This window comes from Miscanthus floridulus, chromosome 19, assembly GCF_019320115.1.
Source record: "Miscanthus floridulus cultivar M001 chromosome 19, ASM1932011v1, whole genome shotgun sequence".
NCBI lineage: Eukaryota > Viridiplantae > Streptophyta > Magnoliopsida > Poales > Poaceae > Miscanthus > Miscanthus floridulus.
Genome location: NC_089598.1, coordinates 22202191 through 22274279, shown reverse-complemented (window position 1 = coordinate 22274279; position 72089 = coordinate 22202191). Strand labels below are relative to the sequence as shown.

The 72089-nt window shown below is 44.5% G+C and overlaps 2 protein-coding genes, 1 long non-coding RNA gene and 2 pseudogenes across 4 annotated transcripts; 1 reads left to right on the top strand and 4 right to left on the bottom strand.

The window, feature by feature from the left end:
• Positions 1-3138: 3138 nt before the first annotated feature.
• On the bottom strand, positions 3139-8497 carry LOC136527283 (putative disease resistance protein RGA4; annotated as a pseudogene).
• Positions 8498-30656: 22159 nt separating this feature from the next.
• Positions 30657-33026, bottom strand: LOC136525184 (uncharacterized). Its single transcript, XR_010776451.1, has 3 exons — positions 32769-33026; positions 32370-32476; positions 30657-31928 (listed from the first exon to the last, which is right to left on the bottom strand). It is a non-coding gene; the product is annotated as an uncharacterized lncRNA (long non-coding RNA).
• A 3585-nt stretch (positions 33027-36611) lies between these two features.
• On the top strand, positions 36612-38219 carry LOC136526998 (uncharacterized). Its single transcript, XM_066519590.1, has 3 exons — positions 36612-36750; positions 37112-37498; positions 37591-38219. Exons 1-3 carry the CDS (start codon positions 36612-36614, stop codon positions 38217-38219), a joined length of 1155 nt encoding a protein of 384 aa, XP_066375687.1.
• Positions 38220-38884: 665 nt separating this feature from the next.
• On the bottom strand, positions 38885-45028 carry LOC136525712 (protein ALP1-like; annotated as a pseudogene).
• A 3689-nt stretch (positions 45029-48717) lies between these two features.
• On the bottom strand, positions 48718-52497 carry LOC136528921 (formin-like protein 6). Of its 2 annotated transcripts, none has more exons than XM_066521924.1 (4): positions 52311-52497; positions 50426-51129; positions 49863-50084; positions 48718-49767 (listed from the first exon to the last, which is right to left on the bottom strand). In XM_066521924.1, the coding sequence occupies exons 1-4, from the start codon at positions 52381-52383 to the stop codon at positions 49153-49155; spliced, it is 1614 nt and encodes a 537-aa protein (XP_066378021.1). In that variant the 5' UTR covers positions 52384-52497; the 3' UTR covers positions 48718-49152. The 2 variants fall into 2 exon arrangements, with proteins under 2 accessions (XP_066378021.1, XP_066378022.1); XM_066521925.1 differs by lacking the exon at positions 52311-52497 and adding an exon at positions 52067-52300.
• Positions 52498-72089: the final 19592 nt, after the last annotated feature.

The following is a 72089-nucleotide window of genomic DNA, read 5'->3' as shown; positions in this document are numbered from 1 at the left end:
AGAAACACATATAAATATTTTCATTAATCAACTTGATTCATTGCTTAAGAAAGAGCGTAGTATAAAACCTATATTGACTTTATATTCCAAAAACGATGCAAGTGATAGTATTAATAAAATTAACTTTTTAACTACCAAAACACATTTGAGTAACATGAGAACCACTAATGCCACTACGTAGAACACACCAATAACGAAACTACGGTACAAAAGAAACGACTACCGGAGTTCTATATTATAAAAGAAAAGCCTAAATGCTTCATTTATTTTAATTAAGAAAAACCATGTGAAGGTGTTATTAATTTAGATTATTTAAAACATAATTTAATCTGAAGCCCGAGTTGAAACTACCCATGTTTTATTTCTAAACAATGTCATATAATTTAATCAAGCTAAGCTACATCTTTGCAAAATAAAGTATATGTGAAAGCAACTAAACGAGCTTATCACATATGCAACATGTTTAACTCATCAAATTTTGTTTATAAATATCTCGATACCATTTATGCTAATTCAATTTTAACTTGCAAATACAAGTTGACATGTGAGAGCACATAATCAAATTGTATATGACATGTTGTTAAACTAAGCAAATCAAGAAAAGGCCGACGATGGAGCCTGTTGTTGCAAAGATTAAGGGCTTGGGCAAAGTCTACATCACTCTCGCTGTAACCATCTTGCTTCAAGATCTGATTGACTTGGGCCATCTCCTCGGCATCAGTGGCTTGATGGGCCTTATGCGCCCTAGTATCCCTGATAATGTCGCTCAGGTCATTAAGGCAGTCATCAAGGGTTGGAGTCCTGCTACTCTTCTTACTGTGAGGACTGTTAAAGGAATGGTCCCTAGTGACTCTCTTGGAGGACTGACCAACACTACGTGGTTGTACGAGCTCAGTTGGACAAGGCTTGAGAAGTCTGAGGACTTGCACTACTGGGTGTACGGTCAGGTTGATGTCCCCCTATAGATACCAACTCGCCCCTGTCACATGGGGTGCGTCCCAAAATCAAGATCAGTTGCTCACAGCATTGTGGACATCTGAACCTCTCACGAGCAGTTTGGCTACTTTCCTGCACGTGATCTAGGGATGACCATGTTAGTAGTCAGTTAGTGCGAACCTAAATGCTAATAAGAGTCAACGAAAAGGGTGTAGTTAGTACCCCGGTGCCTGCGGCATACCAACCGGGGTCAGTTGTCACCTCTCCAGTATGCGGGGCACGGCCTAGCCCAGTATGGATCTAACCATCACGCCAATTGAAATACACCCTTTTCAGCTCGTTGTACTTGTTCTGGAGCTATTTCTTGTTGTACCCGAGCCTTGTGGCATGGTTAAAGGCACGATGGACATTTGTCCACCCGATAGGGGTTGGGGTATTCTTGCCCCGGTGACATAGGTTTTTCTGCTGAGTGATTAGCTCAAGAAACAATGAGCAGGTTCTATCATCCCAGCTAGCACGATCACGGTTCATCTGATGCAATGTTCGACATTCCAATGTATTATGTGTTAAGTAATCTACTGCTCCCCTTGTGTGAACGCACAGCAGGGACAGGCAGCGCCAAAAAGGGCTCCCTGCTGTTGCATTGTAGCAGTTGCAGGGGCAGGCGCCGAATGGCTCACCCGTCGCACTATAGCCACAGCAGGAGCAGGCGCCAAAGTCAGCCCTGCCATCACATCTAGTCACTGTAGCAGCATGACAGCCTGACATGTCTGTACTAGAATTAGATGGATAGAGTTGTATATATAGTTTGCCACTGTAACTCAGTAAGGAGAGCGAGTTTAGTTTTGCCATCTACTCTGCAGAGCTCCGGCCAATGCTGGTGCTTGTGCTGTGTGTGTACTCTATTGTCCCTCACTTCTTCTACCTCTAGCCATAGTATGTGGTCGGACAACGATAGTCGTGGTCGGCAACGTTGGTGAGTGGTCGACTCACCCGTGCCGGTGATCCTGTGGGCTAACATTATGTACATGGATGCTATGGAAATAGAAAAAAGATGTTCCTAGCATTACACAAAGAAGGGATTGGGCGAAGGAAAAGGGAACTTGCCTTTCCAAAATGCTTGCGGCGTTTTGAACGGAGGTTGTACTGCCTAGCTGCAGGTGGAGAGCACGATGAAGTCGACGACGCTGCCAGTATGGGCAACGTTGAGCACCAGCGGATGAAAGGTCCCTTAATTCTCTGCAGCGTAAACATAGAGCATAATGTTTAGGTTCAACAAAATATAATGCATGAACAACAGGCGATAGTACTCTTAAAACCGTCTACCAAGTTGTGCATATGAACATTATAAACCATACAAGATTATTATTTGTAAACTAGGCAACAAGGACATATGAACTCAAATTTGTAGCCGCCAACAGATATACACATAGAAATAGGACGTTATCAAAATACAAATGGGGTACAAACTCAAGAAAGCAATTACAACAGCTAAGTTAAAACAAATATAACAATTAGAGAGGAGAGTAAGCCAAACTCACCACTAATGGTAGCATATTTGAAAGATAGCTCAAATCAAAGGAAACGGCGTCGATGGAGGCGGGTTCGGGTGGGAGGCGGAGCTCAATGTCACCGAGGCTGTCGACGGCGAGACTCGGCATCACGGTGTACAGAGGCGGACGGGGACCGATCCACTGATCAACGACGGGGCCCGGCGACGCGGCGGTCACGACCGCCGAGACTCGCGCGCAGAGACGCGGACGAGCGGCGAGACTGTGGCAGAACCCTAGCCGCGCAAAGCGAAGGGTAAAAAAGGAGGGAGTGAGTGGCACGCAGTGCCTGGCGTTGCTTTTTGTCCAGCCGGTTTCTGGAAATTTAAAACCCGATTTCCTCTATAAATTCTCCGATCTAAATGGCAGAGAAGTTTCCATATTTCTACCTTTTCTTGTTGGAGGGGCGACCGTCCGTTGAACTACCAAAAAAGGGTAAACCAATGTGATCATAACATTGTAGGTGCTTGCGATGGGACGGATGCGACTTCCCTCATAAGTAATGGGTGGCATAGCCCGTAGCAGAAGTCCCCTTTTTTTATCCATTTCTTTATTACCCCAGAGGGGCCCGCCCTGGTGGGACCGAGAGAAAGAAAGGACGGGCTGGGGCTGGGCTGATAAGCCTAAGCACATCCAGCCCAGCAAGCCGTTTCATGCCAACCCAACGGGGTGCATGTGCAGTCTGGTAACAATCCTACAATGAACCACCTAGTTATTGTCCTCAAGCTCGCGTGTGCAGCCCAAGTCCAGGTCCAGTAGTTAGTTGGATTTTAATTTGTGATGCTGCCCTGAACTGAAACAGAGCACTCGCAGCTTGCCTGGCAGTTATCCTCGCCACGTAGTCATGTAGGGAAAATAGTACATCACTGAACTGCTACCTGTGTTTTTTTTCTACTGTGCTAGAGCACAATGCAAACTCAAACACATTTCATTTCAACAGGAAAACAGAAGGTCCAAGAAATGGTGGAGAGCTAGCCTGGAGCTCTGTTTGCTAAATAAATTCTTCAGCTTGCAGTCTATAGGACTTGCTCTCTGCTCAAACTCGATCAGGGCCTGCGATCAGCTCCTTCCTTGCAGTAGTAGCCCTCTCACCTTTGAGTACTTTATTTATTGGAAGATTAGCTTTACTGGAGAATACATTCTCCAATCAGACGACTTTATTTACTCACTAAGAAAGGTTTATGCAATACATTCATCAATCAGACGACTTCACCGGAGATTAATTTGCTTCAGAAAGGGTGCCGCAAGAACGACCAATCATTTGCAGATTCTGGAAACGATACTACGAGGAAGTCAGCATCATTGGAATTTCCAAAAGTAAAAAAAGAGAATTCATTAAGCATGTTGATATAACGAACCTTGGTTGCAACTTTCATCTAGTCCTCACTTCTCAATCTGAAGCACTCCAGCTTACTCATTAATGCTGCAATTCTCCCTGTAGGCACCGGTTCTGCAGGCCTTGATCATAGATGATGTTAGAATTTATATATGCATGTAAATGAATGTGGAATTAGAGACATTGCTGGTGAAGTGCCATGGTCCACCGTCCAAGTATTATTACTATTATTATAGTCTCCTAAATTCGTATATGTAGGGACCAAAAAATGACATATATAAAAAGATATCTATGTAAATATTAATGTGGCCGGCGTGTTGATTCTTAAACTTTGCATGTACGTACGTGTTTACCCATCTGTGTTTCAATGCGTGCACTTCATGGCTCACTAAATCTTCTGTACATGGTTGAATAGATGTTCTGCACACTTCATTATTTTAAGGTTTTTTATTTATCTGTAAATCGCGTCACGTCTTGTGATAACTAATACTAGAATAATAACAATCGAGCTCCTGGCCATTTATATTAAATTAGTTAAAATGAAACCAAGAAATTAAGTAGAGATTACCTTGAAGAAGATGGTGGAAGCTGCTTTATACCGGGACATTGAGTAATGATAAGAACTCTGAGAGACGTGACCTCTCCTGACACGGAAACAAGACGGCCGCAACCCGAAATCTTCAAGGTCTCGATGGACGGAGGAAGGTTGGCAACCTCTGTCAAGCCACCGCACCTCCATATCTCTAGAGATTCTAGGCATGGAAAGAAGCAATGGTTACTGTCGGTTGATGATGACTGCTTCAGTACTACAGATGTACAGCCTGTTCGTTTGCTCGTAAATGACCGTAAATTTTCAGCCGGGAACAGTGTTTTTCTCTCGTACCAAACCAGCCAGCAGTAAATAATCCACGATACGATACGGTCTCCCGAACAGGCTGGTAGATGCTCCATCGGACATGGACGACCCTGCAGCGATCAATGATGATGACGTTTCCAGCCCCGTCGTGTCCTGCTGCTCACCGAATGCAATGGATTTGAGACTCTTGCACTCCTCAACAAGTAACGTCTTGAGAGATGTCTATAGGTTTGGGACCTGTACCAAAGATTCACAGTGAAATAACATTAGGGACTCCAGACGTGGCAGGAGGGTTCCACTCCGTTGTACGAGAGCAGATTGCTCAGGAGAAGCTTCATCTTCCGTGAGTCCTGTCAGTTTGTTGCACTCGCGAATCTCTAACGTCCTCAAGGATACTAGGCCCTGGAACAATTTCTCTGGCCAGTAGACTAGAGCATCGCACTCATAAATGTCCAATGTTGCTAGCTGTCCAAAACATTTCCATAGCGCCAGTGCACTCGAGCCAGAGAAGAAAAGGTCACACCCTCCTAAGCACAGATCTCCCAGGGGGGATTTATGCTCACGTACTACCACCAGTTCGGCAGATTTTTCTTCTTTATTTGTTGCACTCGAACAAGTAACATTTCCATAGCGCCAGTGCACTCGAGCCCAATAGTTCTACATTTATTAGCCTCGGTGCTTCCGGAAAAGTAGTCAACTCTGGGCAACCAATAACTTCTAGTTGCTCAAGCGAAGGAAATGTTACTTGTTCTCCTAAAGATCCTTGGACCGCCTCCCATCTGTGAAACATGTCCAGACCACTTAAACACATTCCCTTCAATGCTGGAAACGGGGAGCGGCACTCGGCGCCATCTCTACCGGATGATTTTTTAATCACCGACGCTTTTGGTAATGCTAAGAGCTTTTTACAAAGCACGATCCGTAGATTCTCAACCTCAGGAAATAATATCTGCTCCTCTCCTTGCACCTCATTCCTATCCCACCACATCTCAAAATTTGGCATATTCTTCAACGACATCATCTTCAGTTTCTGAAACTTGGACGGGGCACCACCGCTGAACAAGCAATGTAAATTTTGTAGGTTGCTCAGGTGAAGAAACTGGAGGGACGGTAACTGCCAGAGTGCAGGAAGCTTCTCGAGATTTTGGCAATCTTCTAACTCGAGCTCCACCATGCCTTGCAACTCAAGCATCCATGTTGGAATACCACTGCTACTGCAGCAATACATCCTCAGAGCCTTTAGCCCATCATGAGGTCGGAGGCCTTCCAGCACCTCCTTATGTGCCTCCTTGTCATTATCGTCAGACCATCTTAATGTTAGTTCTTCCAGCCTTTTCTTGTCCCAGAGTTTTGCTGCTTTTGCATCTGCTCCTGTCGCATTTTCAAGCTTCCTTAGCTCCAGCTGGCCACCAAGGTCCAAGTTCTTCAGCGCTTCCATGTTACTGCAACCCGAGCCAGTACCTAATACAAAGCATGTAAGCGTCTGCAGGGAAGTGAGGTGTCCGAGGTTTGGAGGCATGCTCGTTAACTTCGGACATCCGTGAGTGTAGAGGTGACGGAGGGCAGTCATATACTTTATTCCCTTTGGAAGTTGTTGAAGACGTGCACAATAAGATAGGTTCAATGTTTGCAGATGATACAGGATGGTAATGTCTTCAGGAAGTGCTACAATATTACTTCTTGAGAGATCAAGATACCTTAGGTGATGAAGATATTTCGGCTTTAGAAATCGACCTTGCCGTGTCTTTAAGGCTCGCACAGGCCTCAAATATTTTGATAATTTCTGCACATCTGCTATTTTGGATCTATCACATATTAGTGTCTGGATAGCTGGAGACCCTTTCTCTATGGAAGCATTCAAAACATTTTCTTCAATGTCAACTGATAGAAATAAATGGCGAGCGGAGTATGGAAAATCCTCACTTTGGCTCAGTTTTGTATCTATTGCAGCACATTCTTTTCCCATTGAATCCTGTGCAACATCATGCATAAGGTCATGGATTTTACAAGTAATTTGTCTGTAAAATTTGTCTTGTTGCACCTCCTGAAAAAATGACCTTTGAGCTAGCTCATTGAAAATTTGTTTACCAATGTCTTCAGGACACACTCTTTTTTGCTCCGGGATAAAACTATTAGCCATCCATAGTCGGATCAGCATTTCCACATCAATCTCATGATCCTTAGGAAACATAGCACAAAAGGCAAAGCACTGTCGCATATGTGGTGGCAAGCAATTGTAACTGAGCTTGAGTACTGGTAAGATTCCATTTTCGTCATCACAAATTGTGCTTCGGTTTAATACCGCCTCCCATTCTTGCACAGTATTCTTAGTACGAAGTACAGAGCCCAATGCTGTAGCAGCTAAAGGAGAACCGGAACATCTCTTCGCAACATCACCAACCATACTGAGTAGCTGATCATCAGGCTTTTGTGCTTGCACACTAAATGCTTCTTTCTCGATAATTTTTTCTATGTAGCTTTGTTCCAAGTGCTTGATGTTATGGGCTTCGATTGTCCCCATGAACCGAGCAATTTCTTCATCACGAGTTGTTGTCAAAACTGAGCTACCGGGGGCACCATGATGAAGGTAGGACCTCAACTTATCCCACTTGTTGGCCTCACGGTTCCATACATCATCTAGTACAAGGAGATACTTCTTCCCACTCACTGCACTTTTAAAACATTTCCATTGTTGAACCACTAGTCATTTGATAGCCATTCTTTTTAGCCTCTTTCACTATTGTTTCAAACAGGGAATCCACATCAAAGTTTCCCGACACACACACCCAGATCTGAACCTCGAAGTGCTTCTGAATGGCGAAGTCCTTGTAAACAAGCTGCGCTAATGTGGTCTTGCCCATCCCACCCATTCCTACTATTGGAAGGACTGTGAGACCCACATTGCCCCCTTGGCCAAGCAATGCATCAACAATCTCCTTCTTCTCTTTTGCTCTTGAGTCACTTGCAATGTTCACATAATTGTCTGGCATGTTAGGATTTGTCCGCCTCCACTTCATGGACATTGGTGGCTGTGGTTTGAATTCGAATCTAAAGGTATTCATCTCTGCTATGAGGACATCAATTTCTTGCAAAATCATACGGAGCTTGTTTGCCATCCTATGACGGAACACAAACCGGTTGTGAGAAGGGAAGAGCTTTATGACATCCATACCGAACTCCTTGTAGTGCCCCTCTGCCTTTGCCTTGCGGCGGAGTGCCTCGTACTTGAACTCGTCAAGGACATCGTTCGCCTTGTAGGCCACGGTCCGGAGCTCCTCAAGCCAAGCTTTCGCCCCCTCTCTGTTTTTCGCTGCCTGCTCCTCGGCGTCAGTGATGACGTCCAGGACGGCGGGCAGCTTGCGCTTGAGGAGCTTGTGCTGCTCCTCCATGCCCTCCATGACCTTGTACTGGTCCAGGAGGTGGCTGGAGGCCTTCTCCTTCACCATGGACACCAGCGGCCCGACCACCATGGTGGCCAGTACCTCCGCCATCGGAACTCCTGGAGCTCGATCAGAACACGGGTGCAGGGTGCAAGGAAGCACAGCTGCTGGGTGGTGAAGGGAGTGGATGTGGATCTGATGAGGAGCTGCTTTGGAGGAAGACCAGTAACGCGTGCGCTGATTTTCTATTAAGTTGCTACCAGCCAAGTGGCTCTGCTTGGTTAGTTGCATCGACCAGAACAATATGATGTAGAAGTATGGCTTGCAGGTGAGGCGCGCTATACTGTAGCCGGCCTAATGAACAATTTGATAGCCAAGTGGCTATCAGCTCCTTCCTTGCAGTACTAGCCCTCTCACCTTTGAGCACTTTATTGCAAGACTAGCTTTACTGGATAATACATTCTTCAATCAGACGACTTTACTCGCTAAGAAAGGTTATGCAATTTATTCTTTAATCAGACGACTTCACTGGAGATTAATTAGCTTCAGGAAGGTTCACGCAAGAACGACCAATCATTTACAGAGTCTGCAAACAATCCTACGAGGAAGTCAGCTTCAAGAGCTAGCATCACTGGAATTTCAAAAAAGAAGAAGGGCAGTCATCAAGCATGCTGATATTACATACGAACCATGGTTACAACTTTCATCTAGTCCTGACTCCTCGATCTGAAGCACCCCAGCTTATTCATTAATGATGCGATTCTCCCAGTAAGCCCTGATCATAGATGATGTTAGAATTTATATATGCATGTAAATGAAGGTGGAATTAGAGACATTGCTGGTGAAGTGCCATAGTCCACCGTCCAAATATTACTATTATTATTATTATCCTAAATTCGTATGTAGGCACCAAAAAGTGACATATTATATACAAAAAGATATCTATGTAAATATTAAGACGGCCGGCGTGTTGATTCTTAAACTTTGCATGTACGTACGTATTTACCCATCTTTTTTAGATAATGGATAAAACAATATCCGGCCTCTACATCCATAGATGTACGCAGCCCATTATTACAAAGTTTTGGAGGAAAAAGAGAGAGCCGGTCTTATAGATCGACCCGGACGCTAATTCAAATAGTATAAATGTTTCCATCCTTTATTGGATATCTCTAAAGCAATTATTTCTAATTTCTTGCTCATCGTAGAGAGCGCGTCCTTGACTATCTCATCACGCTGCAGCTGGGCCCAAGAGCGTAACTAATACGCTCCTCTGAAAATTACCTGCATCATAGAGTTAGATCTCATTTGATACCCATCTGCTGCGTGCATTTCATGGCTCACTAGATCTCCTGTACATGGTTGAATAGATGTTCTATACACTTCATTATTTTAAGGTTTTTTATTTATCTGTAAATCGCGTCACGTCTTGTGATAATTAATACTAGAATAATAACAATCGAGCTCCTGGCCAGTTATATTAAATTAGTTAAAATGAAACCAAGAAATTAAGTAGAGATTACCTTGAAGAAGATGGGGGTCTAGATATTTCTCCTCGAGGTTATCCAGACGTTGCTGTAGGCTCGGTGGAAGCTGCTTTAGACCAAACATTGAGTTGTTCCAGCGACGGGACCTCTCCTGACAGGGATACAAGACTGCCACAATGCGAAATCGTCAAGGTCTACAGCTGGCTGATGATGATGACACCGGCTTCATAACTACAGCTGTAGACACCGTGGATTCATGCTCAGGCCTCGTTTAGATCGTAAGTTTTTTCATTCTCTCTCTATCACATCAAATCTTTGAACATATGTATGGAGTATTAAATGTAGATAAAAAAATAACTAATTACACAGTTTGATTGTAAATTACGAGACGAATCTTTTAAGCCTAGTTAGGCCATAATTAGACAATAATTATTAAATACAAACGAAAGTGCTACAGTATCCTATACTAATTATCTTTTGAGCCTAATTATACCATAATTAGACAATAATTATTAAATACAAACGAAAGTGCTACAGTATCCTATACTAATTTCTAACCCAATCTAAACCAGGCCTCATTGCTGGACGAGGACGACCCTGCAGCGATCAATGATGACGACGTTTCCAGCCCCGTTGTGTCCTGCTGCTCACCGAATGCAATGGATTTGAGACTCTTGCACTCCCCAATAAATAACGTCTTGAGAGACGTCGATAGGTTTGGGACCTGTACCAAAGATTCGCAGCCACGTATCACTAGGGACTCCAGACGTGGCAGGAGGGTTCCACTCCGTTGTACGAGAGCAGATTGCTCATGAGAAGCTTCATCTTCCGTGAGTCCTGTCAGTTTGTTGCACCATAAAATCCCTAACGTCCTCAAGGATACTAGGCCCTGGAACAATTTCTCTGGCCAGTAGACTAGAGCATCGCACTGAGCAGTTTTTAAAGTTGCTAGCTGTCCAAAACATTTCCATAGCGCCAGTGCACTCGAGCCAGAGAAGAAAAGGCCACACCCTCTTAAGCACAGATCTCCCAGGGGGGATTTATGCTCATGTACTACCACCAGTTCAGCAGAATTTTCTTCCAGCCTATTCGGTAGGGCTAGTTGGGCTGGCTAGTACTGGGCTTATCAGCCCAGCCGTTCGGCAGCCCAGCCCTAACCGAACGGCTCGTCCTCCGAATCCCCAGCATGCGGCGCCTCCCTTATATTCTCCCCTTCGCGTCGGTGGCTAGGGTTTCCCGCACAAGCACCGCTCGTCGCCGTCTCTCCGCACAAGTCCCGGCGGTCGTCTGCGCCGCGTCGCCGGGCCCCGTTGGTGGCCACCGGATCCGTCCACGCCCGCCTCTCTACGCCGTCCTCCTCGCTGGGCCTACGGTGACAGTGACGTCCGCCTCCTTCCCTGATCCTGCCTCCATTGACGGCGCCTTCGTCCAGCAAGGTAACCCCCGAATCCCACACTGCCGTCCTCTCACCCGGCCACCTTTGAGCCCTAGCTCGTCGTCTTGTAGGTTGACCCCCGCGCGGCTAGGGTTTCCCTGCACTCTCGCCGGGCCTCGCTGACAGTGCTCTCCGCCTCCCTCCACGACCCCGCCTCCATCAACGGCGACTCTCTCCAGCACGGTAAGCCCCGGGATTGTACGTCGCCGCAGTCTCACCCGGCCGGATATGAGCCCCACTGTCTTGTCTTGTAGGTTTACCCCCGCGCTGCACCCATCATCACCGCCAGGACCCGATCAACGTCTGCTCCTTCCAGGTGTTTCCGAGCCGCCGTCCTCTTTCCAGGTGTAGCCCATCATTTCCAAATTCGCTATTTGCTTTTTGATCATAGTCCAGGAATTACATACAGTGGTTTTGTTAACACTAGAGCATTTGTAAGCACTAGAGCACATTGTTTGACAGCATACATAAATGAGAAGTAAAAAACATAAACATCTACGAAGTGAAATCCTTTGTCTCAAATGCCTTGAATGTCCAGTGGCGAATCTGGATTACATGATTATGGGGTCATGTCTATAAATAGGTGGGGTCATATTACTCATTAGGAACTTTTAGTACTATATGCACTAATTTTTCATTGAAATTGTCAAATCCGTCGGGGTCGACGGACTCCGATGACAAGCTGTAGCTTTGCCCCTGTGAATGTGAATCCTTTAACAGTAAAGCGAATTATCTGTCGGTGTACCCTTCTTGTAACTTATTTTTAATGCAGAGGTGCTGAAAATATCAAGAACCGCCTGCTCAATTAATTCAATTTAAGGCTAAGATTATTTCCATTGAAAGATAAGAGTTTGTTGGTTGTGGAAGTGTGAACTATCATAGTGCAATTCCAAACCTCAGGTAACAGCATATATCAACAAACCAATGTATGCAAGGTAATTGGATAGTAGAAAGGAGAACAGAAGATGCAATATATCATTTATGTATGCTGTCAAACAATGTGCTCTAGAAATTACATACAGTGCTTTTGCTTACACTAGATCATAGGTTACAGGTTCCAGTGTTATGTTTTAGCTTCAAATGCTTCATCTATTACTTCAGATTCCAGGTTGTTTTTACTTGAGTACCAGTGTGTTTGTTGTGTACCTAGAACGGAGAGTTTTCAGCCACTAAGAGTTGTTGATTTGTTGGTACTAGGGGTTTGTCCATTACCTATCGATTTGTTGGAACTAGGGATTTCACATGAATACATGCATGCAATCCTGATAATCTCACATGTTTGTATGCCTGCAAATGCGTGTTCACAGTATGCAATATGAGACGTTATATGTTATCGCAGTTATTCTTTTTCTCCCTTCTTGCACTAATAGCAGGGGCTATTGGTTTCTCTGCCATATGCAAGCATTATAGTTTTGTTAGTATAACCCATTTAGCTTGTATCCTTCAACTGCACCCATTCTGTAGGCTACTATAACTTTAGAAGCTACGTCAACACTGCTTAAATGAACATCTTACAAGTATGCTCTATGTTTACACTACAGAGATTTCAGGGACGTTTGATTCGCTGGTGACCAACGCTGCCCAAACTGGCAGCGTCGTCGACTTCCTCTTGCTCTCCACCTGCTGGCATGCATTACAACCTCCGCTCAAAACACCGCAAACGGTTCGAAAAGGCAAGTTCTCTTTTCCGTCCCCCATTCTCATCTTTGCGTACTGGGAACTACCCTCCGTATAACATAAGATATGCATCCATGTACATAATCCCTTCGAATGACGATCCTTGCATCAGATGAGCCAGGAACGTGTTAGCTGGGATGATAGAACCTGCTCTCTCCTTCTTGACCTAATCATCAAGCAGAAAGACCTCTGTCACTAGAACACCACTTCGCCAACCTCACTAGGGTGGACCAATGTCGTTCGTGGCTTCAACGAAGTCACGAGGCTCGGGTACACCAAGAAAAAGTGCCAGAACAAGTGCAATGAGCTGAAATGTTTGTATTTCAATTGGCGCTACGGTCAGACCCATACTGGGCTAGGTCGTGACCCGCTTACTGGAGAGGTTACAGCTGACCCTGAGTGGTACGGCGCCAGCCCCGGGGTACTAACTACATGCATTTCCTAGACTATTTTTTAGCAATTAGGTTCCCACTAACTCAGTACTAACTTCGCCATCACTGGAACACGTGCAGGAAAGTAGCCAACCCGCTCATGACAAGTTCAGACGTCCCCAATGCTGTGAGCAACTAATCATGATTTTGGGACGCACCCCACGTGATAGAGGCGAGTTGGTATCGGCGGGGGGGCATCAACCTGACAAGACACCCAGTAGTGGAAGCCCTCGCACTCCTCCGGGCTTGTCGGACGAGCCGGTCCTACCACATAGTGGTGGTCAGCCCTCGAAGAGAGTCCATAGGGAATATTATGTTAACAGTCCTTGCAGTAAGAAGAGTAGCAAGACTCCATCCATTGACGATGGCCTTGAAGACCTGAGCCACATCATCTGGGAGGCTAGGTCCCAGAAAGCCCGTCAAGGCACAGATGCTGAGGAGTTGGCCCAAGTCTATCAAATTCTATTGCAAGATGGTTACAGCGAGACTGATGTAGTATTCGCGCAAGCCCTTAACCTTTGCAACAACAGGCTCCATCGTTGGGCTTTTCTTAATATGAAAACTAAAGAGGGCCGGCTGAACTGGATCAATGTGATGTGGGACTTCGTGTGCTCCACAAAGTCCCAGTGATCAACACTATTGTTCGTACTATGGTTTTTTCTACTATTTCTATTTTCCACCATGTGCATGTTGAGTTGATTATGTTTGTTGTTTCGTTATGTTCGTTTTGTTTGTTTTAACAAAGACCTTTGTGGAGAACTACGTGCATGTCATTGTCTCGTGTTTTGAATAAAATATATGTGTCGTGCTGTGAGCGTTGTAAGACCTTATGCATGGATCAAGTTTTTGTTGTTCATTCCTTACATACATTTGTCTAGGTGGTAGTGCCAACTACCTAGTTCAGGTAACTTGACATGTTCACTTATTAGCAAATGTTTTGTTCCCAATATATGCATCAGCATCTTACTGATTTGTGCCCATTTGCAGGTAGCATAATGAGCAGCACTGACGAGTCATCGTACAACAACACTTCCAGTGATGGACCGAGCACTGTGATCTTGGAGAAGGCAACAGTCATGCTGTGGAGGTTGAAAGGTATTATGTCGCAACAAATGCCTGAGGTAAATCCTCCTTGTCCCATTCCTAAACTATCTGGAGCCCAATGGATGCAGCTTACCCTTGCCGACCAAACCAAATGTATAGACAATTTGTGCATGACGCGTGATGCCTTCATGCATTTGCATGACACCCTGCTTCCTTTCGGCCTACCCTCAATAGATAAGTGTACCTTGGTAGAAGCTTTAGGCATGTACATCTAGACCTGTGTCCACCAATCTGCAAGTAGAGAGTGCAAAGATAGGTTTGAAAGGTCTTTAGATACAGTTAGCAGAAAGATAACAGCAGTTGCAGAGGTCATGTATAGGTGGGCAAGTACTGTCCTAGTGCCCGTAGATAGGAACTACACACGCGTAAGCCAGAAACTTGCTGCATATGCACCATGGTTTGATGGATGCATAGGTGCTATAGATGGCATGCACATAGAGGTTGAGGTTAACCGTGAAGCAAAGGCTGATTTCTTCAATAGGAAAGGCGAAACAACAATTAATGTTTGCACCATTGTGGATATGGATGGCCATTTCACATACGTGGGGGCCGGGAAGGCAGGGGCATGTCATGACATGGCGGTGTTGAAAGACTGTCAGGACGACGGTTGGTTCCCGCATCCCCCAGCAGGTTCGTGATGCCTAGCAAAAATTTTTACTTTGTGTATGCCTAGCAAAAGATTGCTTGATATATGATATACATATGCACTTTGGTGATCTGTTGGTTTTGCTTGGATGATGTAGCATTGATGAAATCTCATATGTTGATTCAGCTAAATATTCTGCATTACATGTCATCTGCTGATAAGCTTTAGAATTTTACAGGATTGTGCTTGTTTCTAATTCTAGCCTTTCTATGTTGTACAAGAATGCACTAATATTATGAAAAGGAATGTTCTTCTGTGCATATAGGCAAAATTTATAGACTAAAGTAAGTATTTGAAAACTAGTTACATTCTGATATGAAAAATCACAACATTTCAGTCAGTGTTGATAGGACTAATTGGTGATCTATTGTCATATCTTGTAGGCCGATACTACCTAGCGAACACGGGTTACATAGATATGCCAGGTTACATGACTCCCTACAGAAACACAAGGTATCATATGAACGATTTTAGGGGCGTAGAGTTTCATCGGTTGCTGCGGGAGGAAAAATCCAACTACATTCATGCGAAGTTGCGAAATGTCATTGAAAGGAGGTTTGGGGGCTTGAAAGAACGTTGGCATATTCTGAATGGGGTGCCGTACTGCAAGAGGAAGAAGCTGGGTATGATAGTCATTTCATGCTTTGCTTTAGAAAATTACTTGTGGATGCTTAAGTATGGAGCTGATCCACCTTCGTATGAGCTACCGGAGTGGGTTGAGCTAAATCAGGGAACCCCAACCTCTGGAGTTAGGGAGTTGATATCTATGGTTGTGTGGAGTGGTATCTGATTTAGGAAAGTTGAGGTAATGCAGCTACTTTCTAAATATCTGCCTGCTGTTTATAGTACTGAATTGTGGTAGGTAATTACTCCTCAAATATTAGCACCTCAAAATTAAAATTAGATAACAGTTAGTATACTAAGCTTTTCTTTACATAGTTGATTACACCTCAAACATGTGAACCTATCACTACTGGTAGAATTGCAATGGTAGGATCAGGAGTAGGATCAGTCACATGGTTCCCTGGTGCTTCAGTTGGTACTGTATGTCCTTGAAATTAGATAACTGTTAGAATACTAAGCTATTTTATGTCCTGGCGGAGTATTTGGTAATTCTCAAAACCTTCAAGATTTCCCCGCTGGCCCATCAAGCAAGTTCGAGGATTTGAAGGACTTTGTGAGATCAAATTTTGAGATATGTGAATGGGTAGGCCTCTCAGTGGTGGCTGCTCAGGTTAGATTCTGCTGCATCTCCACTGCAGTAAAAGGCAATTGTTCATTATTGTAGAATTCTACCTTGCATATGACTAGTAAATGTTGTACAAGTTCTTGTGAATAGAGTTAGAAGACACTCGACACTAGTATGTGCAACTTAGTGTGGTGGGGTTTGAACATTCTGCCTTTGAAGAATGCTTAGAAACAAATCGCTTCTAGCATATGCTTTCTTAAGATTGTTTGAGAAATAAGCAAACATGACCGGTGCAATGATTGTACCTCATCTGTTTAAAAGTGATAATAATCATTTTTCTAAATGAAATCAGGTGCTAGCATCCTATTCTAGGGGGATTCCAAATTTTGCTTCTCATATGTTTCTGTTTAATTTGAGTAGATGCATCATCAAAATTGTACTTTCTGAAGGAAAAACTAGACTTTTGAGCATGAGTGACCCTCTGTTAACATATTCAGTTTTTTAGGTGTTATCAATCATTCTGGGGATGGTACAACTTTGCCTGAGAGGCTACCTCTCTTGAGAAATCAGGCCCAACATTTGAACCTCAAACATGTTGATTACACCTCAAACATGTGAACCTATCATTGCTGGTAGAATTACAATGGTAGGATCAGCAGTATTTTAGTTCCATAATATTTGAAAGTTAGCATCATGGTAGAACTGTATTTGTTTTAAGTTCACATGCTTACTTCATCTTTTCATTCAACAAAGTTAATCAACAGGCCACATGAAGGTCCAGACGCAAGAGACAAGCGACATGATCTCTTAGGAATGGATAATGGATATACAATTGATCATGAAGTAGAATGTGGGAAACTAATTACTCTCTTTAGTGCACCAGACTACCCATAGTTCAGGTGATAATTTTTGCTTCCATCTTCGATATTGAATCCCTTCTTGGCTTATTGTTGTAAGTTCTGTAAGAGATTTATTCACCTTCTAAAACTTTTTGACTAATATATAAGTTCTGCCTTTTTTTTGTATCCTTTGCATATTATGGTAATAATAATATGGTGTTAACTCTTTGTTTCTGGACCTGGTATAGGCTACAGAGGAACATCATAACAATCGTGGAGCATATATTGTCCTTAATCCACCTGATTTTGCTACTCCTGTTTTCCGTAGCTTCGAAGCTGTAAAGCCTCGACCTGTGGTATGTGACTCAATCCTCAATAATATACTCAGAACTACTTGATTTTGTAATGTGAGACTTAAACAATCAATCTGGAGTGGGGGAAACAAATCAATTGACCCGGAGTATCTTTTTTCTTTTGTTTTCCTATATATATGCAGGCCTTAGCTGGTGTACATGATGCTGTCACCAGGAAGCCAATAGATGACTGTCCAGACGCGTCACTAATGTGCTTTTTCTAGCGTAGTGGAAACTAGAAATCATAGTTCAACTAAATCATACGTCGTTATACTATCAGGCTTGAAATTCAATGTCCAAGTCTCGATCTTGTCCACTATCTTAGAGACTGTTCTTTGGTTCCTTCTCCTTGGGCATGGGAAGTTGAAGGGTCGAGATGGCAGACTAGAGGGGGGGTGAATAGACTTTTCTAAAATTAATCGCGTCGGCTAACTGAAACAAGTGCGGAATTAAACTATCGGTCTAGCCAAGACTACACCCCTCTATCTATGTTCTCTAGCACCTTCCAAAGCTACTAATCAAGCAACAAAGGTGTCGGGCTAGCTAGAGCTCACCTAACCAATGCTAGGAGCAAGGTCACACAAACCTATGCCTCTAGTACTTTAAGCAACAAGAGAGCTCCTACACATGCTAGTAAGCAAAAGCACAAAGCCAACTAAGCTCACTAGCAATGCTCAATAACAAGGCAACCAATACCAAATTAGAGAGCACAATTACTTAGCTACACAAACTAAGCAATGAGACTAACAAGGTTACACAAACTAAATTAGCCATGCAAGGGAGCTACTTCTATGCTACACAAGCAAGAAGATAATTAGCAAGCTACGTAAGCTAACTAATTATTAAAGCAACAACACAAGCTCAATGTATATAAAAGTAATTGCAAGCTTGTATAACAGGAATGCAAACCAACGGGAAGAACAAGGTTGACACAATGATTTTTCTCCCGAGGTTCACGTGTTTGCCAACACGCTAGTCCCCGTTGTGTCGACCGCTCACTTGGTGGTTCGGCGGCTCATTAGCATCACCCGCTAAGCCCACACGTCGGGCGCCGCAAGAACCTACCCCGGAAGTGAGGGTAGCTCAATGACACGCTTTACTAGAGTTGCTCTTCGCGGCTCTCACGGGGCGAGCACAATGCCCCTCACAAGCACTTCTCTGGAGTGCCGCACAAGCTTCCTGCGCGCTTCGACGGAGACCACCACCAAGCCATCTAGGAGGTGGCAACCTCCAAGAGTAACAAGCACTACCGGCTTGCAACTCGATCACCTAGTGCCACTCGATGCAACCTCACGATGCAATCGCACTAGAATCGCTCACTAACACAATCGGATGATCGCTGTCAAGTATGTGTGAGATGGAGGGCTCCTAAGCACTCTCAAGCATGGACACAAAGTCCCCCAAGGTGCTCAACTCAAGCCATGGCCGAAGGCCACTTCTATTTATAGCCCCAAGGGCTAAACTAGCCGTTATCCCTTCACTGGGCAAAAATCGGGCCGACCGGACGCTAGACCTCAGCATCCGGTCGCCCGTAGACGGCCACGTGTCCCAATTCCAACGATTACTTGACTTGATCGGACGCAGCAGCTTCAACTGACCGGACGCAGAAACCTCAGCGTCCGGTCGTTTCTAGTAAGCTCCCCGAGGCGTAATTCTTCGACCGGACGCGTCCGGTCCACCTTGACCGGACACAGACCAGCGTCCGGTGCAATACCCTCGGTACTGTGCCGACCGACCAGCTCAACTAGACGCATGCTGCCAGCGTCCGGTGCTTTTAGACCCAGCGTCCGGTCAGTTGACCGACGCCAACGTCTTCGTGACCAACTCGTTCTCACTTCTAACTTCTTCACCCTTGCTCCAATGTGCCAACCACAAGAACTTGCATCTGGCGCAATAGAAAATAGGCATTCCATTTTCCCGAAAGAGCCGAATCCATCTCAACCCTACAAACACCACCTCCTTTGTAAATGTGCCAACACCACCAAGTGTACACCACCATGTGTATGTGTGTTAGCTTTTCACAATCATTTCCCAAAGGATGTTAGCCACTCAACTTGCCACGCCACTCGATCCTAGCGACGATGCAAAGTTAGATCACTCGAGTGGCACTAGATGACCGACATGCAAACAAGTTTGTCCCTCTTAATAGTATGGCCATCTATCCTAAACCCGGTCATAAACTTCTCTACACACCTATGACCGGTGAAATGAAATGCCCTAGGTTATACCTTTACCTTGCGCATTCCATTCCATCTCCTTCAATGTTGATGCAACACATGCACCAACATGATCAACAATGATATGATCCACTTCATATCATCACGTGATCATATTGGTTCATCGATCTTGACTTCACTTGCTCTTCACCGTTGCCATCGTCCATCGGCACCAAGTCTTGCTCAAGCTTCACCGCCACGCGGTCCATCACTCCAAAGCCTTTGACTTGCCCTTCACGCTTGCAACCGGTCCATCAAGCCAAGTCTTGTCTTGATCTTCTCCACCTTGATCACATGACTCAATGTCATGTCTCATGTGCAATAAGCTCCTTCATCATCACATGTGTGAGCTTTGCAACATCTCCAAGCCATTTTCACCTCCATGGCATATGTTGCTCACACACATGTACCTGTGGACTAATCACCTGTGTATCTCACATAAACACAATTAGTTCACCTAAGTTGTCACTCAATTACCAAAACCAAACAAGGACCTTTCAAGGGATCACTATGAAGCTTTTCACCAGTCGTTCTAATAAGTAGCAGCCACTAAGGTTTTAGCCATCTAGCCGTATGCAGCCCTCCTCCAGGAGTGGCACTCATGGTCGAGGCATGGTACACACCCTAGCAGGAAAAGAAACATACCAACTAGTGCCCCCCTCTTGCCCTTTTGGTAAGCTGCTGACGAACTAGAATAGATCAAGATACTAGGCTAAGACCAGATCCATGTAGTTCTCGTGGTTGTACGGTAAGGCCTTGTTTGCCACTTTAAGATTCAGTCCTTACGGAGGGCAGACTAGAGCACCCAAAAAGGCCCAATGCTCTAGCCCCCTTATGTCCATGTTGCTAAAAACCATCTTTTTAATACCATGTTGCATATATCTTTAATTGTATTCTTTAGTCAATATTAGTTGGAGCAAACTGAGCATACTACCCACATGCAAAACCCATTGGTAAATCAAGGACAGGATAATCAATATCAAGGTAAATAGACTCCAGTCGGTTCATTAACATATGTATATGAATTAAGATTGCATTAAAGTGAACAGGTAACAAGGAGCTTCATATTATACTTGCCTTAACTTGCTTTCCTCCGAAGCAATACGCTCAAAAGCCTTTAGTATTCAACTTATAATCTTCTGCTTTCAATTCTCAGCTTCTAGCCTTCAGAGAACAGCTTCTTAATCACCACGTAAACCTCATCGATCGACTGAACCATATATCACCACACATACATACATACATGGCATACAACAAGAATATATGAGAACAGTACACCAACCAACAAAATAAGCAAAACAGGGTATCGCTACGAACACACAAATGCAAAAGACACGCTATATGTGATTCAACGAAAAAGCGACCATCGAAGGATTTTTAGTGCAACGGAAAATAAAACCTATCCATTTAACTTATTTTAACTTGTAGAAACACATATAAATATTTTCATTAATCAACTTGATTCATTGCTTAAGAAAGAGCGTAGTATAAAACCTATATTGACTTTATATTCCAAAAACGATGCAAGTGATAGTATTAATAAAATTAACTTTTTAACTGCCAAAACACATTTGAGTAACATGAGAACCACTAATGCCACTACGTAGAACACACCAATAACGAAACTATGGTACAAAAGAAACGACTACTGGAGTTCTATATTATAAAAGAAAAGCCTAAATGCTTGATTTATTTTAATTAAGAAAAACCATGTGAAGGTGTTATTAATTTAGATTATTTAAAACATAATTTAATCCGAAGCCCGAGTTGAAACTACCCATGTTTTATTTCTAAACAATGTCATATAATTTAATCAAGTTAAGCTACATCTTTGCAAAATAAAGTATATGTGAAAGCAACTAAACGAGCTTATCACATATGCAGCATGTTTAACTCATCAAATTTTGTTTATAAATATCTCGATACCATTTATGCTAATTCAATTTTAACTTGCAAATACAAGTTGACATGTGAGAGCACATAATCAAATTGTATATGACATGTTGTTAAACTAAGCAAATTATATTTTAATTTAGAAACTGAGTTAAAGTAATCATGTTTTATTCATAAATGTTGCCATGTAGATCAAGCAAGTTAAACTTTAACTTTGCCAAGTAAAATGCATGTGAGAGCATCTATACAAGTTTATCATATATACAACGGGTTTAAACTAACCAAACTTATAATTGAAAAGAATATTAATATCAACAATTAATCATATTAATATTATACATGAATTGCCGAGATATGAAACATATATCACTTAATTATAAAACTATTGCATGCATATTTAATCATTTTATTATTTAATTATATATACAAAATCATGTGACATGATAAACGTTGTTACTAACATATAGATCACGTCAACACGAACCAACCGCAACTTAAATGGTGCAAAACAGAATTAAAACTTAAATTGCTTTAATTAAAAATACTATTAAATAAATGTTAATCAAATTATTATTTAATTATGAAAGCATAATAAGGTAACATGGAACACATCGTCATGAACACATATCACCCATTGCGATGAGACTCGCGCAAACGAATCGAAATCAAAAACCTAAATTGATTTTAATTAAACCATGATTAATTAATTATAAACACAATTAATATTTTAATAAAATAAATTCATAAACATGTGACATATAAAGTAATAACTCTACTGCGTAGATCTCCACGACATGAAACTAACGCAACTCGAACGAACTGAAACGGAGCTAAAACGATTAAACGGTGGAGATTAACAACAGGATGGCAAAATCGTAAATAGTTGCATCTTCTACCTCGCTTAATTCATCTTCATCCTCTGAACGGACGCCATGGCCATGGAACAGCAGAGAAGGAGTTCAGCCTAGGGCTTAGCCGACCAGGCAGCCAGAGGCACGGAGGGGCGGCGCAAGGCCACGGCAGCGCGGGCCCGCACGTGGGATGGGCTGGGCCTGCTCGGCTACGCCAAGGTGGTGGCGTAGGGCGCTCCTACACGGCCCTGAAGGCCGGTGGTGATCCTGCTCGACTACGAGCAGGCGCACGCGCGTGCGATGGGCGGCGGCGCAGGAGGCGTGGGGCTGTTCGGCCTGAGGCATGACGTGCCCGAAGGAGAGGCACAGGGCGACGGGGTGGCCGGAGAAGACGAGGAACATGGCCGACCATGGTGCTCCTCACTGGAAAAGAGGAAGATGGGTTAGGGAAACGATGAAACGATGGTGGATTCACCAAACGAAGGGCGTACCGGTGTAGAGGATGACGAGATCTACCTTTGTGATGGTGGTGGTTGATGCCAGAACACAACGGTTTGGCCGAAAAAGCTCACCGAAGAGTTCGCCAGAAACCTAGCAGTTCTGAACTTCGGCGTCCGATCTGCGGGGCTACGAGTGGCGACTCGAAAAATGGGATGTACTTCTGGAATCCTCGCGTCGACGGCTACGCCGACATATATATATATATACACGCAGGGTTTGGAGATTTTGGAAATATGAGATATTTTAGGAAATAATTGATTTTCGGAATTAAAATAATTACAGAAAATCGAGAATTACTATTTAGGCTCCGAAAAATATCTCTGAGCTCCGAAAAATACTAGAAAAATTCCTAGGGGTAGATGGAAGGATAAGGAACACAACCAAAGTGGTTTTAGCTCCCAAAAAAGACTTTTGGATTGATCAAGGAAAAAAACAAAGCTCCAAGGAATAGGAATTTAATCCCGAAAAAGGTCGAAAAGATTCCTGAAAAGAGAGACATCATTCTAACGCATCTTAAAACATTTTCCAAGCCTTTAGATTTTGAAAACAAAGCATCTTATCTAATTTTTATTTTTGCAAGTTTTCAAATTCTTTTTAAACCACTACTTGAAAATAATATTTTGAAGATTGAGATTTGAATTTATTTTCCAAACCACTCAAAAGTACCAATGCAACGGCATGTATGCGCAGACATGTTGCTACCGTTATGTTGGATTTTAATTTAAAGAAAATTTTCTTTTACCTATGTTTTTATGAGCACAAAACAATTAACAGAAATCATTTTACTCTTTTTAGAAAGTAGCTAATTTTAGGGTGTTACAATTCTATCCCCTTAAGATGAATCTCATTCCCGAGATTCAGAGAAGAAGAGCAAAGAAGAGAGGGATACTTCAATTTGAGATCTTCTTCACTTCCTTGAGCAACACCATCTTGATACTCACCTTGTGTTGTATAAGAATTCATCATGTGGCTACTCTTGCATATTCTTGTTCCATCTTATTCCAAGTCCGATCTTGTTGCTTCGCTTAATTCGTTCCAGTGAATCTTATTATCCATATGTTAAGCTTCCAAAAGATCTTGCTTAGCTTGAATCAGAACTTTAAATTCTATGGTTCATTTTTTATGCATTTTAAAATGTTTTACTTTTCAAAAGGAAGACTTTAGATCAAAATCGAACAAATTTTCTTTTTCAACTCCTTTTGAAATAGCTTTCAAAATATGTTTTATGTTTAGAACTCAAGAAAATATTTCAACCATGTTTTGAAACTCTTTTGAATAAATGTTTTTAAGGTTTTAATTTAAAGAAAATATTTCAACATGTTGCTACCCTTATGTTGGATTTAATTTAAAGAAAATTTTCTTTTACCTATGTTTTTATGAGCACAAAACAATTAACAGAAATCATTTTACTCTTTTTAGAAAGTTGCTAATTTTAGGGTGTTACACAGAAGTTCTTTCCTCATCTTCTTTCATGACTCTAAATTAAGCAGTGTTGCGCTACATTTCTTCTAGGAATTCTTCTTCATCTTCATTGTTGTCTTGACCATTGTCCTTCCCACCATCACTTTCAACACTATCCTCACGTACCATGCATCATCCATCATGACATGATTGGCATAGTAGAAATAATCTTCAACATCATTTGCGCCCCTTATTTCACGTGGACCTCTTGGTTGCTTGCTTCTATACATCTCTTGATCTCTGTGATGGTCCCAAATTGTGTAGTTCTTCATGAAACTTCATCAGACTAAGTGTAATCTTATCGTATTCGAAACTTGGAATACTATATGGTTCTGATAGTCACAACAAGGACAACATATATATCCTTTGTTATAAATCTATTCACGTCTTGTTATAAGAGGCTTGATACCTTCATTTTGTGTACATCCATGACTTGTCCATCTGTGGTCCTTAACAAAATGGTATAATGCCATCAAAATATTATTCGCATATAACTACTGAAGCCAATTGACAAAAAATGGCATAAATTGATATCAATGGATAAAATGAAATCACGAGTAACTAGATGCATCCCCGCCCATGAATCTAGCTAGGTCTAGATCTCATTCTAAAACCATCTATATACATGGACAAAGAGATTCTTGACAAAGTAACTAGAGATTGATGTGAGCCTACTAAAATAATCTACAATACTAACGAAATGGAAAAAATAGCAAACATGCCTCTCTAGATGAGAACAAAACTTAATGAAAGAAATGTAGGAGTAAACTTTGAAAAGATATTAGGAATGCTATAAGCTTACCTCGTAAACTCAACTCCTTCAAAGATTCAATGGGTAAAATCTGCCCCCTCTATTTTTGCAATTTCTCATCTCGAAGTGAACTCAACAATGGCACGAACAACAATAATAATCATGAGGAGGAAGAAGAATGTTTATAGGGAGTACTTTTTAGTGATGGTCGACTAAGAGAACCTCCCCTAATGATGTTCTAGAGACAGTTCTCTTTAAGTCTTGACAACACTAGCTCTGAAAATTTAGATTTTTAGGGGGGCGGTTCAGTTAATATGACCACCCCTAGAGATATCTTTTTAGGGACGGTTGTCTTAACGGAACTACACCTAGAAATGGACACATCTCTAGGGGGTTTTCTTAACAAAACCGCCCCTAGAGAAAGGGATTGTAGCCTAGTGGTTACAATAACCTTAGTAGCATCTTAGGTCCTAGGTTCGACTCTCTGTAGAGCAAATATTCTAGGATTTAACAACATTGTGCTTTTAGTAGTAGGCAATGTTTCCATCGATAGCGAGGCGCCTGTGGTGACTTCATCAATCTCGAGGATTTATCAATCTAGTCTTCGAAGATGCTCATAGAGATAGGGTTTGTGTGCGCGTGTTCATTGGGGGTGAGTGTGCGTGTGTTGTGAGTGCCTATGTTGTACTATGTAATCTAAAAAACCATCCCCTAAAAACTGATTTTCAGAAGCAGTTCTCTCGAGCTATATATGTGCTGCCTACCCTAGTTACATGCGATTTCTTATGTCATCCACGTCTCTTAGAAATCAGAACCATCTATAAAAAGGATCTGTGTAGTAGTGCTGGAGCCATCAAAACTCTATGGTATGCCAAAAACTACAGCACAAACCAAACAACAACCACAAAATGTGTGACAAAGTTTGGCAAACTATGGTAGCTAACCAAAGAGGCCCAAACATCTAAAGTTTTGACCCCAACCTGATTCAAAATGGTAAAAAATGGAACTCCAATTGGTATCACGCTTCAAAGGTTATTCTATACACCTTAGCATCACTTAGTAGTAGTAACACTCCCACAAATCTCATATTTATGCATGTGTGCAAACTTAAAATCAAACCATTTGAGCACACATGTAGGGGGAGTTATCACTACCAAGTCAGGTTTTATGTTGCTTATCCAAATCTTGACATAGAGCTTAAATTAGATAAGTAGTATAAAATCTAAATCAAGTTAGCAATGTACACTTGTGTGAAGCACTAGCTTGAAATGAACTTAATTTACATATCTTTGTAGAGTTGTCATCAATTACCAAAAACGGAGAGATTGAAAGGTCCTTGTTTGGTTTTGGTAATTGAGTGATAACTTTAGGTGGACTAATATGTGTTTGAGTGAGATACACAGGTAATTAGTCCACAGGTACATGTGTGTGAGCAACATATGCCATGGTGGTGAAAATGGCTCGGAGATGTTGCAAAGCTTGCACATGTGATGAAGAAGCTCATTGCACATGAGACATGACATTGAGTCATGTGATCAAGGTGGAGAAGATCAAGTGTGAAGGGCAAGTTGAGTGATGACTTGGCGCCGATGGACCGAAGCAACGATGAAGAGCAAGTGAAGTCAAGATCGATGAACCAATATGGTCATGTGATGATATGGAGTGGATCATATCATTGTTGATCATGTTGGTGCATGTGTTGCATCAACGTCGGAGGAGTTGGAATGGAATACACAAGGCAAAGGTATAACTTACTTAGGGCATTTCATTTTACCGGTCATAGGTGTGTAGAGAAGTTGATGACCAGGTTTAGGATAGATGGTTGTACTATCAAGAGGGGCAAACTTGTTTGCATATCGGTCATCTAGTGCCACTTGAGAGATCTAACTTCGCATACGTGTTAGGATTGAGTGACATGGTGAAAAGAGTGCTAATCCTTTGGAAAAATATTTGTGAAAAGCTAACACACATGCACAAGATGTTGTTCACTTGGTGGTGTTGGCACATTTGCAAAGGAGTTGAAGTTGGTGAAGAAAAAGTGTTGAAAGCGTTGGTCATAGAGTGACCGAACGCATCCGACACTGAGATCGGATGCGTCCAGTATTTACTCAGGCTCGGGCAATCGGCAGTGACCAGACGCGTCCGATATCGATACCGGATACATCCGGTAATCTGGCCAAAAGTGATCAGCTGAGGCGAGTGATCGGACTCAGGCTTGAGGAAGTGATCGAACGCACATAGGACACAGTTAATGCATCAGGTCGATTTAACATGGCGTGTAGAAGTTGACCTAGAGGGGATCGAATGCGGAGGCGAGTCCGGTCGCCAGGGACCGAACACATCCAGTTTTAGAAAAGAGGCTCTAGGAGCTCTCTAGACTCAACCTGGCGCACCTCGTCTATGTCTGATCGATTTCTAGCGTCACGTTCGATCGTGTCTGACAATGGGCGCAGAAAGAGCCATTAGGTGCCAATGGCTATACAGGGTTGAACGAGACATGTGGCAGCAGGGCTATGACCGGATGCGTCCGGTTAGTTCGTAGAATGCCCAGTGAAGGGGTAACGGCTCTATTTGTTCGTGGGGTTATAAACAGGAGCCTTGGCCAGCCTTTGGCCAGTTGCTGAGCACCCTTGGGACTGAGTGTCCATGCTTGGGGAGTGCTTGAGAGCCCTCTAACTCACTTATGCTTGATAGTGATCATCTGATCGAGTGAGTGAGCGAATCTAGTGCGATTGCATCATGAGGTTGCATTGAGTGACACTAGGTAATCGAGTTGCAATCTAGTGGTGCTTGTTACTCTTGGAGGTTGCCACCTCCTAGACGGCTTGGTGGCTTGCGACTTTGTTGAAGCACGTGAGAAGATTATGTGGTGCTTTGGAGGAGGATTTGTGAGGGGGATTGTGCTCACCCCGCGGGGATCGTGAAGAGCAACTCTAGTTGAGCGTGTCATTGAGTTACCCTCACTTTTGGGATAGGTTCTTGCAGTGCCCAATGTGTGAGCTTGGCGGGTGATGCCAATTAGCCACTGAACCACTAAGTGAGCGGTCGACATAACGATGACATAGCTTGGTGGCCACCAAGTGAACCTCGGGAGAAAATCACCGTGTCAACATTGTCTTCATCATCTTCTCAGTGGTTTGCTTTCCGCAAAACATAAGCTTGTATTACTTTCATTTACATTGTGCTTGTGTAGCTGCTCTTTTGACTAGTTTAGCTTTAGTAGCTTGCTAGTTGCCTTCTTGCTTGTGTAGCATAAAAGTAGCTCCCTTGCGTGGCTAATTTGGTTTTAGTAACCTTGTTAGTCACATTGCTTAGTTTGTGTAGCTAAGTATTTTGCGCTCTATAATTTGGATTGTGTAGCCAATATTGAGCTTTGCTAGTGAGCTTAGGAGCTTTGTGCTTTTGCTTACTAGATTGTGTAGGAGCGCTCCCGGTTGCTAAAGTACTAGTGCATAGGTTTGTGTGACCTTGCTCCTAGAATTGGTTAGGTGAGCTCTAGCTAGCTTGGCACCTTAGTTGCTTGTTTAGGATCTTTTCAAGGTGCTTGATAACTTAGATAGAGGGGTGTAGTCTTGGCTAGACCGATAGTTTTTAATTCCGTATTTCTGGTGCGTTTATTTTTTAGAAAGGACTATTCACCCGCTCTAGTCCGCCATCTCGACCCTATAGTTATCTATCTCTATCGGGGCCCTTCTACTAGAGCAACCGCTATAAGGATGGACGATGAACCCGCAAACAAGTAAAAGTATAGCTTAACTAATCAAAGACTTTATAACCAAAAGAACTATGAACACTCACTTTAGCAGGCAAACCCATTGAAGTGAAGGTGCTCGTCGAGGTACAAGGCGGGGAGACACCGACAAGCCCAGCGCTTCCCCAAGCTCTCCCTCACATCTCTCCCTTATGACTCTACTAGCTATCTAGGGCCTAAGCCCTTGGAGTGTTGCTCAAAAGTAGAGAAGCTCTTTGCCTTGTTGTGTGTGTTGTAGAGGAGGGTATCCCCTCTATTTATACAAGAGCCTAGGTGGTGCTAGAGGCTATTCTTGGCATGAAATAGGAGCTCCACCGCCTTAGCATGGAGGCATGCCACCGCCAGAGAGAGGAGAGGCAGGGAGGCGTCCGGAGGGGGTTGGCCGCCCCTTGACCACCGCCTCTGACCACCGCCTTCACGTGGCAGGCTTTGGGTTGCACCTGGATCATGTCCCAGTGGTGCTTTGCTCCATTTGAGTTGAGTTGGTAGGTGCCTTTGTCATTCCTTTGCGCAATTCAGCGTTAGAAAGCGCCTTTCGGTGAATTTCTCCATGCATTTTATGTTTGTGACCTGCAAAACATGCTTGTACCAAAACTTATGGAAAGTGTGAGTAAAATCCCTAATTCTAAGTTTTGGTGTGCACATTTGTTTATTTTGTTTAAACATTGGTGGTAGAAATATGAGTTAAGCATCGCCACCACCGCGTTACCAGCTATGTCATCTTTCCCTTCTCTTGTGTCCATTTCATTCATTTGCAGCTATATCCTTGTCTCCTGATCCTTCATCAGATCGTGTCTCCCAAACGCATGATGGCATGGGAACCCCCAAGAAGGGACATCATTGAGGGTTCTAAGGCCAACCCACCGGGCTTCAAGGCCACTCGAAGCATCCAAAAGTGCAAGGGATGTTCATGGTCGGGCACTAGAGGCCTTAGCCGGGCACTCAGAAGCAAAACTGGCTGACCATCGAACGATGTCCGAGTAACGACCTCGAACCGCTCGTGGTGTCCCAACGAGGGAGGCAGTGAGCCCCCAAGCACCGATACACGGGTTCAGGAACTATACGAGTGGCTCGGTCGGGAAGCCAAGGATCTCCTCTCTGGGGACATGACCAGGGCACGGAATGACCATAAACCCGAGGTTTTCATGGACTCACCCGCTAGCAGCACGGGCACGGCAATCTTGGCCACCAAGGCCATTATCGTAATAGCCCATCCCAAAGAGGGACCTAAGTCTCCGAGCATGACTCATGAGCAATGATATTACAAACGAAAGTAATTTCTTTTCATTAATTGGGAACGACCCGATTACAATATACGGTGGCAAAAACTGCTGCCCTAAGACCGCCTACATGGCGGTAGCAACCGCGCTGCCCCAACCTATGGCCACACAAGGTCGCCCCAAGAAGGCTAGCCCAAGAGGATCGGGGCTTGCTACCAAAGCCCCCAGAAGGGCGTGGCGCGTCGGGTGATCAAGTAGCTCCAAGCCAGAGTCCAGACGCTCTCAATCACCCGACCCACGGCAGGCTCCGACCAAAAAGAGGGGTGCCCCTAGACCTAAGATCGGTAACTCCCTAACGAGTTCACTGAACCCTTGCTCGGGCCATAGACCCACATGACATAGGACCAAAGAAGGGGTCAACACCACTATCTCTCGGCCTCAATGGCCGAGCACCCCCATCACACTAGGGAGACGGCCCCACGTAGGGCATCACACTCTCGTCAGTGAAAGCCATCCCCGCCATGGCTAGCTCGGTCACCAGAAGATCAAAGTCAGACCTTCATCGCCATCACGGACTAGGCCAAGTGAGGCCACAAAGGGCTCAGGGGCTCCTGACGAGAGCCTAACATATGGGTATGTTAAGCCTCGGGATCAATGGTTCCCAACCGAAGTGACCCCCCCCCCCCCCGACCGACTCCTCTAGGATCGCCTGGGGGCTCAGGGCTATACCCATCGGGTACGCTCGTGAGCACCCTAAGACCAAGAAACCTGGCTGAGCCTGAGCGCGCCGTGGCCTTTGCTCAGGGCTCGGGGACCTCGCTCGAGCCTCAGGCTCTCGATCGACGAGAAGTCAGAGCCTGACATTTGGCTCCTGCTTGGCCTACGATGCCAGCCAAGGCCTGGGCGTAAGAAGACACGCCCCGAGCCATCTATGCTCGGGGGCCCCCGAGCTGCACCTCGGCCGTGGCTCCACCGGCCGCTCCCCCGACAGGGTCACGCACGAGGCGTGATATAAGAAGACAAGCTCCTTCTTGGCTTCTAGGGGCTCGGGGTTTCTGGGCCTGCGTGTCAGCCCCTCAAGCCAACCTCTCTCGCCACCAAGAAGACTTTAGAAGGCATGCCTGGGGAGGCCGATCTAAGCCGACACAGCCTAACACTCAGCGTGTCAGAACAGGCTAGCCGAACGACGCCCAAGGATTCTTCGGCTCCACGACATCGCCACGGTCCACAGAGCGCCGTTGCAAGACCCTCCGACGCATGTAGACCATAGGCTTAACCCCCAAACCGCCATGTACATGACCTATCTCGATATATAAGGGGTAAGCTCGGATCCTAGAGGGGGGGACGATCCTAGACAGATCATTCCATTCCTCATCAATCCGCTCCTGCTCGGCACCGAGAGCAGAGCAACCAAGAGAGGGGCACCTAGAGCTCCTCCACCGCACATGTCGTCTTCCTCCTCTCCGACGATGGGAAGGCTCCACCAGCGGCGAGGCAACCTCCAGATTAGCACTGAGCTAACCCCCTACCAAATCTCTCTCTACCCCCTGTACACTCTATTGTAACCCCCAATTTTGGGTACTTTTGAGTATAAGGATCATCATCTGCTGGACGTAGGGCATCGATTGGCCCAAACCAGGATAAACCGTTGCGTCATCTCTATGATTCTTGTGTTCTTGAGTCCACCCGAGCCACCAGAGACACGCACTCTGATACCGGCTCGAGCAACAATGCTTGTCGCGGTTATGACCCCGTGACACAAAACCTCTATCCATTTTACACAGACGAAGCAAACCAAAATTTAAAAGTAGCGCCATTTCTCTACCAGCAGTGCCAATAAAGCCTGGTAACCCTTTCTTTGCATTCATTTGAACCATTCAGTTCTCATCCATCTCCCATGGCAATACTAGACTTAAACACACTACCAGAGGAGAGAGAGGAGAGGAGGTACCAGATCTGAGCACAAATCCTGCTGAACATGAACGCGAAGAGGATCATGATCTCTTGAAAGATGTAGCGGCTGCAGTTAAAGTTGGGGGAGCTGACCACTCTGGTGTCCATCCTGCTGAGAATGATGAACAAGAACAAATTCATCAAGGTAAGCACATCTATTTCTATCCAAATTGAGTGTACTGGTTCCAATTCTCTCTATCCTCTCTCTCCTAAAATTAGTTGTGCTTATTTATTTCTATCTCCTAAAATCACAAGCAACAACACGTGTTCTCTCTAGCCTCTCTCTCTCTCAAATCATAAATTAGTACGCATTGGTTTAGTTCCTCTCTACTAAAATCACTAGCAACATCTAAGAATTTCTAGTGTTTATCTCTTCCCTAAAACTCTTTTGCAGCATGGATCCTTATCCTCTCTCTGTCCTAAAATTAATATCAACTGGTTTAATCTATCACAAATAAAATTGCAGCCAACATTAGTGATTTTTTTGTGTAAGCCATGCAGCTCATATTTGCTTCAAGTTCAAAACTAAATTGTAGTGAGAGGAATAACTCACATGTGTGGGTGACGATGCATTCTCATAATCATCAGCTTTCTGTACCAGGGGACAATGTTGGCCATCCATTTGATTTAAATGATCCACAAGAAGGAGACCAAGAAAACCTGCATGCAGGTGATTATTTCCCTCAGGTTCAATTCATCTTTGCAACAATAATTGTCCATGTGAAAAAGTTTGATAACCTTATATGTAGCAGATGTTCTCTCTAGTCTATCTCTCTCTCCCCTAAATTAGTAAGTGCTAGTTTAGTTCCTCTGTACTAAAATCACTAACAACATCTGGGATTTTTAGTGTTTGAAACTCTTTTGCAGTCCTCTCTCTATCCTAAAATTTGTATCAACTGGTGTCCTAAAATCAGTATCAATTAAATTGTAGTGAGAGGGGAGAAGACCTCACATGTGTGGGTGTCGCGTGGAGGGGGCCGCGCTCCCTGCTCCCATGGCCCGGCGGAGGAGGCGAACGCCGTGCGCTGCTGGAGCTCCTTGGAGGCGTCGCGCGGAGTAGGAGCCCGCGCTCCCGGCTCCCGTGGCCCGGCGCACAAAGATCTCAACGTAGGGGACTTGACAGAGGACGGCGCAAGAGAATCTCGGCAGAGGGGAGTGAATGGAGGGCGGGCGCGACGGCGACGTTGCGGATCTGGCCAAAGGAACAGCCGGTGAGGTTGGGGGTGAGGCTGGGATTTTTTTTTTTAAAAGTTGGGTGCCTGTGGTGGTGTGAGGCCGCGAGGGGAGAGGAAGAGATAAGGCAGGCGCATGGTGCGGTAGCTGTACAGCTACGGGCAGATAGCGAACGACAAATATTACGGGACATGAGATTGTAGCCCCAACGACACATACTTTGGGACGGAGGGAGTATGTAGCAGTCAACGCAAAAAAACAGCAATGTGAACTTTTTTTTGATAAATGTATGTAGTAGTGAACGCAAAAAAAAACAGCAGTGTGAACTTTTATTTCATAATATTAATTGGAATTATATTGTGTGTTTACACTAGTTGAATTTCCTGCCCTTTTGTCGGCATGATAAAACAAAAGCTATATATACAGGTCAGATAAAAACATGTTTAGATATAAAGGATTATTTTGGGCACTTAGTGGATTTATTTTTATTTGTATATAATAGGATTTTTATTTGTATATAATCGTAGGTAGCAGCAAAAAAGATATACACACGATGTAGTAAGTCAGCCTGGGCGTTCGGGTTACCCGATATACCCAAATTTACAGAAAACAACAAATTACACTAAATTTCAGTAGCAATCTATACATAATTTCAGCAGCAATTTGTATAGAATTTCAATAACAATTTGTAGAGAATAATATATTACAGTCACTCATTCAAATAGAGAGAATTATATTCTAATAAAGTGATAAGTTAAATGGTTCAGCTAACAACACATGATGAATACAAAGACAAAACAAATCTTTGGGTAGTTTAGGTACCGAGGGATATTAACTGAATTACCCAAACTAATTTCGGGTAATCAAAATCGCTATCCAAATTTGAGATCAGATACCTCGGGTTCGGATGATGGGTATTTTGCCCAGGCTTACGATGTAGTGTGTTATGACCATCCGTGCCTAAGTGTACAATTATATAGTTGCTCTCCGCGTTTACCACGCGATGAGTCAAGGATCACGGTAATCCTTTATGATCCGATCTAATTTCATTTTAGCGGACAAGGTGGTACTAAACAGATATCATCGCCCACCCCGCCACCCCGGTGTGCTCGTTTGGTCCACTTGGGGCCTCGGGCCCAATAGTTAGGTGCAGGCTGTTGCGTTGCGCCGGATCAAAGCCTGGTACCGAACATGGGCTGTTTCTAAAGTCTTTCTTCAGCTGAAATTTCGAGGGGCCCAACATGTTGCATGTGCGTGTCCTTATCCTAGTCTCGGGCAACAGTGTCAGACTCAATATATAAAAAACTAGAAAAACATCTAGTGCGTTGCCGTGGGAATCGCTGATAAGAAGTTATACTACTTATATTTACTAATATGATTAAATAAATATCATAATATATATTAGAGGATGATTTTTAGCATTGTGATGTAGACAACTAAATATATGTTAGTAAATGATGTGATTTGCTAATGTGAATATCTTAAATGAAGACATAATGACATGTGTTAGTTGGATGTGTTAGTGGATAATGATGTGAACACTTTGTATAGCAAGATAAATTGTTAGTAGGATTTAAAAATATAAGATATATAGATATAGATATAGATATAGATATAGATATAGATATAGATAGAGATAGAATGACTTAAACAAACAAAAATCGCAGATGTACACATTGTGACTTAAATAATCTAGTATCTTAACAGGCCCATATAAACGTAACTCTTTTTTCTTGCTCGCCTCATAAAGCATTTTTTTTGTTTTTCTTTGTGGTTCGATAAAGCAGATGATAAAGCACAAGTACGTGATCGTTACTTCTCACTTGTTTATATTTTATATTTTTCTTTTTTTGTCATATTTATGATAAAAGATTTTCTTGTTTAAAGGGTAAAATCGTAACTTCCTGATTTATCTTACAAATCTTATATTTTCTAGATGATGAAAGACTTGATGGGATGATGTCTAGACCGCTCAGAAAACTCACTCTTTTATAAAGTGATGACAAAGTTCACATGTATAGTACAACTCTATGTGATCTTATTATTAGCTAAGGCAAAGCCGAAATTAGATTGGCGTTAGTTTTTGTTTGGGAGTTCCTACATGGCATTTCCGTTGTTGTTAATAACTCCAAAGCAAGACTATTCACAGGGCATACCTTCTGGTACGAGAGGATCTTTCTATCTATAGATTGAGCACATCCTGCAGATCCATGTCACGTTTGCTTGCCTCCGCCGGCCGCTAGCACTGTACCAAAAAGATTTTTAAGGGACATATTTCTTTTATATCATAGGTGGTTAAACTAGCACTCCGTCTCTAACATCTTCAGAGAGCATGACTGTTGTTGAAGATCCATTTTCAAGGCGATTCCATTAAGAAATCCGCAAGTATCCATTTTTAGAGGCGGTTTCATTAAGAGAACCGCCTCTAAAAATGTTATTTTTAAAGACGGTTGCTTATGTCAACCGCCTCTGAAAATAAGTGATTTTTAGGGGCGGTTTTATTAAGTCAACCGCCTCTGAAAATCGATTTTCAAGGGAAGTTGACTAAGTCAACCATTCTTAAAAATAACTACAGCACAAATAAATTCATATTATTTTTAAATAAAGTCAGATGAAGACAAAATTTATATCAAAATTACAGAGCTCGACGAGATCTAAAACTTTATAGTTGATAATTTTTTTTGTTTGAGATCATTTAGGGTTCTAAATATATAAATTAAGTCTTAGATTTTGAATTTTTCAAATGACCTTGAATGGAGAAATGTTCTATATAAAAGTTGTAGTGCTCGATGAGATTTAAGACTTTGTAGTTGAAAGTTTTCTCATTTAAGATTGTTTACGAGTTAAAATATTAATTATAAGATTCATATATATTAGCACAAATAGACAACATCATAGCCACCCTATACATGGTCCGGTTTAGACGGGTTTTGGTTAAAATCCAACCTAACCCGTAAACATACTGGATTTTGCGGTTTGCAACCCGCAGGTTCCACGGTTCAACGGGTTAGCAGCGACCGCAAAGCGAGCCAACGCGTCGAGATCGCCGGCGCTATGGCAGGAGAGGCAGAGCGCTACGGGGTAGCTTCTTGAGGCAGCTCGGCGTGAGCAACGGCGACAAAAGGGTCTACCGCGGCCTGCAGCAGGACCAACAGAAGTATGGCGACGCCAGCGTTGGGAGGAGAGGCTCCCGACACCGCGAGAGCCAACAGCGCGCTGGCAATGGCTATGGCAGTGGTAGGGGCAAGGAGGTTTTTACTCCCTCGCAAACTCGCTCGGCACGTTATGCAAGGCCTACGGACTGTAGGTCCGAGGAACCCTCTCCTCATGCTCCCTTAAGGGCCTGTTTGGAACACAATTTTTTCATAGGAATTTTGGAGATTTTCATTCCTATGTAAAGAAAGCATGTGACTACGTTTGGAACGTAGGATTTGTAGTTTCCTTTCTAGAGGAAAGGCGGCAAGCTATGTGTGTTTCATGGGAAATAAAACATCCACCGTGACTCAAGGGAAAGCATCTTTCTCGTTTTTTCTCCCGTCGCCTCTCTCTCTCTCTCTCTCTGACTACTCCCCCCCCCCCATGGTGGTTGAACCCTAGAGAAATTTGGCGCGAACGGGCGGAGATGGCGAACCACCACCAGCGAATCAGCCCATCCCCACGAAATCCCCCTCTCCTCGCTTCGTGTCTCCCTGCAACTCCATCGGTGCAGGGGCTTGATGTCCACCAATCTGGGGGAAGTCAAGAAATCCACCAAGAACCAGGTACGATTTGATAATGATATGATTTTCCTCTTCAGAAATAGTTTTATTTTGCCCTTGTTTTGGATCTGGATCCGAATTTGTGGATCTGGCAACACATGTTCTATTTAAAGATCTGATCTATGGAGTCCTTCTATCTTTTCCCTAAGTTTCTGTAATAGATGTTTTTTAGAGAAATAATAGATGTTATTTTTGTGTGCTTGTAACTAGGAAGCACTCTCTCCAATTACTTAGCAGTTAGCACAAGGAGATAGCACTTATGTTTTGTTATATTATGCCTCTAGATTTTTTTCTCCTGGTAGAATCTCTAATATCCGTTATTTAACTTATTTTAAAACTAGAATTTTCATCATGTTTGTCATAGGCACATCAAGGAATAGAGCTAAGTGGGATCACCAGAAGAGGCTACATCTTATTAAACTCTTAAAAATCTATGATGTGCCTAGATTTCGGACACACAGTGCATGGAGTAAGGAAGCTTGGACTGGTATTGTGGCTCAGTTCGATAAGAAATTTTCTTTGTCGTTCTCTATTGCACAAGTGAAACAAAAGGAGCAGGATATGAAAAAGGAATATCGTACCATAAAAGATTTGGTGGCAGAAAGTGGTTTTGGCTGGGATTCCGACAGAATGATGGTGACGGCACCACCGGATGTTTGGGCAGCAATGGAGGCACGCAAGAATAAGGACGCTCTGTTTTGGCAAGACAAGTCATTTCCATACTATGATGATCTGTTTGCTTTATATGATGGTGAGTTGATATGAGCCTGATTAGTTATTATTTTCACTGGATGTGATTACAATACTTAAGACAACTCTAAAATATTGTCATATTTTTTACATGTCATTATGCCGAGGAAAGAAGTTGTCGTGGTATGGATCATTATGCCAATAAGGCAATATTGCCTTCACAAGTTTCTCCTGATGTGCACCTGCAGTCACCTTCACCTAGTATACCTGCCCCTGGTTCTTTCAGTTTTGATGCTGAAGAGGACAGGGATGATACTAATTGGTTTGGTAATGATGCATTTACTCCATTGGGAACTTTCATGCCTCAAGAAACACCAGATGGACCATCTTCCATAAATATAGCACCACATGTTCCTGAACAATTTGAAGAAACTCTTTGTCACAGTGCCCGACCGTCTAGTTCAACTCCGGAAGCAGTTGATGGTACACGTAATAAAAAGCAAAAGACCAAGTACACTATTACAACTGAAGATTTTCATGAGAAGTACTTGAAGCTGAAAAAAGAAGAGATCGAACGATTCGCTGCCATAGAGGAGAAGAAGCTAGATGATCCTTTCAGTATCAACAAATGCATCACTCTACTTGAGGGGCTTAGTGAGCTACAAACCAGTGATATGCTAAAAGCAGCAGACATCTTCAAAGACAATCCGTCAAACAGGGAAGTTTTTCTCTCATTTGGTAGTGATGCATTACGAGTAGGATGGCTGCTTAGACAAATTTAGATTACCTAAGCAAATTGATATTTTGGTACACTTTTGGTTCATGTGCATATATGCTCACATGGGCACCGTTCGCTTCGCTGAAAAAACAAGCCAAAACACTGTTCGGCTGATTTGCTATGAGAGAAAAATATTGTTTCGGCTGAAAAAAGAAGCTGAAAAGTACGGATTATAAGAGAAATGAACAGGGCCATGATTAGGATTAGCATCCTGTAGTGACTGGTTTATAGTACATGTCACTGTCTTTTGTAAAGTACTAAACTGCAGTACTGATAATTATCAAGAAAAGCCAAAGGATGGCTAGTCCAGTTGGTTAACTGAGATATGCTAGTCACTCCGGCGGCACCCTCCAGGTCCTGAGTTTGACTCCCAGTGGGAGCAAATTTTAGGCTGGGGGTTAAAAAATCCCCTCGCTGGTCCTGGATGCCAAAGCACTAGTTTAAAGGAGACGGCCCATCTCACGGGTTACGTCTCCCAATGTCGGGCCGGGGCCGGGGTTTGGGGGTTTTTCTCGACCTGTGTGAGAAGTCCTTCTTCTTACATATAATGCTCGGGGGGCGGCTTGCCCCTCGCAGGTCGAGTTTTTTTTATAATTATCAAGAAATTTCAATACAAGCTAACTAGGTATTCTAATGCATAGTTAGCTTGTAGTACATCATTGTAGTACATCATTGTCGCCGAACTGTAAGTCTTGCAATATAATCTTCCCACATCCTGTTTGCTATGTCATCTTGCGTCTCATTTCCAGCTTGTCGCAAGTTGTTAAATGCTGGCACATCATTACTGTATTGGTCATCTTCTTCTGGTACATCCATCATGTTGCTTTGATTGATACCTATGGTGAATTTTTTTTATTTTTAACATTTTTTGTAAACTAATTTTAAATCTAACACTGTTTGTTTTTTTCTTCCAAAACTAACCCTTTTGGCCACGCCTATTACCATGGCGCGATGAAATGCCTATGCCGCTGCATGCATGGTGGCGTGGCGGGAGTATGACGTGGCGAAGACCGGGTTCGCTGACCGGTGCTATGGTAGGCTCTGTCATGCCACCGATCTTGGCGCGGCAGTGACGTGCCCTGATCGGTGGTGCGGCTGACCTAGCTAAAAGGCCCTCGGCCTAGTCCCGCCCGCCGCATCCAATCGCCTACCCACGCGCGCCTACTAGGCGCCGTGCATGCCTGGAGCCGCACCTGCCCGAAGTGCCTGCCACTGGGCGCGCCACGCACGCCGGCGTGCCACCCCCTCCGGCAGCCTGCCACGGCCTCCGGCCACGCACGGTGGCTACCCACCGTGCCACAGATGCCTACCACCCTCACTGCCGCGCTGTACACTGCTCCCAACTGTCGCCCGCCCTTCTCTCTATCCCGTGTCCACCCGCCGCCGCTGCCGCGAGGACAAGCTTCGATGCCGCGAGGTATGCCCTAGTGAGTCTAGCTATACATTAGTTGTTGTAGTTAGCCTTGTATAGATGTTAATATTAGATTAGTTAGTATAGTTATAGTTAGAATAGGTATTAATATTACTATGGACATTACGTACGATGATTTCGATGAATTGATGAAATTTCTTGAAATGCTTTTGTAGATGGATTATTGTGTTAGAGTTTTATATGGAGAAAGTGTTAGGAGAGAAGATGGTATGTTTGAGGATATGGAATAAGAATTGGAATGGTTTGATGAACCTCCTAGCTTCAACAACATTTGTGTCCGTTTGAATACAAAGTTTGGTGGTGATTTCACACTAAAGGGGAGGTTTGATACTGGGAAGACTAGGACACACTATGTCCTCATACCCTTGCGCGACCCTGCTCACTGGTCCCGCTACACTAGGGTGCTCCAAGGTTCCAATGTGCCCATGGCTGAGGTGGTGGTGGAGAATGGGTACAGGATGCAGGGTGTCTAGGACGGGCCATCCATTGACGGTGTTGGATGCAATGAGCAAGAATTGGGGGTCCAGGGGGAAGCAGCTCAGGCTAACATGGATTTGGACGGTCAGTCGATGTAGGAGTAGTTTCATTCAAGTCAAGTAGGTTGTATAAGCAATGATTTCGATGTGAATGAGTTCGAACTGAAGGAGGAGGACAGGATCCGTGATGTAGTTAGCAGTGATTCAGACGATTTAGATGGTGACCAGGGAGATAGACATGCTATGCCCATACCGGTTGATGCTATGCCAGTACTTGTTCATGGTATGCCATCACTAGTACAAACTAAGGTTTTGTGTGCTATCCAGGCTTAGGGTAGACTAGTCACAGATTTACCAGCAGATGATACCCCCTATGATTCATAGGGTGGAATTAGCGAAGTGTAGCAGTATGTTCTACCACCACCTTACACAGCGACTCAGCTTGAGCAACTAAGGTCGATGAACGTACTTTTCAAGGGCGTTCCGAACTATAGAGACGTCAGCATGACGGATATGGCAGTTTATGACACCGGTCTCTAGATATGTAGAAAATCATTGTATGGCCATGAGAAAGAAACCCTTAGTAAGGGGATGATATTCAATACAATGTCAAAGATGAAGCTCTTCCTTCAGGACTATGCTATGTATCACCATAGACCGTACAACGTCACTCATTTGGATCAGCACTTGAGGTACCACGTGATATGCAAAAATGGTTGTATGTGGAGGTTAAATGCACAAAAGAGACAGAGTGATGGCAAGTGGAGGATAAGTAAAGTTGTCGAACCCCACACTTGCCTAACAAATAGGGGGAAGAAAAATCATCAGCAGCTCACTGCACGTTACCTTGCCCATCGTATATTAGGGCTCATTGATGACAATAACAACATTTCGGTGTCTTCTTTACAACAGTCCATATTTGGATTCGTTAAGTATGATATGAAGTATGGAAAGGCTTGGCGTGCTAAGCAAATTGCCCTGACAATTCGTTGGGGTAGTTGGGAGGAAGCGTACAACAGGGTGCACGCATCTTATGTGCAATGCATTACTACAACACTGGCTTGAAATAGTTTGTGGACACCGGAGGGATGTGTTTTCGGGACCTGTTGAGGCATGTCCTCTATCGTGTTTCGTGTGTTCTAGTCGTTCGCGCAAATGAAACATGCATTCTAGTATTGTCGGCTAGTCGTACTTGTTGATGGCACTTTCCTGACAGGAAAGTATAGGGGCACCTTGATACTGGCTGCTGTTGTTGTTCATGAGGACCAGATAGTACCCATGGCATCTGCTTTGGCAGAGGGAGAGAACAATGAATCATGGTCATGGTTCATGCGACTTCTACGTGTACAAGTGCTTGGCCCATCTCGCACTATATGTTTGATCTCGGACCGTCACCTAGGGCTTCTTAATGCTGTAGCTGAGCATATAGATGGGTTCCCGCCTCTAGTGCATAGATGGTGCATGAGACACTTTGCCGCTAATTTCTAACGACGTCAGGGGAAGCGGGAGGTATGTGACAAGGTAAAGGCTCTATGTTGTGTACGTACAGAGCACCAGTTCAAGGAGACAAAGAGAGAACTAGACAAGATGATAAATGAAGCGAGAAAGGCCTGGTTAGAGGCGCAGATGGAACAGAAGGCTCAGTGGGCGTTCTATGCTCATCTAACTTCTTTTCCTCATACCTTGCATGAGCCACCTCTCTGTCATGGTCCTTGCTGCATCCAATCCCTTCAAGTATAAAATGCAATCAGTTAGCAACGCGATTATATTACATTTAAAATCAGGCAACAAAAAATATGGCCTTCAAGCACTCACTGGCATATAATGCAACAACATGCTCGTGCAAGACCTACATCTGTACTCTTGTATCCTCCCTTGCCTCCTTGCTTGCTCTCTCCTCCTCTAACACCCTCCGTCTCTCCAATCCCCATTTGTCAAGCCCAACATCGATTGGGTTACAAATACCGCGCTGTCTAGTAAACTCACGCATCTTGTCTTTGTGATGTTTAACAAATAGGTTGACGTAGTCAGGTCCATATCCCCTCTTCCGTGCAATTACTTGCCTCCCCTTCAGTTCATCCAAGAACTTAGCTTGGCCATCATAACATTCCCACTTGCATTTCCTAGTACTCTGTTCAAACAAAAAATTATATCATATATGTCTTAGCAAAAGAAACAAAATACGATTTCATGTTTACCACAAAAATAATCAACCTCATCATAGTCAACCATATGGCCGCAATAATAGCCTATTCCAAGCTCCGAAGGGACTAGGCTATAGTTGGATTTAACACCACATTCGCACATGACAGGAGGTCCTTTGTAAATTACACTTTCTTTCTTTTCCTTAACCTTTGGCGGTTCTTCTGGCTATTGGTTCTGACCATACAACCACTCCTTGAAACGACACTTTGCCATTGAAAACACCTAAATAAGGTGACATTAGTACATGAACATATATAGCTCAACAGTTCAACACATACACTTTGCACTTACTTCATGCTTGTTTGGACACACAAACTCCAACGTATTCTCAGGGTTTATCATAGCTCGATCTCCGCAATCGCACAGAGGAGGTTCCTCTAGTTGTCTAACTATGGCTAAGTGCTTCTCCTTAGCCATCATTGGAGGGGGTTCGGGGGAGGTGGAACCCACCGCTCGAAGTGCTCTCGTGGATGTCGCCCTCTCCACCAATCGTCGAAAATGAGGTACCCGGGGTCAAATTTGTCTGCACTATCGATCCACTAAAAGAAAAAACACCTCTCATGGTCCTACACAACAAAATTCCAACAAAATATTAGTAACCTAGTAATACAAATGAAGAAAAAACATACGGAAACAATTACTTACATTAAAATGACTGCATGTATAGAAGCAACGAGCCGCTGTGTCCGGATGACTCGATTGAAACACGTCGGCCAGACGACCACAGTCACAGTTAGGGACAGGGAGGTCAGGAGGGATGGGGGCATCTTTGCTAGACTCGTCGGGGTACAATTCTCTAGGACGACCCCATTTTCGCCACAACTGCTCCCGAAACATGTCTTCCAACTAATAAAACGGTTCAAATTAAACATCAATCAAAACAAACGCAAATTAATATAAAATATAATCATTTGCATTGCAACTCAATTAATATAACCAACACTTATAGCAACAAAAATATACATGGTAAACATACTTCTAACTAAATAATTAACCTTAACATTGACAAAATCAAACCATAGTCTATAGTTCATGAACACAATTTTCCTCCTAACCTTAACTCCCATTCATAATATTTCAATCCACCGTTTAAACGAAAATAAAAAGTGTGTCATTATCTTGAACGAGGCTGAGAAGGGAGGGAGGCGGCCAGGGAATGGAAGAGAAGGGAGGGAGGGAGGCAGCAACGGAGGGCCGGGCGTCGACAACGCTTGGGAGTGGTGGGAGGTCGCGGCGTAGTGGGCAAGCGGGTGGACGTGGCGGGCAGACAGAGCGAAGGCACGGTGGGCGCGGTAGGCAGACGGGACTGGGCCGCATGCCTTTTAGCTGGGTCTGTCGCGCCACCGATCAGGGCGTGTCACTGCTGCCCCAAGATCGGTGGCGCAGCAGAGCCTGCCACGTCACCGGTCAGCGAACCCTGTCTTCGCCACATCATACTCCCACCGCGCCACCATGCATGGCGCAGCACAGGCGTTTCGCCGCGCCATGGCAATAGACGTGGCCAAAAGTGTTAGTTTTGGAAGAAAAAAACAAACAGTGTTAGATTTAAAATTAGTTTACAAAAAGTGTTAAAAATAAAAAAATCTCCGTGGTAGCACCATGTACCAAACCAGCAGCTCCATTGCGTAACCGAATGAAATTGTGTGTTAAACAAAAAGCTACAGAGATATCAACATGTGTCTCTATGTCATATGCTGAAGCAGCTCTTAGTATAGGGTACCACATTTTTAATACAACAATAGCTCTCTATATATGATTCCATAGTTGTGCGTGCCGAAGGTTGAATAATTCTTTTGGATTTTGTGATTTTTTACCTGCTCTTCCTTGTTCTTGTAAGTGATATCTAGTTTCACCGTATGGAGCAAGAAATTATGGTGTATTTGCATAGCCTGCATCTACAAGGTAGAATTTACCAGGGGATACTAAATCCTTGGTTAAGTGCATCCTGTAGAACTCTTGCATCAGAAGCAGACCCCTCCCAACCGGCATGGACATGCACAAATTTTAGATCGAAGTCACATGCAACCATCATGTTTTGTGATAGACCTTGCTTTCTGTTTCTATATGGTTCTTGTTTTTCAACCGGAATAGTCATTGGAATATGAGTGCCATCGATAGTTATATATATATATATATGTATATATTATTGTTGAAGTCAATATAAAAGGGCCACTTTATATATAGTAAATATAACCAGACTGACATGAAAACGAACTATTTTTTAATTACCTGAAAGTATGGAGAAAATTTGGGACGATGCTGGTATGGAGAAGGCAAGCATATATAGTGGCATGTGAGTTGTGTAAGTGCATTGAGCACTGCTGCAAAGTGACAGCTAATTGTTTCCCCACTATGTTGGAATTGATCTTGTAATACTCGATTGCTTGCATTTTTTGATACTGCATAAAGGAATATAGCTAATTGCTCTTCCACTTAGACATACCTTAAATCAGCAAGTCCTTTTCCACGCAATCTTCGAACCAGAGCACGGAAAATATCTCTGTCCATATGGAATCGCCTTTGGCATAAGACTTCATGCCCATTTAGTGTTTCATCAATAAATGTGGCTCCATTCCAGACTAGTGTATGTATGGCTTGCCTTTGTGATGATTGGGATGAACTAGCTTCTTGTAAGGTAGGGAGTACGAAGAGAAAAAGTTCCTCTTCATTTTTTGGTATACGCTGGTAGCTTGAATCCATAGAAAGAAATGCTATTGTCTGTGATGGATGGATGAGAGAATGGCAAAGCTATTATATTGCTGGACAACACACAATGCAATATGCTGCTGCCCCGACAAGCTTATATATATAGCAGGAGCAGCAGGGTGCTGTAGCAATGCCAGGGTACCAAAAAAAAATGCAGTCTAGCAACGGCAAACTTGCCCAACGGCTATTTCCTCGTTGCATGGGAAAACGTGAATGTTCAAAAATTTTCTGCAATCCAAACAACAAATTGCAAGTATTCCTTTGTTTTAGATTCCTGCGATTTTTCGCTTTATACTACATCTTATTCCTTTGTTTTTTTTTTCTTTCTATTCCTTAGTTTTCCTTTACTGCGTTCCAAACAGGCTCTAATTGTGCTTCGAAATGAAGAAAAAATGATCGAACGAGATGGAATTGAAGAGGACGTTGCTGTGCTCAACTGCCCATCTTTGGAGAATGGCGTGTGCTGCCGGACGGAAGCGCCACTCTGTGAGCTAGCCAGGGGAAGGAGAACCGCAAGGGGCATCGCTATGTGCCGCGCCCCTGCGCGTGCGTGAGCAGGAAGGAGATGACGAATTGATGGACGGGTTAAGCGGATTCGAACCAGGGCCTTGTTTAGATGCCATCTAAATTCCAAGTTTTTTCACTTTCTCTCCATCACATCAATTTTTAGCCGCTTGCATGGAGTATTAAATGTAGGTAAAAAAAATAACTAATTACACAGTTTAGTTGAAAATCACGAGATGAATCTTTTGAGCCTAGTTGATCCACGATTGGACAATATTTGTCAAATAAGACGAAAGTGGTACTATTCATCGGGTTCACTTTTTTTGCAAAGTGAACCCGGCCCAGATGAAAACCAACCCATACGGGTATACATTTGCGGTTTTCAGTGGCCTGGTCCCTAGGTTTGGTCGGGTTCGAACCAGACTATGTACAGGGCTACATCATAGAATCAGTCATAAGTGCTGTGTGGTGCAGTGGTACGAGATGAAAACACGTGAGGAAGAGGTTATGTGTTCGAATCTGTCCGCACTTATTCAAAACAAGTGTAAAATAACTTTTATGAGTTGTGGACCGTCCTCAACCCTTCGGGCTATATTAAAAATATTTTTATATTTATTAGACTCTAAATGATTTTTAAAAAATTCTATTTTTTTTGGGACGGTTGACTTAGGATAACCAGCTCTGAAAATCGATTTTTAGGAGTGGTTGTCTTAAGAGACCCGTCCCTGAAAATTGATTTTTAGAGGTGGTTTTAAAATCGCCACTGAAAATCACTTTTTTTTATAATTGATGGCATTGTTTCAAACCGTCTCTCAAAACCGATTTTAACCCGGAACCGCTAGCGTCCGGACGCGAACGTCCGGACGCTCACGCTGCTGCCCCTGCATGTGCGTCCGCCCGCAACCAAACCGCTCCCCACACGCATGCATGCGAGCCGCTTCCATCGGATGCCCCCACGCAAGCCCCGACACGCCCACACCTCGCGCTCCCGCACCTCATCCACATCACCATCCCCATCCCCATCCCCATCTCCATCTCCATCCATTTGCCTCGCTCTCGTAGGAGATCCCACCGCGCCGCCCGTCCCCAACCATCCCACCGCGTCGCCCGTCACCCATCCTGCCGCGTCGCCCGTCCCCCGCCATCCCGTAACGCCGCCCATCTCCCCACCGCGCCCACGCTAGGTGTGTCGCATCCTTACCGTGCTCCCATCAGAAAAATTGTTTGCAACATCAAACAAAGCGAAATACAAGATGAAACATCAGAACAAGTCTACTGCAATATCAGAACAAAAGCAACTGTAACAAAAAAAACAAAGCTACTGCAATACGAGATGCAACATCAGAAAAAAAACTAATGCAACAAAGAAAAATTACTTGTTGCAACAGCAAACCAAAGCTACTGCAACAACAGAAATAAAGCGCAATGCGAGATGCAACGTCAGAAAAAATTCTAATGCAACAAAGAAAAATTACTTGTTGCAACAGCAAACCAAAGCTACTGCAACAGAAACAAAAGCGCAATGCGAGATGCAACATCAGCAAAAAAAAAACTAATGCAACAAAGAGAAATTACTTGTTGCAACACCAAAAATGCTACTGCAACAACAGAAAAAAGGAAATGTGAGATGCAATATCAGAAAAAAAGACTAATGCAACAAAGAAAAATTACTTGTTGCAACAGCAAAGCAAAGCTACTGCAACAACAGAAACAAAGTGCGATGCAAGATGCAACATCTTGAAAAAAAAGACTAATAAAACAAAGAAAAATTACTTATTGCAACAGCGAAACAAGGCTACTGCAACAGAGCTCGCCGGAACCCTAACCACCGCCGCGTCCCTTAGATCTAGATCTAGATCCAGAGGAGGAGGAGGAGGGGGGAGGAGGAGGAGGGCTCAGATCCAGAGAAGGACCCACCTACGTCGCCGAAAGCCGCCGCCGTCGCCCTCTCTCCGGTGGCATGGAGGTCGCGGAGCGAGGGAGGGAGGGAGCGCGAACAGGTGGGGTGGCAGCGAGCTGTATGTGAGCGTGACGTTCGTTCCGGAGAACAGCAGCGCGGAGGAGCGGAGAGGGGGAGCGGGTGGGCAGAGCAGAGAGTGGGCGCGGGGGTCACGGGAGACGGGATGGGAACAGATAAAAAGCCGGGGGGTGCGTCGCTCGCGGCTCGGTCGAGTCTTATCTGACGCGTGTCTGGAACGTCGGACGTTCGAGTCACAGCATTACTAATTTTAACCGCCTCTAAAAATCTAACTGCCGTAGATTTTAGTAGACATATACTACTGTAGTGGTTACTAGTTACTTCGTTCGTCTAGGGCCTTGTCTGTTTTCGCTCATAAGCACGTTCGCGACTGAGAGGAGCGGAAAAACGCAAGATAATCCCCTCAAATGGTCTGCGGCGGCTTGCACGTTTCGCAGCAGAAAATAAACGCGGCTTGGCGATTCCCAAAACGTCACTTCCGAGCCGCATGATATGGCATCGGGGAACAAACAGGGCCTAAGACTTACTCCAACAAGTGACCCACATGGACACCCATACCTAAAATGGGTAGCTAGAGATTTAAAATCGGTCTCCAACAGACTACCTATACGGAAGATCCATTTTGGGTTGCCTGAGAGGCACATCCCAAATATAAGCATTCTCTCTCTAAAAAAATCATTTGCAGAAAGAATTCCCTTTTGGGTCATGTTGTTGGAGAAGATGCTGAATGTGTATCGAACCCTTTGCCTATACCCAAAGGTCAAATGAGTGTGTATTTTGGGTACTGTTGTTGATGACCGGCGTTGGTAAGCAAGACTCGTCACAGATGCATTGGAGTACTTTTTCAAGTTTTTTTTTTTTTTTTTTTTTTGAGGAAATCAAGTTGTCTCTCCTTTGGAGGAGGTCCTCTTTTATAGCCAGCACGGGCATGGCCCATGGTCATTTCGTTGTTGGGCCTTTGTGAGCCCAAGCTCATGATGCGTCGCGGTGGGACAAGGAAATCCTGCCGGCGCAGGCCCGACTAATTGAACAGGAGACCAGCGCGGCGTCTGACCACACCGGCATTCACGCCGCGCCGCCACCACCATGTTTCCGCTGACGGCGGTGGCCGGTGGCCAAGCACGTCAGCGCGTTTTCACGGGAGAAATCTATCAAGGATTCATCGATAATACTACTATGAAGGAGGTGGAATACTCCGGTAAGCAACAAAATCTGGATAAATCTTTTATACTTCCTCCGTTCCAAATTGTAAGTCGTTTGCTTTTTTTACACCAAGTTTGACCACTCGTCTTATTCAAAAATTTGTGCAAAATATCACTTCTTTTGTCGTGGCATATTTTGTTAATACAAGTTCTTCAAGAATGACTTAAATATGACTATATTTGCACAAATTTTTTGAATAAGACGAGTGGTCAAGCTTGAGGTAAAAAAAGTCAAACGACTTATAATTTGGGATGGAGGAAGTACATGTTTGAGAATATCAACTGTACATGCTTGAGAATATGGCCTGAACTACCATCATTTTCCCATGGTGTTGCGTAAACGTATATGTGAAAGTACATATTTTGGGGTTTGGGCAGCTCCATCATCCATGGATCAGGTGAGCCCCAATTTACAGTCCAAGAAAGGAAACTCGTTATATCTTCAGTTCAGTCAATTGTGATCGAGTTTCAACAATACCAGCCTCCAGGATCTCATCGTCGAACTTTGGCGGACTAGACGGGGTGCTGCTCGAGGGTGTGTCTGACAGGAACACATCCGAGTTGTTGTCAGACCATTCGGCGGTGGCAGTGGCAGCGGCAGCATCACCAGCTTCTTCATCTCGGGAAGTTTCTGAATTGGGTTCAATTCTGGTGTCATCCACTTCGGGTTTCTCCTGTGCAGATGCATCATTGAAGAGTTGACCTCCTTGAATGTTTGGTCCAGAAGCCTTAGGTTCTGGCGAAGAATGCACATTGGCAAGAGAAGAATGGTTTTCAGCAGGTTCTATGTGATGAATCTGGACAGATCTGCTGCTATTTTCAGCTGATGCGCTGCTGATTTCTGTTTCCTCTAGAGGTATTTTGTCGAAGCCATCATGCTCTCTCTGTAATCCCTTCTGTTTTGATTCTTCATTTGTGATGTGAACGCTTTCGCTTGACCAATCCAGATGGCTGAAGGCATCATCAGCCTTGGAAAGGCTTGCTTTCTCCTCACTAGATAACTCTGATTTGTGAACTGCTGTGCCCATTTCCATATCAGAAAATATAGCCTACAATGATCAGGAGAAAATGATGTGTAACTGTATACAAAGGTGAAATGGTGCAGGCAACTTAATGCAATAAAATGCAAAAATTATCCAATTACCTCAACTCTGAAGTCTACAGGAAACCGGTGTTTTGTGTCCCACAGAATATCAATCTGGTTCCTATCAAGTACCAACAAATTGTCTTCTATAAAAGCTGTGCTAAACATGGCTCTGAACACCATAACTTCATGTTCGAAGTCCTCATCCAGGCTGACACACTCAATTACAATGTCTCCTTGAACAGGACAATGGACATTAACCTTGATTATCTCACAGTCTTCCTGAATTTGCAAATAAGAACAGTTTAATATGCAAACAAGCTTCAAGGTATCTTAAGAAGTTAAGATAACCAATAAACACACTTAAATTAAATGTACACCTACTATACAAAATGAAAATAGAAATGGGAACCCGATAAAGTAAATAAAAAAAACAAAAGATAAAGGCATGAAGTTTGGACTTATTCCTAATCTATTAGAAAATGATTGAATTAAACATGTAAGCTTGTTGGTATATTTCAAATAGATCAGTTTTTGAATACTGAACTACTGAAATATCACAGACATACTGTAAGATACCAATACGAGATTCATGATGAGTTAATGACTAAACAAAATTATACCTGTGTATAGAGCTGGACAAAATCACTTGTCTTTGGGGTCGAAAAGAGAAGTTTAGTAGCCCTGTCATTAGGCGCAAGGGGATCTAGGCCATAAATGCGGAATATTGGTCTACATCCCCCTTGCCCATCAAAATTCGGTACCTTCCTGATTATTATACAGTTCAAATTCAGCATTTTGTCAACAGGAGGCCATGATTCTGGTGATGTGTGCCGTTTTGACACATACTTCAAATATCTCAGCTGAGAAGGCACTGGGTCCAGTGGTGAGAATAGCTCAGCTAGCCCATCAGGTGCCTGTTTGCAGACTGCCTCCAAAGCTTTCCTCTCATCACTATACCTTTTGAGGTAAACCAATAGGGCTGCCAATGTAAAAGCAAGAACTGGCCATCCACCATGTTCTGCATGTATTAGCAGAAAGTTGTCCTGGCTTAATGAGAGCCAGCTTTCACTAGATCTCAGGAAATGGTGAATCATCTCCATGGTGAGCAAGGGGCATCCTTCATAGTTACGTGGGTAACCCATGACACACATGTCATAGTATGAGAAAATACTGGCAATTTGGTTGTCCTTCTTGCTTCCCTCAAAGTTGAATACCATGAATGAGTCGATGGAGTATCGGCCAAATAGCTGTTTTAAGATTCCTCCAATGTATGGCATCAGCTCGTCTTCTTCCAGCAAATCCATGGAGTAACAGTGATCAAATACTGTAAAATAAGGAAGCAATCAATAATCAGCATCAGAAACAGAGAGTTAATTAAAAAGTACAGTTATAAACAATGTACAAAGCATGCCAGTTGAATTAGGTGAATGTTTGCATAAGTATGTTCGGAACAAAGTTCCCTTCAATTTGAAGTGTCCTTGACTTCAATGAAATATGAATGCATAGGAAAAGAAAATGTAGTAGCCTAGTGGGTACTACCCAAGGTACACAAGTTGTTATTGTCAAATGCGGACGAACCTAGTTTTGGGGGCAACTAATTTTGTTAGAATCACTAACAGTCATGAAAAATTCAAAACGAAACAATAAGGTAGCAGATAGTTTCTCAGAAGAACGTCCTCATAACAGTCGGTCAACAATTTGACAAGATAACTTTCTTCAAACACAACAATATCAAATAATGTCACGATCCTGCAGCTTTAGGTATGTATTTGGCAGCACAAACATGAGGCCTTCAAGCTTCGAAGCTCGCCATTTGCCACGTATGTATATATGAACAAATGTACATCTGACCGCATCCATTTTCCAATTGAGAAATCAGAAGATGCATCCCATTCCATGCTCCAGGCATCAATAACTTAAATTTCTGTCATATATGCTTAAATCCCGTGAAAAGCAAGAAACAATAACACCCAATGGAAACCATCTCACTTCAAGATGTGATACTTCGTTATTCTTTTTTAAAAAAAGGACAATGGCAACGTGATAGCCAAATACTACTCTGGTCAATCCCGTGTCCCTATTTTGGTCAAGCTCATAATCTAGAAACAGCTAAGCAATCGCCTTTCCGCGCCCTTCGTCAAGTCAAAACACAAACCGAACCCACCGGCACAAAAAAGCCGCAAAGTCTGGGCAAAGCTATCTCCACTCTTCAAGTCTGCAAGTGCAAGCAAATCTGCGCCTCGAGATCAACACGAACGCACCTTTTTTTTTTCGTAATTTCCCCCTCGAGAAATGGGGAGTGAAGCCGAGAAGAAGCGCGTACGGCGTACGAGTGACTCGTATGGGGCAAGGTTGTCGGTGCCGCGGGACGCGTTACTTCCAAGAAACCCCCGAGGAACAGGTCCAACAGAGCCCAGCGCGACTGCGCGAGCGAGCAGGTTCGCACAAACGCACCCAGCTAAAATAGCAAGATTACCGAGTACTGGGCCGAGAAAGCGAACGCACCGAGGATGTTGCCGGAGATCTCGACGAGCCCATCGGGCGGCCGCCGGTAGAAGAGCCGCCGGAACAGCGACATCCGCCCGTCCGCTCGGCCGCCGACGCAGGAACCGGCCAGAGAACGCGCCCGCGCCGCGCCCGCCGGGTAGTCGGACCGTGTGGGGGAGGAGGTGGAGGGGAGGCGGGGCGGGCAGGGGGGGGGGGGGGGGGGGGGGGGGACGTGACGAGCAGTAGCGGAGCCGGTGGTGGCGATATAACGGGGGGGCTCGGGGAGGAGGGAGGGAGGTGGCAGCGAGGAGGGCAGCTCCGCGCCGGTGGATTTGTTTTCTCGGAGGTTTTTTGGTGGTTTGGACGTTTGGTTTGTTTAACGGGTCGTCGTGGGCGCGTGCGTGCGACCGCTGTAGCACCAGCCACCAGCCCTGCGCGGAGGCGAACGGTTCCATCATGGTTCAAAATTTCCCTTCATTTCCCTTCTCCGTGCTTGCTTCATTTCCCTTCTTTCTAAAAAAAGAAAGAGAGCAAAAGTTGGAACCGGGGTTCAAAATTTGAACTTTGATTGCCTTTCATGTATTCGTTTTTCTCTTCTTATTAAACTATAAAACTCATGCCTTTATCTCTTTTTTTTCATTTCTTCTTTATACACCACATTAGATCATTTTTTCTATGGATCATTCTTCACATCTTAGGTAGAGGTTAATTGTGGAATTTCAACACGGGGTTTCTATATAGAAACAAAATAAGCATATTAAGATGTATGTGACATGCTACATAATCTGTTTAACATTTGATCACGTACTCCATGCCCTTTTTCGCTTATCTTATAATCCATCTTTTTCAGCTTGTTTTTTCTGCCGGAACAATGTTTCGGTTTATTTTTTCAGCGAAACAAACGAGGCCCATATGTCTTTGCGACTTTGCACATGATGTAACAATGCAGCTTGGAAGTTGGAACAAAACCAAACGCAACATGTCAAATGAGCTAGCGCTTCCTGACTTGGCAAACCATAAAAACCATGCAACCTCCTTGTAATATCTCCTTCACGTCCGACAGCTACAGGCCATTAAAAAAACTAATACATGTTTTTAGCGTCAACACGTGGACTTGAACCGAAGCTAAGAATCTTTCAATCACTCCCCCATGGTGCAACGGTACGGTAGGCTCCAAATCACCCCAGCCTGCGTAGGTAAATGCTTTGACATACGAAAAGGTCAAATCTAATCACAATCGGTTGATTTTTCGCTGCGTAGGTATGCTTTTTAGCTAAGCACAAGACTTTTTATATACAATAAATAAATACTTTAAAAGCACACATGATGAGATTAATAGTTCTTCCACACCTGAAAAAAAACTCAACCCGCGGGGTAAGACAGCCCCGGACATTGTACTTAAGAAGAAGACATTCTCACATGCAGGTTGAGAAAACCCTCAAACCTCTGCCCCACCCATACACAGCGTCACCGCAACTTCTGTGAGAATGGGCTGGCCTTAGACCTGTACTTTGGCGTGGGGCAGACTAGAGAGTTTTTTTCAACATGCAGATAAACTACGCCTCCTCCGGCCAACAAATCCGCCCACGAGGGGGTTCGAACTCTGGGCGACAGAGTGCAAAGCGCACAACCAGACCAACTGGTCTAGAGCAGTGGACCTCAGAACTCGTCAGAAAAACTCCTCCACAAGATGTTTGAAATATTATTGTTGACGTTGGAGATGATCCAAATCCCACACCAGCGGGGCTAGCACGTCCAAGGGGTTGCAAATCAACCCACAACCAGCAAAAATGTGAGCGTGATCGACGAAACCGATCTAGAGACCGGTTAGATCGATGTTGAGTCCGTTCTTGGCTTGATAGACTCCCGAACTTTTTCCGAAAAGACCTGCTGGGAGGAGCACGTAGAGGGTGTCCTAGGACCAGCAAGACCGTCTAGAACGCTGAAGACATGACAAACAGCAACAGGGGTTGGAAAAAGGGGTAAAGGGTGTAGTAGATATGTTTTTGACGATTGGATAGTTGCAGCCTCTCGTATATATTGAGATGGTGGTATTATCTTAGTAGGAAACAAGTCTAAAACGTGTTCTCCAAGTTTCCCACGCCAAAAACTTACCAAAAACCGATTTAGAAACGAATCAGTTCGGGCTTTACAGGGAGGAGTCGGCTTAGGCGACTTAGAAGTCGGCTAAGCCGACTTTTGCTGGCTCGGTCAGCCTCCCGTGGGCTATTTCAGGGCGAGTCGCCTGGCTCGCCTTAGCTTGCCATCTTTTCTGCGTGATTTCTCCAATGTTTTATTGCGCCAATGGACCTCTGAAATGCCCGATGTTTACAACTTGTTGGTGGTGTCCAAAATCATCTTAAGACATTTTTGAGTGTCAACAATTATCAAGAATATGAGAAAGCTTTTAACTTCAGTTTTTACACCAAAAATGTTCTGTAAGAGTATATATATTTTTTGTTTTAGAGCCCTACTTTCCTGTACAACTATCAATTATAAAACCTTAAGCAAATCCACGAATTTTGTATTTGAAAAATTGACCTATCTAAAATGTATATACAAAACAATATGCTAAACCATTGATAATGCGATAATGTTAATGGAGGCAAGTTTTATTTCTCTAGAAAATTACCAATTAATAATAATAAGTTTTAATTATAGGACGAATAAGCATGTAGGACCACCACTTATAAGTATGAGTACTTTATTTTAAAAAAAATAAAAGGAAGAAACTATTTCACTATATCCTAAATTACCCACTTTGTTTACTTAATTAACTCAGTATTAAATCAAAGGCTCAATTTACTCTCCTGACTATTTTAGTTGGCCCAATCTACCCTCGATGAAATCTGTCTTTTCCATTTATCTCCATACAAATTGAGTGTAACATCACAAAGGACATGTACTAATACATAGGGCTCATCACCATAGGTGGAAAACAAATATATTTTTGAAAAGGCCTAGCGGCCGCTGCCATAAGTGCATGTTGCTACTTGTGTCTACGCCCGCCACGTGAACTCTTGCACCCAGACCTAGGTGAGCTCCTGGCGTCGCTGCTCGCCCAGGCCAAGGTCCTCAACGACCGTGACGGGGTCGCCCACACCACTGCTCGGTCCGCCGCATGGGCGGCGCCAGGGGTATGCCCTGTATTCCATGAATACACATGATTTTGTGACAAACATAAATATATGTATACATGTATAATGATACAACATATTAATTTGTTGAATGTTGTAAATATGTAGCCCATAAACCTAGTAGAACAACTAGTAGCAGCAGCCCACAAACTCAGAAAGACAGAGACCCCATCGACTGTATTTCGGTCCCTGTCTTCAGTCTTCTACTCCTGTCCGTCACTCGCATCGACAGGAAGGGCGGCAGCTGCATCGGCAGGCGACGGCACAGCAGCACGGCAGGTCGGCTCTCCCCCTCGGCCTTTCAGCCCTCGCCCCTCGGCCCTCCGGCAATCGGGCCTCGACAACCAACGCGGTAGCCCCTTGCGCCTGGCACTCCTCTGACGACGGCGGCGCTCCTCTGACGACGGCGGCGGTCAGTGGTCTTTGTAGGCTGTCCCTCGGTCCGGTGTACGGGCGTCCGGCCCTCCCCCTCGGCTCCGGCGTACGGGCGTCCGGCCCTCCCCCTCGGCATCTCTCTCATCTCCGGCTTGAAGCAACAGCAAGGCGAACACAAAAGACCCCAGATCCATTCGATCTTGATTCTTCAGAGTAAGAATTAGAGGTTTCGTTTTCTATTTTTTTGGTTGCATTGTAGATAAAGAACTTATACTTTGATTATTACCAAGGGTGACACCAGGTTCACTTTGCCTAGTGCCTTTTACTAGGGTAAAAAAATATTTTACCTAGCATATATATTAAGAAAATTATGGCCATGTTTACTTTGCTGAAAAGTCATGACCGAAAGTATTGTTCATTGATTTGTTGTGAGAGAAAATTACTGTTCGTTCGCTGAAATAGCACGGCTCATAAGACAAGCGAACTAGGCCTATATATACTACTTGAGCTGTGCACCAGGATCAATTTTGTACTGGTTTTGCCCCTTATTACTATTGCATATATGTATCGAAAATTTTTTATACATGGAATACCTAGCCCTGAAATCCTAGCTTTGCCACCGGTCCGCCGCCCTCACCTAGGTCTAGGCAAGGGACTCCACTGTCCGGGAGAGGTTGCCTATGCAGCCATTGCACCCTCGTGCCGCCGACGTGATGGAAAGGGAGAGGACGGGCAGTGTTCATGCTAGGCGGCCCTGACGATAGTGAGACACTAAGGGCCTGTTTGGTTGGTGTCCTAGTTTGCCACGCCAAACCTTTGGCAAATTATGGCTGCCAGAGAAAGTTCGGCGAGGAAAATTGAAGCCACACTTGTGACAAAGTTTAGCAAGAAAATGAGTCTATGACGTGCGGGACAGTGTGCTAAAAAGTGTGGCAGCCGTAACTATGGTAGCGAACCAAACAGCTGCCAGAAAAACTGTGACATGACTAACCTTCGACATGACATGTTCTGATCACGAACCAAATAGGCCCTCAGGCAGATCTGTGTAACGAGCACGTACCTCATGGCAGGGTCACACCGCCGCCCTCAGACGGTGGACCGGCCAACAAAGAGTGAGTTTGTGGCACCACTGGTAAACCCGAGCCGAAAACACACTATGTTGTGGTGTGTGGCTATCGCAATGTACACAACAAGGGCAGCCATCCAGCACCTTCTCACAAAACAATTGTCCAGTGCGCCGCCGACGACGACAACAACGGGGGTAGCTGTGGGATATAACCTCAGATACCCACGGCAATGGATATGGGTCGCATCATTAGGGATGATCCAGCCTACGACATGAAGACTTGCGGCGAACGGCACTGTTTGGCGTACATTGCAAGACATCTAGAAGATCTGATCGGATACTATAGATATTGTAATACCTACCATATAACTAACGATGATACTTTCCTTGTAACCCTACCCCTACAGAGTATATAAGGAGAGGCAGGGGTCCCATAGTCGACATCACACATCTCACATCTCATCTCATATTCCAGCAATGCAAACCAACGGAGCACAGGACGTAGGGTTTTACGTCATCTTGACTGTCTGAACCTGTATAAATCTCGTGTCTTATGTCTCTATTATCATCCGGTTCCTGATCACACACACCTCTACCAATTAATCTACCATCATGGGCATACCTCTCGATGGACTGCTGAACATCTTTAGTCAACAGTTGACGCGTTAGGTAGAGGTGTGCATGCTGATCCCATGTCGAACCAGATGGCTTTCGAGAGCTCAATGGACCTCGAGATTAACGACGGCGTCGACTCCTCGTCATACTGTGGTGACCGTCGCCACCACAATACGACAGCAGCATGATGCCGATTTCCTCGTATCGGCGCAACACGACGTGACGTGCGCCGAGACATCTAGTACTGCGTTCCGCAAGAATCGATCCGATCAATCAGGCCCGGTGGCGTAGTTGGTCCCGCTTCGTTCGGCTCAAGGGCTGGTTTCTCGGTCTCCACGGTAGCCACAAAAAGCGGCGCCCGCTTGAAGGTCTACGACAGCAGATTTGCATCATGGCTCCGGTCGGGCCCTGCATGCACCTACGATCTACAGATGCCATGCAAAGCTAATTGAAGTAATCAAGATATGGAGCTTGCGTGTGCGTATACGATCTGCATGCATGCAAATATGCAAATACAGATCTACAAGGGCACATGCATGTGCACATGTACACGTACGTGTGCATGCATCATGTCGCCGCAACCCAGCCAAGAACTACAGTCTTGGAGTCGAGTACTATTCATCTCATCTCGTGACGATAAGCTCTCCTATGCCGACATGATCGCTGAGATGAGCTTTCGAGCCGACAAGCGAGCCACCCGAATCGCTAAGCAAGCCACCAAGCGAGTCGCTGAACAGCCGCTCGAGACATCGAGCGAGCTGCCCGAGTCGTAAGCGAGCCGTGCCGCGTCGCAATGATGATCGCCATAAAGAACGGCGCTATGATGACAGCCAGGGGCGGATCAAAAGGGGGGCTGCCGGGAATACAGCCCCCTAGTGAGCCTGATTTCTTTATTAGACCACGGTTACTTAGCCTTAAATCACCATTAATCTCGAGGCCTAGCCCTAAAACTTTATTATTTAGCCCCCCTTTGTTCCCATCCTGCATCCGCCACTGGTCGACAGCGACCGCCGCCATGACAACAGGCCGGAAAGCTCGAGGGCCGAGCAATTTCGTCGCCACCAACCAGATAACGTCATATGCCACCGACCAGGCATTCTAACTAAAGATAAGCACCCTTCCTATATCTCCATTTAATACAATCTTCTCCTCGGCGTTTCTCCAGTTATTCTCCATATTTAACGTCTCCACAACGCTACATTTGTTCTCCGCAAATTCTCCACGCGTAATATCTTAAAGATATTCTCCACTCGACTCACCGACCAGCCACGTTCTTACTCGTGGCATCCAGAAACAGCCCTGACCTTGACTTTGCTTCTACACGTGCACGAGCCACGCTCTGTGTTATGGATAGTCAGCAATGGCTCCTTGGCGACGCTCTCTCTCTTACGCGTACATGGGGGCCGGCCGCTCCGCGCTATAGAGTTTGAGCTAGTCAGGGCTGGTGACACGATATAGAACCAACTAGAAGGGAATTACTCAAATTTTAAATATGAATACTTCAAACAAACAAAATGTTTATCCACTCCGCTCTGCTGCCTTCATCGCCAAGTTCATATGTTTTATTTTTTCATCATGTACTACCCATTCTATATATTTGTATTACAGGGGCTTGGTTTAATCAACGGGCTTATTTTTTACACTCGAGGACTGGATCATCCAGGAAGGACAAAAGGATTATCGTCCGGATGGTCGCACCACCTGGCAACCGGACTTCTCCGTCGATCAACTGGTCGGACCGCTAGGCTCATGGACTTCGTCGTCGACCATTTGGTCGGACTGTTAGTCGCTCACTTCTACTCAGCACTCACTTTGCCGCTGACCAGTTGGTTGGACCTGCTCAGTGCTTGCTTCTTCACCGACCAGCTGGCCAGATTGTTCATCGCTTGGGCTATCGTCAGCTATGCTAGGGGCTCGTCAGCTAAGCTGGAGACTCCTCGGCGATCGAATTCTTCATGCAAGCGTCGCCAGCTAAGCTGAGGACTCCTCTATGTTTAGATTATTCGTGCAAGAGTTGTCAGCTAAGCTATGGCTACCTTGGTGGTCAGATCTTGCTATATCTCATCAGTGTGCTATCAAGTTGCTCCATGCTGTTCGGATTAGGGTGCTGATCTTGAGCAGTACATTTGGGGTCTTGATACGCACATGACAGATGATGTTGACAAGCTTTCAGATTTATTTTCTTTGACCCTGCTAGAAGATTTATTTCTTCATCTTTCAGTAGACTCGGGGACTAAGTGGCTACATTTCACCTGCCGGTGAATGCAGTGCTTTTTTCCTGATTTACCCTCCTTATTGACTATGTCATGGAAGATAATCATCCGACCTCGCAAACGGAGTCTAAGTGTCTACACTTCTCCTAAGGGGAAGAATTTTCAAATTTTATTTTGAGCCCGTTACGGCAGGCCTTACTTGAGCAGGTTCGAGGCCTGCTGACCAATTAAACTGATCGGCTATTTATTTTCTCCTGTGGACTACCAGTTAAACTGGTCGACTGTCTATTTTCTTCGGTGGACTACGAGTTAAACTGGTCGGATTACCAGTTAAACTGGTTGGCTTCAAGCTACACTGCTCGAACATGGTCAAGACGGTGTTGCTCAAAGGACACAAGGCGCTCGGGGACTAGCTCTGGGGGGTATAACCCTAGATACCCATGGCAATGGACATGGGCCGCGCCATTAGGGACTGTCCAGCCCACAACATGAAGACTTGCGGCGCATGACACTGCTCGGCTGAAAGGTCGTAATGGCTAGAGGGGGGTGAATAGCCTATAAAAATTTCTACAACAACAATACGCAAAGCGGTTAGACAAATATGAGGCGAAGCGAATGTTGCGCTAGCCTACTAAAAATGCAAGCCACCTACCACAATTCTAGTTGCTATTGTCTATAAGCACTCAAAGGCTATGGTACTACACTAAATTAGTGAGCTCTCAAAGACTAACTAAAGAGCCTCACTAACCACTAGACACGACTCTTGCTTGCCCTCAAAACTACCTACACTAAAGGGCCAAGCTACACTAAGAAATATAAATGCACGGGAAGGATTGAGTGTTATAGTGTCGTGTAGAGGAATGAGCCAATCACCAAAGGAGCCAATCAATCACAAAAATGAATACCAATGAAAACTAATCACCTCAAAATCAAATGATGACACAATAATTTTTTTTTATCGAGGTTCACTTGCTTATCGGCAAGCTAATCCTCGTTGTGGCGATTCATTCACTCGGAGGTTCACGCGCTAATTGGCATCACACGCTAAATCCTCAATAGGGTGCCGCACAACCAACACAAGATGAGGATCATACAAAGCCACGTGCAATCCACTAGAGTTGCCTTTCGTGATCTCCCACGGGGAAGGCACAAGAACCCCTCACAATGTCGATGATCTGTCGACGAAATCTGGTTGGCAGTCTACCGAGGGGTATGCCCATGGTAGTAGATGAATCGATGGAGATGCACGTGAGAAAACCGGATGGTGACACAGAACGCAAGAGACAGCGATTAGGCAGGTTCAGGCCATCAGCTTCATGTAATACCCTATGTCATGTGTCTTTGTGGATTGTACTGTGTATGATCAGATGAAAACAAGGGGGGTCCCTACCCACCTTATATAGCCCAGGGGTAGGGTTACAGATCGATTGTTTCTATCCTGATCAGTTTACAAGATAGGAAGTTATAGATATTACATGATCTGGCATATCCGAGCGGGTTCCCTAGATCACCAAGGATCCTCACGCAGTCTTGCGAGGCATGTCGACCTATGCCGTGCCTCACACAGCAGTGTCTTGTAAGCTAGGCCTTCGCAATCTTCTAGCAGACTAGGGGACTACGTGTGTACATGTCATCTAGCGAAGACTGTACTATTTTTCTTAGCTAAGCTAGGAACGGGTTCAGCACCTAAAGATTACTACTTTGGACCCTAGCACCATGAGACTACTTCACCTAGTGCGAGGCTTAGGGACTAAGTGGGCACACTTCACCTTGTGGTGAATGTGCTTATTTCTTTGACTTAGATTTCTTCAAAATGGCTAAGTTCCTTCGCGGTAACTAAGTCAAGGACGCCACGCGACCAACTTCGATGCCCGGAACCTAAGTGGGCACACTTCGTCCAAGTTAGAGATTTCAAAAAAAAATAACTTGAGCTCCTTACATCCTTCTAACAAACCTCGGCTTCGCATAAGTCTAAGTTCGGCTCTCAGTTGAACAGCTCGAACATTGATTCTAACAGCTCGGACGCTCGCTCCAATAGCCCGGCCGCCTAACTAATTGCTCGAACATCTTTTTCAACAACTTGGCTCCCTATCAGACAGGTCAGAAGCCTCTTCTGACAATTAGCGACATGGTGATGCCAGGTGCCTAGGGACTAGCTGTGGGGGTACAACCCTCGATACCCACTAGGTTGTGCATGGGTCACTCTACTAATGGAGGCTCAGCTTACAAGACGACACCGTGTGAGGCACGACACAGGTCGGCATGCCTCGTAAGACTGCATGAGGCTCCTCGGTGATCTAGGGAACCCGCTCAGATATGCTTGATCCCATAATATCTATAACTCCCTATCTTGTAAATCGATCTAGATAGAAACAACAGATCTATAACCCTACCCCCAGGGTATATAAGGCAGGTAGGGACCCCTCGTTTTTCATCTAATCATACATAATACAATCCACAAAGACACATGACATACGGTATTATGTCAAGCTGACGGCATAAACTAGCCTAATCACTGTCTCTTGCATTATGTGTCACCATCCTGTTTCCTCACGCACACCTCCATTGATTCATCTACTATCATGGGCATACCCCCTCGGTAGACTACCAACCAGATTTCATCGACACGATCGGAGCCGGCAACAATCACCAATAGCCGATCAATGATCCACCAATCATCGGACCGTCTAGGTGTCGGTAAACACCAAGAGTAACAAGAACTCCACCAGCCTAAATCGCCCAACTAGTGCCACAAGATGCTAGAACACTAAGCAATGCACTAGAGGCTCTCCAATCTCACTCAAGATGATGAAATCAAGTGTGCAAGTGAGTGGAGTGGTGTGCTCAGCTCTCAAAGGGTGTATACAGCAGTTAGAAGTGCCAAGAGAGTGGCCAAGGCCGGCCACTAGCTCTATTTATAAGCCCATAAGCAAATAGAGCCATTACCCCTTTGAGTCAGCTTCTATGGGGTCATCGAACATGTCGGTATGGCACTGGACATGGGGTTGCGGTGCCCCTCCAACGGTCATCCAGTTGGCGGCACCGGACAGCGATGGTGGCACCAGATAGGGGGTGGCAGTGCCACCCCAGCCAACACCTCGAAAACCATGCTCTTTGGTAAAATGGGGCGGTGCACCGCCATGGGGTGGTGGTGCACCATGGTGGTGCCCAATTCCAGAACCCCTGCTCTCTGTTCAAAAGGGGTGGTGCCACGGGACAGGGGTGGCGGTGCCCCCGGCGATGCACCGTCACACCTAGGGTGGTGTACACCGTCACTGGCGATGCCAGCCCAAGCTCCATCCCTTCTCGACCACATCCAGGTGAGCACCGCCCTAGGGGTGGCGGTGCCACCAGACAAGGGGTGGCGGTGCCCCTAGAGCACCTCCCTCTTGGCCTTATCTGCCTGTCACCACCACAGCAATGGCGGTGCACCGTCACAAGGGTGATGATGCCCTCGGGGCAGCAACACAAGCCCGATTATGCCTCCTTTTCTTCACCTTTTTCACCACATTTGCAAATGTGCCAACACTCCAAGTGTTTCACCATCACATGCAAGTGTGTTAGCATTTTCACAAACATTTTTCAAAGGTTAATCACTTCTCACCGAATGTGCACTAGGCCTAAAATACAATGCAAGTATTTCAACACCTAGTGGCACTAGATGATCGAGTTGTCTGATAAGAGCTCCCCTCTTAATAGTACGACCATCTATCCTAAATGTGATCACGCTCGCTAAGTGTCTCGATCACCAAACTAAAAAGCTCCTATTAAATTTCACCTTTGCCTTGAGCTTTTTGTTTTTCTCTTTCTTCTTTTCTAAGTCCAAGCACTTGATCATCATGGTCACCACACCATCATCATCATCTTCACCATTGCTCCATCACTTAGAATAGTACTACCTATCTCATGATTACTTTGATAAACTAGGTTAGCACTTAGGCTTTCATCAATTCACCAAAACCAAACTAGAGCTTTCATCGGCGTACATCGCAAGACATCTAGAAGATCTGATCGGAGGCTATCGATATTGTAATACCTACCATATAACCAACGATGATACTTTCCTTATAACCCTACCCCTCCAGAGTTTATAAGGAAGGGCAGGGGTCCCCTAGTCAACATCACACATCCCACTTCTCATCTCGTATTCTAGCAATACAAACCAATAGAGCATAGGACATAGGGTTTTATGTCATCTTGACGGCCTGAACCTATATAAATCTTGTGTCTTGTGTCTTTGTTACCATCCAATTCCTGATCACGTGCACCTCTACTAATCAATCTATCATCATGGGCATACCCCTCGATGGACTACCGAGCATCTTGAGTCGACAGCAGCGGCGGGTGCCATCAGCGCAACTTATCGACATGCAAGATCTCAGTGGTGGTGGAGCAACATCAGTTGATTTTCTGCAAGAAGAAGGAGGTGAAGCACCTGAAGAAGATGTTAATGGATGAGTTGTTGGACTAGTAGTTATTCGCTTTAAAACGGCAAGGTGACAGGTTCTTGGAGGGTAGCTCAACGGCGTTGACGCTTCTGATGGGACATTGGGTGTTGTTCTCAAGGTGGTGGACCAACTGATGGAGTGTGAGCTGGTGGCGCCACCAGCAAACCCAAGCAAGAACACCACCATGTTGGGGTGTGTGTACCTGCTATGTCATGCACTGTAAGGGCTGCCACCAAGCACCTTCTCACATAACACGTCTACCGCGTGACAACATTAACTACAACGGGGTGGCGGTGGGTGCCACCAATCTCGGTCGTGGTAGAACAACAATAGTTGATTTTCTCCAAAAAGTAGGAGGTCAAGTGCCTAAAGAAGACGTCAATATGGAGTAGTTGAGATTGGACTAGTATAGGGATGGCAGTGGGGTGGTTTCTCCCCATGGTTTTTGGGCTTGGGGACCCAAAACTTATCGGGTTCGGTTTTTGTTTTTACCCGTGGATGTCCGATGGAGGTCCGAAATAGATCATTTTGAATAAAAACTCATATGCCTTATTAATAAATTATTTATGTAAGCTATCAAGTCTGTTCTAAGTCGAGTCATGAAATTGTGTGATGTTTATTACCTATTATTTATACTTGTGAATATGTAATATATACCATGCATGTGTTGCTAGAAATTCCTTATTGTTTTTTTATTGCCATATAGTGGTGGGTTTCGGGGATCCATCGGGTTTGGTTTCGGGTTTAGATTATCACCTGAACCCATGTTTGGGGTGGCTTTAGGTTTTGAGTTCGGGTTTTAGGTTCGGGTTTGCGGAGACTCCACCCGGTCTAAATCGGCCTCGTTGCCATCCCTAGACTAGTCATTGTTTGCTTTAAAATGGTAGGGAAGCATGTTCCTAGAGGAGGCCATGTTGACGCCCATGAAGGGGATGTTGGGCATGGTGGTATTAGTGTCATGATACACCAAGCTAGTGATCTCGATCGAGCGGACGACATAGTCACCACAACCAGTGGACCTCAATGAATGGGATGAGCTATAAGAGATGTTGGTTGCGAGCATGCGCGTGTAGTTCTAGGCGTAGCTGTGCGGCGTGGTGCCCACGGTGAACCTAGGCTAGCAAGCAGTGGTGTGCAACGATGTTGATGTTTGATGACCAGCAACTCATCACGGGGTTACTCGGGACGATGTTTAAAGGGCTTCGGCGTACGTAGAACTCAACGGTAAATGCAAAGAGATGAACGGTTTATACTGGTTCGAGCCCTCTTGTTGAGTAATAGCCTTTACATGCAATCGGTGTGTAGCCTTTTGTGTTGGATTGATTGTATGATTGTTAGGGTTACAAGGGGGTGCGTCGTCCCTCTCTTTATATAGGGGAGAGGGTAAGGGCACGTATCTAGTCCTAGTCAGCTACAAGAGAAGAGTCCTAGTCCTATTATAGAATCTAGCTTTCATAGTAATCCGACTAAGTTGATTTGGAATAGTTTGAAGTCCACGCCACCTTGTCTTATGCCATTCAACAGATCATGGGCCATCCCAGGGCCCATCCGGGTAGTACCCCCATGGGAACCCCTAGGACCCTAGTCCATCAAGCCCCCAAGCATGTCATGGTTGAACTTGGAATCCTTCTTATTCCTCCTGGTCTTGCCGAGTAGAAACAAGCGTAATCCGAGTGCTTTCATGAGTGAAACCATGAGGTGCTCTGTAAAGCCTCTGGGTGACGTGCACTTTTTGGGAAAACGCACTCACTGAGTATAGCCCTTGAGCCTCTTTCTATTTGCAAAACAAAGAGTTAGAGGGTCTAAAAGAAAAAACATCCATAGAGGATATGTACCCTGCAGCCCCGGTGCCTGTGTCTGAGTAGTTGTACTAGAGACAAGAATCTGAAAAGAATATACTCGAGGATGAGAGTGCCAACAAAAATTGTTGCCATGTCTGCTTGCACAGAAGCAGGTAGGACCTATCAAAGTCACATGCAAAGCTTTAGTACCTTGGTCCAAAGATGCTCAGTATATTCATGAGAATATGCCATCAAAGATGCTTCCGGGTGTACTGTAACTTCACATGTGTTGGGAAAAAGCTGCCTATACACTAAAAAGGTGTAGTGGGGTGCACTATACCCTTGAAGTGTAGCACGTGAACCTATGTAAGAATTAGTAGCTTGTTCATGTATTCCGCGTGAACCTAGTCTATAGACGTCATCAAAATGCCTATAAAAAACCCCTGGCGAGCATTTGAACCTCAGTTGTAGAAGAAGCAAAGTAGCTCAGAGTTTGTATCTTGCAAATATGGTGGTGAGCGAAGTAGACCAGCCCTCAGGAGTACTCGGTTGGCATAGCCAAGAGCTATAGTGACTAGAAGAATTCTTGTGAGAGGGTTTAGATGTAGGCTAAACTCGCAGTTGTGCACAATAGAGTAGTCTAGATCTACAACTAGAAGAAGTCTTGTGACGGCTGGTAGGGTGACACATCCAGCAGTCCCATGTTAGTTCTTCTAGGGTGCCTGTCGACATCTATCCATGAAGGGTCGTACCTAGACCCAAATGTGCACAGATGGCGTCGGCTAGGTGGCAAGATGTGTGAGTAGCTCATCCTTCATACTGGTCAACAAGTTTCCTCTTGCAATAGCTATGCTCCCAAGGGTAGTCAGCCAACAAATGTTCATAGTCAGATAGTCTACCCAAGGTTCTAGGCTAGGACACACTGCATTTTTATTATCTACCCGAAGGCATTACTCTTCTCTTGGATCCAGATGCATCGGGTAGAAAAGTACCTACTGAGAAGCACTTAGAGTATGAGTACTCTGTTATATCTGAGTAGGTGTTGTCTTTGTTATTGACTAAAAAAATCTTGTAAAGTGTGCAACTTTTGTAACCATTGAACTGTTGTTGAATAAAAAGTCTTCATCCGAGTACTACATTGTTTAGTGCATATTGTCAAGCAATTGTTCAAGTACCGTAGAATCATCCGAGTACTTCATGATGTGGCCATGTAGATAATGGTCATAGCATGGCCAGTACTCGGACAAAGGAAATCCAACAGATAAGTCTGGACACATTATGATGTGTTGGAAATCATGAAAATGAGTGCAACCATCATATCAATCCGCGCGACGACATTAAAATGGAAGGAAAACCGAAACACCACGCCCGTTGGTGTGATTATCAGGCCACACAATAGTGAAATGTTTGTATAAAAGGTAACCACCCTGTGCGTCTTCTTCCTCCGTCACATTCCATATTCTGCTTATGCCCCCATGCTTGCTGTGAGCACCGTCCACCTCAAACCCTAGATCTGTAAAAGAGTTCTGCTTAATGGGTAAGGAAAAGAACCCGAGCACTGCCGCCAAGAAGGTTGCCAAGAAGAGGGCGCTGGAGGTGCCAGAGATGGCCGCCACTACCCAGATCTAGCCGGCGCCAAGCACGAACCCGAAGCACCTTCAGAAGCTCCACGATCAGGGCTATTTGCCTGACCAGAAGCTAGGGGAATGGAAGGTGCCTGGTGTGCATCGCATTCCCAATCTTGAGCTGGGTGAAATTGTGCTCTTTGTTTCGTTCATCTAGCATGGGTTAGGGTTGCCAGCTTGTCCATTTCTACACGGGTTTTTGCTTTACTATGGCATAACCCTGAATCATTTGAACCCTAACTCCATCCTGCATCTCTTAATTTTTGTTCATCTTTATGAAACTTCCCTTGGCATTCCCCCATCCATCACACTTTTTTGCTATTTTTTCAAACTAAAACCACACTCAAACACCGCAAACCCTAGTGTTTTGGGTGGCGCCGGTATTCAGTTCCGAGTGGGGAAGAAGAAAGAGTATCTCCACTATACCCTTGTTGATTCTGTAAAGAATTGGAGGGCCAAGTGGTTTTATGTGAGGAATATGTGGCCATCGCTAGAGATCCATAGCAATGCCGCACCAGTGCCCAATGCCCACTAGGACAAGGAGACAATGAGCATGATGGAGCTTGAAGGAATTCGCCCATTCCTCAAGCAACTCTCGGCCATGAAGGATCATGGCCTGAATGGAGTTGGGGTAGTCGCTAGCTTCATCAGGCGCCGAGTGCAGCCGCTGCAGGAGAGGGTGCACTACAGCTTCGAGTGCAGCAGGCCACAGGATCTAACCTAGGTGATAGTTGAGGAGTTGACAGAGGATGAAGTCCTAGAGAGGATTCAGAATATACTCCAGGTGGTATTGGTAATACCGTACCAGTATCCTAAATTGGACCATGAAAATCCACCTACTGTTGTAAGTATTCTGACCTTTGTAATTTTGCAATGTCCTGATATTGTGGGGACTAACTCTTGTAGATTAATAACTGTTGGCACAACACTTGGGTCATAGCTTCAATGACCTACCCGCCCTGCCTCCATGTCCTGGCTTTAGAGGAGTTGGTAGAAGCGGAGCGATGTCTGATGGAGCAGGCGGATGGAGCATCACTTCCGCCATTCCTATGGAGCAAGAGGGTGACAACGACTCAAGGAACCCAGATGATTTTATGGTCTAGGTTGATCCAAGTGCTGGGGAGGTAGGTGTGAACGGGAAGCTGTCCCTAGAGGCCAATGTCGCTGCCAACGCGAGTGGGGCGGTAGCAAAGAGGCCACATCGATCTTGTACACTAAAATTAGGTAAAAGATGTCTGAATTATCTCTGTGTGGTATCAATTGTATCTTGTGTTGAATCCAAGTTGTGTATAGTTACTGTAGATGAGGCCATTGATGAACAGGCCAAAGAGGAGGAGGAAGACACCTCATTTTTTGTCCGACAGTAACTATTTTTCCTGAGTAAAATTCTGTTACTGAAGTTTGTCATAGATGTATTTGGTGACATTGAAAAGCTCCTAGCAAGATGCCGCCACCAGATTTGTTGAGCACCCAGGTGCCAACTCAGGATGACAGAATCACACTTGGACAGGATGCTAGTACTACGAGTCACCCAGAGGACTCAGTACTATCAACATCAGTGTCAAGTCTAGGGCTGGGTTGATCACTTAGTGGGATGTCGCTAAGCAAGCCCACACTACAGAAGAGATCCAGTGCCAAGTAAGTGTCAAAAATTCCTCTGTATGTTACTTTTGTTCCTAGGACATCACTTGTCTGCTGCTCATTTTAGGGTACAAAAGGCACTGAGTACCCGGGCACAGAGTGAGGAACCTCGGGTTGAAAAGAACCTGTGAACTAAGGGTGACCGAGTGGAAAAAGGTCAAGTAAGTGGGCCTGTGTCTCCACCTGGGTCTACTAAAATGCCCCGGGCATAGGGTCCGACGTCTGCTATTGGTGAAGCAGAACAACCTATGCAATCGGGTACTACAGAGAGGGTGGAGGTGCCCTAGCCACAGGTAGCGGCGCCTATTGGAGATGAAGCACACCAGCCACCAGGGCTAGAGCCTACGAAAGCTACTTCTAATGAGGGAGTGCAGAGCACAAGGGATGACCCAAGCGTTGCTGCACTGAGTACTCCTGCTACAAAAGCGCCAACGACAAGTGCCCAGCCAAGTGGAGGGTGATGTTGTTCCAATTACTGGACTAGGTACCCAGCTCTAGGCATATAGCCTGAGGTTTGCTGAGTTGATGAGGTCATGGTCCAGGCTGCTAGACCAAGCTTCTGCCTTCGACGGCTAGTTAAGGGTAAGTAAACACATTTTGTCATTTCCTGCTATAAATAACTTCCAAATTCTTATTCCGAGAACTGTCGTATGCTCAGGGCGTGGAGCTGAAGACTTTTGCCAAGGTCCAAAAGATCTAGGCAGAGCTCACCACTCTAAAGGAGGAGCAGGCCCGGAAGGAGGCTGAGTGGGAATCTGTGCAGAAGCACCATGAAGAAGCCCTCTGTATCCTCCATTCTCAGATTGGTGAAGCCAAGCGCCAAAAAGCAGCCACCAAAATAAGATAAAGCAATGCCTTTGACTCTTTGTTGAAGATGACAGAGAAGGTCGAGCTCTTTGATTCCAAGCTAAAAGGTAAAAGAATTGTACGACTTCTCTCTAGTTCACGACACGTAGTAGTCGGTGATCATAATGATGATCGTTTGTGGTCCTTTTTGCAAAAGAGCAGATCAGAACCTGGTGGTTGGAAGGCGAGATGAAGGAGCTGACTGATGCCTTGAGAACCAAGCACCTTCAAACAGAAGAAGTAACTAAACAAGCGAGTGAAGAACTCGCTCGAGCTAAGCTGATAAAGTGAGGAGCTGATCATGATCTGATGTAGGATCTGAAGTCAGTGAATGACATGAAGGCTCAGCTGGAGAGAGCGTAGTCGGAACAGAACATGCTTTGGGAAGCCAGAAGATAGTAAAAAGAGGTGGGTAGATATAATAAAAAGATATCCCCAACTGCTTTGAAAGCTATGTGCGTGGAGCCGCCAAGGTCTGTGACCGGAATGTACTCGGTACGCTCTGACTGCTATACCCGGCTATCGATCTCTAGTAGATAACCACGGACTATGGCGACGAGGGCCATCTTGTTGCCATGGAGAGAGCTAAGGAGGAACTCGATGGACTCGCCACCACCATAACTAATGAACTAGACCTTAGGATGGATAAGCCTAATGAATAGGCTATGTAAGTTTGAAAAAACTTGTTGAGCACAAGTGTCGGGTAGGCATGTTGTAAGAAACAATGTTCTTTTGCTTGTGTAAGCTTGTTAGTTTAATGACAAGACTTAGCCTGTATGCTGTGAATATGATCTGTCTTGTCCGGGTACTTAAGCACCTAAGACATGTTTTTCAAATTATTTAGACTTGGGAATCTTTCAAGTAAGATTATAGTCTGTCTAGGCTATAAATTTGTCTTGCCAAGTCCTTTAGAAAGGCGCGTAAGACAGTAGCCAAGTAAAAAGGTCATCAACGTAGTTGCTATGATTAAAATCATGTTGGACCCTTCCGTTGATGTTAAGTGCTCGAAGTCACTTGTTCAAGGAACCTATGTAATGATTGTTTGCTATTAGGATCCCATTCCATAGCCAATGAATCAGGTTACTTGCTTCTAGGAATCACCCTACCTAGGATGACATGCAATAGTTCAACTAAATGTCGGTAATTAGCTCCTAGCCAAGGAGATGTAAGCCATCCGGATAGGAGGCATATCTCGTGTAACATAGTTTAGTACTCGGTATACAAAATGAGAACTATGTGTCGAGTGAATTTATCATATTGAGAGATGTGTAGCCACACAAGTAGTCAATTGTATATCTCATATATGACGTAACAAAAACTTTAACAAAGAGGGACAACTAAAAAGTTGTGTAAAAATAAAAAGACAGATTCATCTAACGAAGAACATTGATTCTGTATTAATAAAGAATCTTAAATATAGACGCTAGGACACTGAATTTACTTAAACAAGAAAACTACTTAATAATATTAAGCATAAAATCTACGTAGTTGGTCGATATTCTAGGAGTTAGGCACAAGATCGCCATCCTCTGTGATTAACTCAAAGGAACCTGGTCGGGTAACTTTGGAGACAATGAAAGGGCCTTCCCAGGGGCTAAGTAGCTTACGGCGTCCCGAGGTATTCTGGATACATTTGAGAACTAGATCTCCAACTTGAAAGGTACGAGGGTGTATGTTCTTGTCATAGTGACATCATAGGCCTTGCAGGTACCTAGTAGACTGGAAGTGTGCGTTAAGCTTAATTTCTTCAGCGCTATCAATTTCTAGCTGTTGGGTTTCGTTTGCTTTGCCTTCATTGTATTGTTCAACCCTAGGAGAGTTCCATATCAAATCTACTAGTAAGATGGCCTATGAGCCACCAACCAGGAAAAAGGGTGAGTACCCTGTCGCTCTGCTTTGCTGAGTGCGTAATCCCCAAACCACCTTGGGTAACTCGTATATCCACTTGCCGCCATAGTATTTAAGTTTGTCAAATAGCCTGGGCTTTAATCCAGCTAGGAGTAGCCTATTAGCCCGCTCTACTTGGCCATTTGCTTGAGGATGGGCTACG

Excerpts from the sequence above, each read along its gene's own strand:
- LOC136526998 (XM_066519590.1), top strand. The coding sequence starts at position 36,612 with ATGGCGAACCACCACCAGCGAATCAGCCCATCCCCACGAAATCCCCCT. Across the intron at positions 36,751-37,111 it reads AGAAATCCACCAAGAACCAG|GCACATCAAGGAATAGAGCT; the intron begins GTACGATTTGAT and ends TGTTTGTCATAG. Across the intron at positions 37,499-37,590 it reads TCTGTTTGCTTTATATGATG|GTCATTATGCCGAGGAAAGA; the intron begins GTGAGTTGATAT and ends TATTTTTTACAT.
- LOC136528921 (XM_066521924.1), bottom strand. The coding sequence starts at position 52,383 with ATGTCGCTGTTCCGGCGGCTCTTCTACCGGCGGCCGCCCGATGGGCTC. Across the intron at positions 50,085-50,425 it reads TTGTCCAGCTCTATACACAG|GAAGACTGTGAGATAATCAA; the intron begins GTATAATTTTGT and ends TTGCAAATTCAG. Across the intron at positions 49,768-49,862 it reads CTGTAGACTTCAGAGTTGAG|GCTATATTTTCTGATATGGA; the intron begins GTAATTGGATAA and ends TGATCATTGTAG.